The sequence below is a fragment of the Octopus bimaculoides genome, chromosome 3 (assembly GCF_046866305.1).
Source record: "Octopus bimaculoides isolate indiv1 chromosome 3, ASM4686630v1, whole genome shotgun sequence".
NCBI lineage: Eukaryota > Metazoa > Mollusca > Cephalopoda > Octopoda > Octopodidae > Octopus > Octopus bimaculoides.
This window is the reverse complement of record NC_142930.1, coordinates 132,051,842-132,123,930: the sequence shown is the minus strand read 5'-3', so window position 1 is coordinate 132,123,930 and position 72,089 is coordinate 132,051,842. Positions and strand designations below refer to the sequence as shown.

Sequence of the window (72,089 nt, the reverse complement as noted above, 5' to 3'; positions counted from 1 at the left end):
AATTTCATTTTGAAAAATCTAAAATTATTAGCTTTTTCTTTTTTTTCATGTCTTCATTACCAGATAATTAATCCTGATTACTGAAAAACTTAAAATGTTGCCATATCATAATCATCTTCATTTAACATCCGTTTTCCATGCTGGAATGGGTTAGCTTCGGTCAAACCATCAAACCCATGCCAGTATTGAAAATGGACATTAAACAATGATGATGATGAGGAGGAGGAGGTGGGGGGGGGACAAAAGTTTTAAGTTTTACAGCAATCAGGATTAATTATTTGGTGATGAAGACAAAACAAAAAAAATCTAGGTGCAGGTGTGGTAAGAAGTTGGCTTCCCAACCACATGGTTCAGGGTTTAGTCCCACTGCATGGAGCCTTGGACAAGTGTCTTCTATTATAGCCTCAGGCTGACCAAAGCCTTTCGAGTGCATTTGGTAGAAGGAAAGTGAAAGAAGCCCAGCTAGTACCGTGTGACTGGCCCTCGTGCTGGTGGCACGTAAAAGCACCCGCTACACTTTCGGAGTGGTTGGTGTTAGGAAGGGCATCCAGCTGTAGAAACTCTGCCAGATCAGATTTGGAGCCTGGTGCAGCCATCTGGTTCGCCAATCCTCAGTAATATCGTCCAACCCATGCCAGCATGGAAAGCGGACATTAAACGATAATGGTGATGATGATATATATATATATATATATATATATATATATATATATATATATATATATATGTATGTGTGTGTGTGTGTGTGTGTGTGTGTGTCTGTCCGCCACCACTGCTTGACAACTATTGTCGGTGCATCTATGTCCATGCAACCTAGCAGTTTGGCAAAAGAGACTGAGACTTAAAACAGTACAAGGGCCGATTCATTTGATTAAAATTCAAGGCAGTGCTCCAGTATGGCCACAGTCTAATGACTGAAACAAGTAAAGGAAACTAAAAGAAAAGAAACAGTCACTTTCATGAAAACTTTTTTTAAAAAGCAAGAATTCTTTTTCTGCATTGCATTTTTACCAATCTCTCAAATTCATCATGCATAATAATTTTCTTCACTTTTCAAATCTGTTTTATGTGTTCAGTATTTGAAAAACTATTTTATGTTTATTTTTATATCATAGCTCAAGGAAGAACAGCAGTGTCCATGACCTTTCGCAGAGCCTCCAGGGCTGGTGGCATCAAAATGGATTAAGAAACCACTTCTCATATGCTTCAGCGCATCAAGGTATCAAAATAGGGTGGATAAGTTAAAAATAAAAACAAACAGCTTTCGGCAGAGGGGTTAAGTCAATCACATCATATCCAGTACTCAACTGGTATTTATTTTACCGATCCCCAAAAGGAAGAAAGGCAAAGTCGACCTCATCAGAATTTGAACTCAGAATGCAAAGATAGATGAAATGCCACTCAGCATTTTGCCCAGCATGCTAACGATTCTGCCAACTCACCACTTTAGCTTAGCTTTTTATGAAAGTATTAATCAACAAGAAACCTAAAAGGAGTAAGGGTTAGTGTGCTGGATCACTATTCACAAGAGCAAAAGTTCTGATCATTCTATAGTGAAGTAAAATAAAAGTATATTAGGTGGGGTGGGGCTCCCCAAATGGGGTCTCAGGGAGTAGCGTCCCTGCCTTCCTGAGCTAGTTTCCCACCACATTTCTTTAAAATTGTGGTAGAGGCCTTGGTCTCAGGACCACTCATGTCTAGAAACTGAGGTTGGGGTAAGCAAGGACATGCTCCCCATAGAAAATCCAGCTCCAAAAAAGCCTCATGATAGCAAGGGAGAATGAGCCCTAGCCAGCCCAAAGGTTGGGGTGGACTGCACTTGCTTACCTCAGTTGCTATGGCATTGAGGTAGATCCAGCCACCCCTGTTAATGGAGACAAAACTCGGATTTAAAAAACACTGGATGATGATGAGTGAATAAGATGTTTTGAAGCCCAGGAGTTCTGAGTTCTTATCTCTTGTAGATGTTTTACTGTTTTTATTGGAAGTATATGAAATTTTTCATTACCAAAGCCCACTTAATTAATTTGTTTACTGCCCATTTTGCCATGCTAATATGGGTTATTTGGGGCAGGATATTTAGTCAGATCCCTCTTCCTGTAGCTAACCCTTACTTGTTTTCCAAGGAAATGCTTTCTTATTCTGTAGGTCTTCGGAAGTACAGAGCAACTGGATTTGATATGAACATGGAAGAGACAGCTGAAGCTGTGGAACATCAAAATTTATGCACACACACACACACATATATGACAAGCTTCTTTCAGTGTTTTGTCTACAAAATTCACTTGCAATGCATTAGGACTGGAGGCAATAACAGCAGACACTTGCCCAAGACATCAGGTAGTGAGACTGAACTTGAAACCAAGTGGTTACAAAGTGAAATTCTTAACCAAACATCCATGCCTGTACCTTAGATATAGATATTAGATCTGGTAAGGTTCTGCCTAACACTATGGATTCTTGTGATCCAGGAATGGATTAGTGAAGTTGTTCAGAAAGCTACACTAGACATGTTAAAAGATTTAGTGTTGTACTTGAAAGAGTTGCATTTAAATACAACTTACAGAGTTGTTGCAGTCTAGCCCTAGGCCAGGCCATGACTGTGCAGACCTATAATCAAAGGCATACTAACCATGACCACCCTGTTTTATTTTCAAGCATAGTTTATCTTGAACTATATATGTTTATTAATATAAGTCAAGATATTGAACTATATTGTGTCCTTCTATTTTTAAGATAGTATCATTTGAGTGAGAATTAGCTGTTATTTCCAGCCACAGAGGGGCTCCTTCACTGACCAACCTGACTTACTAAAATAAATATTGTGGAACAGTGAAATAAACAATGGGTATTTAATCTTTCTACTACCATTTTTCTGTTGAAATACACAGCATTTGCTTCAATTAATTTTGAAAACTATGAAGTTATCAAAATGTCTTTGTCATTATTTACCTGGTGTTAGAAACATAAATTAGCATGAAATTTCGATGGAAGATTTTAATTAAGATTGCTCAAGAAAAGGACTTTTGTACTGTAGAAGCAAGAGTGGTTTCAGGCAGGTTGGCATAAAAATGGTAAACATAGAACGCCTCACTTCAAATGGTTCTTACACCAAAGAAAAAGACTATTAAATTCTGATCAGGTTCCTAAATAACAAAGCAAAAATGTCTTACTTCATTTCGGAATGATTTTACATAAACTGTCCATTGGTGAGTGTGGCCATCTTCTTCTCGCTTCTTCCCAAAGTATCGGGCAATATTTCCATAGACAATTGGCTTAATAATGGTCAGTCCCTGAAATGAGAAATGAAATCATAAGAATGGTGTGACTGTGATAAGCTAATGCATGCTGACCAAAAGAACCTTATGTATTGTTGTTACTCAGCAAAGCTGTTCTAGCTGTGACCATCACAACTTTCTTTCAAACAAAGTATATTCATTCTTTTACTTGTTTCAGTCATTTGACTGTGGCCATGCCGGAGCACCGCCTTTAGTCAAACAAATCGACCCCAGGATTTATTCTTTGTAAGCCCAGTACTTATTCTATCGGTCTCTTTTGCCAAACCGCAAAGTTATGGGGACATAAACACGCCAACATCGGTTGTCAAGCGATGTTGGGGGGACAAACACTGACACATGAACATACACACACACACATATATACGATGGGTTTCTTTCAGTTTCCGTCTACCAAATCCACTCACAAGGCTTTGGTCGGCCCAAGGCTATAGTAGAAGACACTTGCCGAAGGTGCCACGCAGTAGGACTGAACCCGGAATCATGTGGTTGGTAAGCAAGCTACTTACCACTCGGCCAAGGGATTAAATTATTCAGTGTGTATGGGATTGCATGAAGGTTATGTCGTTGTCTTGAAAGCTACAATACTCAGTGATAATACAAAATAAATATTCCCAAACAGCACCAGCAAATTAAGGAGCTGCGCTGTTCAGGCATATCTGGAACTTGGAAACGAATGAGAAAACCTTTATATGGTCACTCGACCTGCTAGAAATAGTAGCCACAAACACCCTAATGTTTTCAGAAAGACATTGGATAATGTGGTCCTGAGTTATATAGAAGGAACGCCTCATTCTCTAATACAGATGAAATTCACAGAGAAGTCACACAACTTTAAACCCGTTGAATGAAATGCCTATTAGTTCTTTATTATTTGTTAAACAGACGAAACAAAATACAAATAAACTGTTACTTTATCAAAGAATCAGATGTATTAAAGAAGGTGTGACATCCGTGCTGTAACTAAAGGCATTAATAACGTGAGGTGAAGTTGGTTCGATCGTGGATCGAAACTGGTTTCTCAGAGAAGCTAGGTGTAACTCAAATTTACGGCGTAACTGTAACACGGATTAAAAAAGAAAAGACAATGGAATAATTGCCGAAAGTCAAGGAAGGGATAAAAAAAAAAAAAAACGTTTTAGAGTAGTTTATTTGACTTATTTAAGTATAAATTATCTGAAATATAACACTTAATATTTATATCAAATATACGAATGACTAAACATTAACTTTCGCCTACAGAACCAAAAACCCAACTGCATTATATCAAATAGGAATTTTTTAATGAACTCATTTTTAAAAATTGTTAATTTAGTTGTAAAAATATATCGTTTTCATTACTTGGTATGAAATCTTTTCGTTCCCTTTTTAAAGAATTTTCTCGTCAATGAATTGCTCAACACTTAATTTTGTTATTAAGAAAAAAATTCGGACACAAAATATGTATTGAATTACGTAAAAAGAAAAAGGCTTGCCTTGAGTCATTTTAGGTTTTATACTTAAAAATTAAGGATTATTGGTAAATTATTGTGAAAAATTGTTCATCAAGATTAACAGCAAGTCGAGGTCTTTGAAAAGATAGGGAAAATATTTACCTTAATCCTTCCACCGGAGTCTGGTCCGAAGTCCCCCATCACAGAAGTTATTTGTTAAAGAAGAAATCATAAGACAATACAAGTTCCACAGTAATTATTTATCAATTAGAACAAGTCAGAAAATAATAAATCAATGTTACGAAAACAAGGAAGAAAAGAGATTAAGGGGAAAATTGAAATCTCTTGTTAAATACCGCCTTTTACATCAAGCTGAGAAATTATTTGTAAAAGAGCAGTGATGAGTTTAATTCATTAAGTGGGGTTTGTTTGTGTTTTTATTTTCTCTCTTTTATCCTACGTTATAATAATCGAGTTATTAAATAAACTTATTTTCCTGAGTTTAAGAAAATAGTTATGTTTTGCATTTGAAATATCAAAATAATTGATAAATAGAGAGTGCCATTTCACAATCACATATACCACGCAACCATTGAATACGATCATTCGGGCATTCAAACGAATGATAGACGCAAAATACAGAAGAATGTAAGAATAAATCTTTTTTTAAAATGCTGTTTTTACTACGATGGAAGATAGAAAATTATAATATCATATTAAAGAAAAGGAAAGACTTCCTCCCGCCCCCCCCCTTTTTTCTCGCAAATTATTTATTTATTTATTGCCAAAATCCCACGTTTTCGGATACGGAGATTCCGGAAAATTGCCAAAAATCGGAATTTTGAAATTGCTTCCTCCTCCCCCAACACACCCATTGCCCCTCCCCCAATTTCTTAATTTTTCCCTTTTTCCGTAACCCTAGCCCTAAAACCCCGACCCTAACCCTAATCCAAACCCTAAAACCCTAACCCTGAAACCCTAAAACCCTAAAACCCTAACCCTAAGTAGAATCTCCGTATTTTTCCGCATATTGTGAAAAAAATTCTGAAAATATTAAAAAAAAGATGAAGAATTTAGGGAGGTGGGATAATTTTAAAATGCCGATTTTTGCCAATTTTTTTGCAGATTCGTATTCTCCGTAGTAGAAAAGCGGGGTTTGTGAAGAAAAAAAAAAGTTAAATTTAAAAAAGGGGGAGTTTGGGTGGGGGGTACAAAAGGAAGTCTTGCCAAAGAAAATTATTAAAGTGAATACCTGTGTATTTATAGGAGAACTGTAGGACCATCGAGAAAGGGAGTGTGTTAAAATAGAGTGTGCTCGGGTCTCTTTCGATTGTTGAAAGTTTAACCCCGAATCAGCTCTAACTGATCTAAACTATTATCATACACGTTCCAAATATGACTTTTTTTTTTTAATCAAACATTTTATCATACACTTTTCGAAGACAGTGGGTCGTAATTTACAGGAGATTTAGCTGCCATTTTTAGCAGGTTAGCGACCACTTAAAGAAATGGTTCTCGGTTGTTTTTTTACCTATGGTCCCCTGTCATTACAACTTTACTCTGGTGGGCTCGCATAGCCATTCCATGTTTAAAAATTAGCTTTATAGATACTTCTTTCAAAATTCCTATTTTGTAGAATCTGCTAATGCTACCCAAGGCCATGTGGTAGTTTTAAACCGGCCACTCTATCTTCTGTAAGAAGTTCTGCCTTAGAGTAGGCCATTCTGATGTAAAACTTGAGGATCAGAAACCTATTGGTCATCCTAGCCAGTAGTGGGCCATCGGAAGTATGTCACCTAAAATAGGAATCATTTCGACGGGTTACCAAACATCACTCACAAACCATTTGTAGACTCGAAACTATATCAGAAAGCACTTTTCCAAAGTTTATGGTGATGATGATGTAGGTGAATCAACTGCTCGAAGGTGGTTTGCAAAATTTAAAGCCAGCGAGTTTAGCTTGCAAAATGACAGTCGTAGTGGAAGACCTTCAAAATTGGATGAAGATGTTTTGAAGGCAAAAATCGAAGAAAACTCAAATATCACGACTAGAGAACTTGCAGAGAAGTTGGAAGTTTCTAAAGGTATGGCTCATGAACACCTAGTGAAGCTAGGATACATTTCTCGCTATAATATATGGATCCCTCACAAACTCTCAGAAAAGAATTGCTTGGACCGGTATTCTGTTTTTGATATGCTTTTGAAACGGAATGAAAGCATGCCTTTTTTTAAAAATCAACCTGTAACTGGAGATGGAAAATGGCTTGTGTACAAAACGTAGTGCGAATAAGATCCTGGTGTTTGCGTAATGAACCCCAAAAACAGCAACCAAAGACGAATATCCAAGCTCAAAAAGCTATGCTTTGTGTTTGGTGGGATCATAAAGGCATTATTTATTATGAGCTTCTCTCACAAAACCGGACCATTAATTAAGATGTGTACTGTCGTCAGCTGGCTAATTTAAACCAAAAAAAATCAAAGAATTGAGACCGGAGATTGCCAACAGGAAAGGGGTAGTATTGTAACAAGACAATGCCCGACTACATGTGTCTTTAGCTACCCGAACAAAGTTACATGAATTTGACTGGGATTTCTTAACCCATCTACCAAATAAATTCTCCTGATATTGCGCCATCTGACAACCACTTGGTTTTTGTCTCTACAGAACTTATTGCAAGGAAAAACATTTAACGATTTATATGAAATCAAAATGCATTTAGATAATTTTTTTCTTCAAAACCAGTCAATTTTTATGTTAAAGGAATATTCAAATTGCCTGATAGACAGGCAAGGGTCATTAATAATAATGGAAATTATTTCAATGAATAACATTTATTGAAAGGTCAGTTATTTATATCTCTTTTTGCATATTAAAAAACGCTCAGAATTTTCCGGACAACATAATATATATGTAATGTTAAATCTCTGAACGAGGTATTAACAGTAACTGCACGATAAAGTGAAGTATATTTGCCACTTAAATGTGGCTGACCCCGACGGGTGGATATGTATTATAAGGTTATATATAACCTTGCAATACAAATATACATAGTGTATTTGTATGATAAGGTTTATTGAACATATTTATATAAAGTTCTAATGACTTCTGGTAGAGACGAAGGAGATTAGAGATTACAAATAATAAGCAGGAATGAGTTGATGTTTGTGGTGAGAAGTCAGAATGTGGGTTCTCTGGTGGCGTTCTCAAAGTCTGCGATTTTTCTTGGTGGGCTTTCGCCTTAAAACTAAGAAAAACACAAGAAAAGGTCAAAGAACATTCGATTAGGTTCTATATGGCATGATATCGTTGCAAGCTGATTGGTTGATAATCAGGACAAACCGCATGGCATGAGCGGACCAGTTGCGGACCAGCTTACAATTGAAGCTGCGGACCTGGCAACTGAAAAATGTAAGGTTCAATTCTAGGTCTCGCCAAATATATAATGTTTATGCGTGTGTACAGAGAAAACCTTTTATCATAATTATAATTAATATTGGTTTCGAATTTTGGCACAAGGCCAGCAATTTCGGGGGATGGTGTAAGTCGTTTACATCAACCCCAGTCTCCAAATGGTACTTATTTTCTCGACCCCGAAAGGATGAAAAACAAAGTCAACCTCGGCGGATTTCGAACTCAGAACATAAAAATTGACGAAATGTTACAAAGCATTTTGTCTGACATGCTAACGATTCTGGCAGCTTGCTGCCATATAATCATGCATGATAATATTAGTTATAGCCAAGGCGTGAGCTGGCAGAAACGTTAGCACGCCGGGCGAAATGGTTAGCAGTATCTCGTCTGCCGTTACGTTCTGAGTTCAAATTCCGCCGAAGTCGTCTTTGCCTTTCATCCTTTCGGGGTCGATAAATTAAGTACCAGTTACGCACTGGGTCGATGTAATCCACTTAATCCCTTTGTCTGTCCTTGTTTGTCCCTTCTATGTTTAGCCCCTTGTGGGCAATAAAGAAATAAGAAACGTTAACACGCCGCGCGAAATGCTTAGCGGTATTTCGTCTTGTCTTTACGTTCTGAGTTCAAATTCCACCGAGGTCGACTTTGCCTTTCATCCTTTCGGGATCGATAGATTAAGTACCAGTTGCGTACTGAGGTCAATCTAATCGACTGGCCTCCTCCCCAAAAGTTTCGAGCCTTGTGCTTGAGTAAAAAAGAATATTAGTTATAATCTTCTATTTGAAATGAATTATCCACTTTTTACAATTAAATATCCAAATAGTTATTTCCTTTGCTTAATGTGATCAAACGTTTATTGTTACAATCCGGTTATCGGTATCAAAAATGATCACAATAAGCTTATTTTCATAGCATATTCTTTACATAATTTTTTTTTACTTTACAATTTAATCACATGCATAATTTATTCAATAATTTTAATTGATATAGTGTTAACTATTTAATCGCATGCAGATTTAATTCGGTATATTTAATTAAAAATATTTTTCGACCCCTCTTCCCACGCACATAAAATTTTCTGCGCACATTTCTGTCGTACGATTTCCTCTCTCAAGGACTTTATACATTTTCTTTGTTAACGCCTTCACAACAAATGGCATTCTTAATGCTGTTTTGTGTTCTCATGCAACACATTTTTAATAGCCAGTATGGGGTCATCTGCTATAAATGCCCACTGTTCTGGATTTTTCTGCATGCTTGCAACACCACACCATCACCAGCATCACCATCATTTTGCATCGTCGTCGTTGTCAGTGGCGTCATTATACATCATCATCATCATCGTCGTCGATGTCACTGTCGTCGTCATCATTATCGTTATCATTATCATCATCATCGTCGTCATCTTTATCCTCACCAACGTATCGTCATTATCAACGTCATCATTATCGTCGCCATTGTCAATGTCGTCATCATATATCATCGTTATAATCGTCGTACATCATAATCTTCATTTTATCATCATCGTCATTGTTGCTGACGTTGTCGTCTTTATCATGATCATCATTTCTTTTTCCCACTTTGCGTTTCCTGATCCGACTCAACAAGATACAATATCCTGTAGAGTTGAAGCCAAACTATGGGGCCTGAGGCATTATAACAGAAGTGCCTTGCTTGACGGCGTTCCTGTCTGTAATACGTAAGCTATTTCTAGTGGGGCGATCTTCTGGACTGCGTAAATGCTGTTGATGTTGCTTAGGAAAGGGATTGTGACCTTCTCCATCCACCCACTTCATGAATCCTTCAAGATCGACTAACCACTAGCAATATTTTTACATTCGCGGGAAAGGAAGTGGGGAATAGATTGATTGTCAAAATCGTTTGAGCATCGGGAAAAAAGAATTGGCTCGGCGTTATTTGTCCCAGCTCTTCACGTTGTGAGTTCAAATTCTGCCGAGGTCAACTTTGCTTTTCATCCTCTCGAGGTCGATAAAATAAAACATCAGTCATTTACAGGGGTCGATGTAATCGATTATCTCTTACCCTAAAATTGCAGGCCTTGTGCCAAAAATATATATTGAATGTATGTAGAAAAATATAAGTGGAAGTATTATGTCAAGAACTCTTGTGTAAATATATATTCAGGCAAGTATTTTATTCGGTGCAATTAAGGAATATTTTCTGTGTTGCTTATGTTTGCGTTGTTGTTGAATCATATTGTTCTCGGAGATTTGCTCTTTCATAATTTAAAAATTACTTTTGATGAGCTGCAATTAACAGTGGTGAAACGTTGGTCAAAAATGTTATTTATTACATTATATTGCTGGAGAATTAAATCATCATCATCATCATTATTATTATTATTATACATTAATTGAATAATTCCTATTATTTTACCTCATCATGGAGCCTCGATGCTAGAAATTGTGGGCAAATCTCCCAATTGCACTCTCATTTCTTAAACAACAGAAACACCCTAAACAATCTGGTACAATCCGCCCTCTCATCAAGGACATAAACGTAAATGAACAATAACATAAATATAAATAACGACAACACAAACAAAATTTTTAATTACCCCCACCCCCTAAAAAAAAAAAAAAAAAAAAAACAGCAGCTACAGAGTAGCGCACGAAAAAGTAACCCGGGTTCCGTAGCATTGTGTAAATATAGAAATAAATTTACTCCTGCTCATGTGAGACTGTTGCACCAATCTATGTGTTGACTTCTTTGGATTTCGAGTAATCCTTTGGCGAATGTCCTGAATAACTTCCAGTGTCCGAACTGTAGGGTCTCTTTGTTTTGGGGGTGTCGTGCATTAACCCCGTAGCGCACCACTTCTTAACCAACATTTGTATCATTCTTTCCCGGTAAGCCTTAACCAGGAAACTTGACTTCAAAAGTTTTGCGAGTTTGCTTAACAGAACCCGTTCTCACATATGCTTCCACTCTTTCTGCTATTTGAGTACACCATCTTGCAGAAAAGGCTAGCGATGTTCACTCAATGCAATCTTACAATTAATTAATGTGGTGAGGATACTGTAGCGTGTCATCTTTGTTCAACAGTTACGAGCACTCAGAAAATCACAACGAAACTTGCAAACGAAAGATTGGGTACTTTCTTGTGAGTGTAAATATATTTCTGTATTTACTCCATGCTGCGGAACCCAGGCTACTTTTCCGGTCGAAATAACACAATGGCATTTGCAAACGAAAGGCTGGGTGCATTTTCGTGCGTGTAAATTTATTTCTGTATTTACACTGTGCTACGGAATTCGGCCTACATTTTTGTGCGCAACCCTGTATTTTGACGGACCAATAAATGACACAAACAACAACGTAACAGAAATCAACAACAACGGTACAAAATAATTCAACAACATGAACATTTACATGTATGATGTTAACAGAAATCTCTATATATAAAAATGAGAATGTGTGTCTGTCTGTCTGTCTGTCTGTCTGTGTGTGTGAATCCCTAAAACTCGAGAACTACGCAACCAATTTCATTCAAATTTTACAGATGCCTTACTTAGGGTTCCAGTTGTGTTTTAGTCAAAAAATTTTTTTTTACTTCTTGCAGAGTTCGAGCCCACGGCAACATAATATCTCCTCCACTATTTAAGTATTACGTGTCAAAAGTGAAACAAAAACACTCATGTCAAATACTTTCACTTTAAAATTGAAACTATTCCACTAACTGAAACAATCACATTTCGATACTGTAATGACAGATACTTTCAGAGAGAGAGAAAGAGAGAAAGAAAGAGAGAAAGAAAGAGAGAGAGATGTATATGTATACATATAGATGTATATGTACACGTTATTCTACTAACTGAAACAATCACATTTCGATACTGTAATGACAGATACTTTCAGAGAGAGAGAAAGAGAGAGAGAGAGAGAGAGAGAGAGAGAGAGAGAGAGAGAGAGAGAGAGAAAGAGAGAGAGAGAAAGAGAGATGTATATGTATACATATAGATGTATATAGATATATATATATATATAGATATAGATCTATATGCATACATGTATATGTATACATATGTGTAGATGTATATATATAGAGAGATGTACATGTAATATGTACACATATATACATGCATACAGATATCTATACATATATACACCCATCACACACATACACATGCACACAAACACACACATTAGTCATTTGTTTTCTTATCCAAAACTACGTCAAAAGTACTGAACGGATCTTCATGAAATTTGGAAATTATATTCTATGCATAACGGCCATAACTCCCATGAAAATTCATATATTTTTGATGTTGATGAAATTTTAACCTGAACGTAACAGATGAGCACTGTCTGTAACTGGTCTTCTATTGGAAGAGCCCTGCTTCTCACATGGACAACTGTATGTTGGCTGCTCAAGAGTGGGCAGCAAAAAAAACCTATTTGCATATGCTCCACATGGGAAAACAAGGAACATTGTTTACAACGAGGTGTTATAATCACAACAGCAAGAAAGTATGTACATGATTACCTTCTTTTACGAAACTTCATTGACTTTCATATATTTATATTGATATACATATATATACGTGTGTTTGGGTGCGTGTGTGTGCGTGTATATATATATATATCTATATATAAAGATGAGAATGTGTGTCTGTCTGTCTATGTGTCTGTGTGAATCCCTAAAACTCGAGAACTACACAACTCTCTTTTACAAACCCAGTGAAAATACATATATTTCATATGTCAAAGAAATTCAAGCAATACATATAACACCAAAGTTAAAAACATTCCCAACAATTCCACAATCCCCAACCTCCAGAGCTATTGAAGAAACTGTTATCATCAACTGACCAAGATTCCTAACATTTGCAAAACAAAATTAGACAATACGATGCTGTACTACAGATGACATCATTTAGAACCACAAGAGACTTAACTGAGGCAGCATTCATCCAAACTCTCAAGATCCAACCTCAGATTTATCATCGCATTGTCTCTCTACTACCTCTGTCAAATGAATCACCAAAATTGGCCTTTCATTATTTATAATCTGTACCTGTTTGTTTCGTTACGAAATAAAATACACAAAACGTGTTTCTGAATTACGTGTATTTACTTTATATACATATGAGTTGAAAACTTTCTTCTAGCATTCCACTTAATATCTATGTTCCATGCTGGCATGGATTGGAGAGTTATTAATGTAGAAATATGGTATCGTAGCTACTAACAGTTGAGGGTTGCGTAGTCTAGACGGCGTTTTTAGAGTTCATTATTCTCTTTAACCCGGGCAACGCCAGGTATTTCTGCTAGTTTACAATAAAATGAAACAGATTTAAAGACCGTAGATGACAGTAAATGAGAGATTTATGAATCGACTGGGAAGACAGTAAAAGATGCCTTTAAAACAGAGTGGCATCAAAGCTGCATTTTTATTAAACTGTAAAAGAACTGGGATTTTTTAAGATTGTAATATTCATTTTAGACTGGACAGAAAGGTTGCTGATGTAAATGTTCGATATATATGTGTATCTTCGTCTTGGTCTTAATTCTTCTCACTTCCCATGGTGCACTGGGCATCAAGAGTTCTCACAAACGATGTCGGTTTCCTCCTGCCAGGGCAGGCTTTTATCTTCAAGGCCCTCACAGTGGTCAATCAGGTCTTGACAATACTACCTCGTCTCCTACGTCCCTTTTCCAGCTTCCATTCGAGGTACTCTCTCGCTGGTCTTTTCAAGAGCAGGCGTGACGCATGGCCGAACATCTGCCGTCTGACGGTGATGTTACCGCGTAGGTTACTCACTTCGGCCCCTCATGAGTTCTTCACACACTCACATACATTACTCGATTTCGAGTAATGCCATTGCTTTCTTAAGCACGAGCAGCATGGATGTGGCAGTGATAGGTATCTCTTGCATCAAATGTTCAGAGAGTAACCATCCACACTAACACATGCCTTCATTCCATCATGACTTAATCTAGAGTAAGAACACCACCACCCGGTCCTGGGGTGCCTTTAGCAGAGTCTCCTGAGTTGTAAGTATTTAGGCCACGTCTCCGAACTAAGAATAACTTCCTTTCCTCATGTCACCACTCTTGGAGGAAGTCTATCCTTGGACTTTACAAATATTCCAAAACAAAATGGTTGTCTTTTTTTTTTTTTTAAAGATGGAAAGATGTTGCTCAAAGAGGAGGGACAGGTAAGACTTGTTATTTAAATGGTGTTTAGTCGCAAGTCAACCCTGGCTGAGCAGACCTATGATCAAATATTTTTCCAGCTGTCTTGTACATTTATGACTACAATGTGTCCTTTTTTTCAAGAGTGACGTAAAATTTGAGGTAATACTGCTGCTGTTTCTAGCAGGTTGAAGGAGAATCAAAAAGACATCTTGTTGCTTCTTATTATAGACTGTTGTTTTCTAGTTCCAGGACTGTCCTACTCCAGCGAGCGTACATATGATCAAAGACATTCCATTTGTGATCATCTAGTCTTATTTTCTAGTGTATCTAGAACTATTGGGTTGTCCCGAAAGTTCGTGCCGATTTTTAAAGGGAAGAAAAAGGTCAATAAATACTTGCCATTACATTTTTAATCAACCAAATGTAAACCATTTTGTTGCACAAAATACCCTCTTCTCAGAATTGAGGTGGTTTCATGGCAAATAAGTCGAAAGGTAAGCTACTATAAATCGGGCACGAACTTTCCGGACAACCCAATACATTATCCAATGCATTCAGTCTTATTTACGACGATAGAGTGTAATTTGAAAGAGAGCTGGCTGCTATTTCTAGCAGGTCATGCGACCACTCAGAAACCTTCTTTAGTTCTTAACTCTTTACCAGTTCAAAGCATTTCCATAAATTTGTCCTGAACATTAGACATTAAATCTATTATTTATGAATATTAAATCTAATATCAAACTTGGGTGGATACATTATTTGGGCGGATGAAAGAGTAATTCTGTTTTACTGTTTTAACGTGAAGACATATTCCGGGAGTTGGAATGGAACGCTGAGATTATGTTTGAAACGCTGATATTTTACTGTTTGTCTTTGGTTTTAGTTATGTATTCTTCTTATGTGGATATTTACATGAAAGAACCAGTGAACACAAGAAGCCAGTGAAAATATGTATTTGAATGTCTTAAGAAAACGCTATGATTACTAGGAAATTCCAATAATAACATTAAGAAATTGGTATACAATTTTAACCAAAAGAAAGAGAAAATGTATTTTAGAAACTGAACATTCTGAAATCGCGATATTATTTGTAAGATGGTATTGTTCAAAAGTTCTTTCTTGCCGATAATCCTTTGTGCATTTGCTGCTGTAAGCTTCGGTTTCGCCAAAGTTTTAATCTTAATCTTTTCGATACTTTTTTTGAAAGATGCCACACAGACATTTAAGAAATATTTCAAAGCAACTGAACCAGTCAGAGGCATGATACGTCATATGTTATTTAGAATTATTTGGTATTGCCAGGCTAAGATTAACGGGGAAGTGTTCAAACACAAAGCTCTCCAATGTGCTCAGATTGAATGTTCGCCTATATTAACTATAGATAATAATCTGAGGAAGAGTGGCTTTGACGATAATATAATAGATACATACATGGACATTTTAATTAATACTTACGGTGAAGGAAATGAAAAAATGAAGTTAATACCGACCCGAACCATAACTGATATTGCTAAAGGTAATTATTGTCCCGAATTTAATGAAAACTTAGCGATTTATAATATGCTGTTTGGTATCATCCAAATGAGACAGCATTCCGCTTTGATAGTCATCTCGATCGAAGAGAAATATATTGTTTACTTTGATCCATGTATTCACGAGATGGATAAATGCAGCAAAAGATACATCAACAAATGTTTGGAATTTTTGAAGAATGACCGTAAGTTGAAAAAAATTCATTGGAAGATTTACAAATTGGAAAATGGCCCTGAAAAGTTTTCTCGTGAAATTGAATGCGATGTTGCTGTGATGGCTTTTGCAGAATGCTTACTACGGAACACAGGTCCTTTCATTATTAGTCCACCTTTTCTAAGAAATGAAAAAAATAAAATTCTAAACGCTGTCTCGGCACATGTCCTCTGTGCCAATAATCAATCAGCGGAAACATATCCAAAGAGATTATCTTTTAAACTAGTGTGAAACTAGATTAAGACTTCAGCAACTGCATGTTTTATTAATTGCTAATGAGAGAAGGAAAGCATAATATTATTAACAGGTTGTGTTGTGGGGTCTTGACTCTCGCAATAATGAGTGAAATGAATAATTGTGGAACTTTAAGAAACTTCTTTTTTCTTTAATACTTACCGAATCTGGACGAAAGGACAGTGGTCATGATTTTTGAGATCAGTGAGTTTGATGCGTTAATGTAATGTTTGAACTTTTTTCAAGTTAATACCTGTAGGAAAGGCATAAGCAGTACTGTGGGGACGGGGAGATTCTCGAAGGCCGATGTTCTAGGGCAGTCAAACTGGTCTTAGGGGGTTTGTGTGGAATTGCACACAATAAAAATGACTGGAGATGGGGTGATGGAAGGTGGAGACGAGTAGGTCGGGGGCACAAGAAAAGTCAGTTTGAAAGAATAGAGACCATTATAGTAATGCTAAAAAGACGGGAATGATAGTATACGAGTGGACCAGAGGCTGGAGCGAATCTGTGAGTGGTTTGACGTCACAGCAGTTAAGTGGCTCTTTTGTGGAAGCGGTTCAGAATGTCTATGTGCGTAGCAGAAACACTGTTCCTGATGTGGAAATATAATCTTAGATATGGCCCTCACTTGTATTTGGCAAGGGCCAGTAATTGTCGGGAGTTGAAGAGTTGCAGTTTAGTAAATTATAAGAATGTGAGGTGAGGAGTGAAGGTCATTTTTACTACTTTGTCCCAGGTCAGACCAATGAGCAAAGATGTTCCAACCACGACCATCGTGTCTTTTTGTTATATCTGGGACTACGGTTCTCAACCATTTTTTTTTGCCTATGGACCCTTTGATTTCAATTGAACGTGGATGGACCCTCGTAACCATTTGATATTTAAAAATCTTCTTATATATTCATAATTAGATATTATTAGGAATTGTATAAAAAATTTGTTAAAATATTTTGTGTATTGTAGAAGTATAACCAATTTATTGCACATAATTTTTAACAACAAAATATTATACGAACCCCACGGGCCATATGGACCTCGGTTGAGAACCATTGCTCAATATGTAAGACAACTGTGTGATTTAAGGAAGACGTGGCTGCTATTTCTTCTGGTCGCACGGCTTTGTAAAGGCTCCTTTGTTGGTTCGTGGGAGTGTGAATGAAGTTAGTACCCATGGTAGAAGTTTCAAGTGTGAAGAAATATTCAGTTGTAAGGTTTTGAGGAAAGCAGTAATGGACAGAAGTTGAGAGGCAGGCGGCACATGTTGGTTAGAGCAATGGTTTATGTTTTTGTGCTGTTTCATAAGCGTGGTGGATGACAGCATTTATAAAGTGACGAACAAAATGTATTGAGATATTCAGTTACATGTCTTCAATTCAGTTCTGTGCGTTTTGAGTTCACATCCTGCCGTGGACAACTTTGATTTCATCCTTCTGGAGTTGATGCAAAAGTGTCAATCCAGAATGGTGGATTAGCGGAACAGTAAGAACGTCTGACCAGGTGCCGTGTGGTATTTATGCGGAAGTTGGCGTCCTGAGTTCAAACCCGTCATGGCTCACCTGGAAAGTAAACCCAATCCATCTCCCTGTTTAACAACAACAGCTGGCACTTTGGATGCATTCAGAGGAATTTACTCTGTTGCAGACATTCGGTTCAGGCTTCTGGTTTAAGGATACCATCTTCCACCAAACCCCTCTCCTAAAAGTCTCAGAGGCTGTTTAAAGGGTCATGGGTATTGTCCTTCCCGTAAATTTATAGAACACCCTTCTTGATTTCAATGGCTAGTAATTATTTTTCCTGGTTTTTTTTTTCCCCTTCAGTATCAACTAACCTAATCTCTCAACATGTCGCAAAGGACTTTTCTCCTGGAAAATGGAGGGAAGCAGCAATTACCCCTTCACGGAATTTTCTATACCATTTTTTTCCATGTGTTATCAACGAATATGACCTCCGAATATCAGTCCTTTGTTCAGAAGTCAGATTAGTTGATAGCACACGACAAAACCGTGGAAAAATAATTATTTCCCACTGAAATCGAGAATGGTGTTTTTTCTATAAATTAACCCCCTTTCTCTCCAAACTAAAAGATTAAAAAAGAATTAAAAAACGAAAAAGAAAATGGGATGAACATATCTATCGAGATATTTCGACATGTAGATGGGAAATATATATACTCTGACCTTGTATTTCCCAAACAGAAAAATGACCGTATTTTCTAGCAAACAAGTCTACTTAATATCTAGTGTAAACATCTTTGGTATCTTTACAAATTCTGCTGCATTTCACTTGGAAATTTTTGGTTCTCCAAATTCGTGTTAGTGTATAAGTCGACCTACCTTTTCTTTTTGGCAGTAAATTTTAGTCTGAAAAATTCGACTTGTATCCCGGAAAATACGCTATCCGATTTATGCATTTTTCTTTTTCAATGTTTTATTACTGTGTTGTGGCGCTACTATTTTTGTGTCCATTTATTTTTATACCTATCTGCTTATTTTTGTTGACACCATTGTAAGAACGTGTATGTGCGCACGCGCGAGCGTTTTGTTGATGTGTATTTGTGGTTTGTGCGAGCGGGATTAACTTTAGTTGCAGTTAGTCTTCATTCTTATATCGCTGTATTATTGCGATGGCGGTGGTGATGTAGTTTTTGTAAGTCCGTTGTTGCTCCAACCATTCTTGCTACTGTGTGAGGATCAGTATATGTTTCCAGCACGTACGCCATCCTTGCAACTTGCTGTTATGTCAGATCTTGTAGACGAGTAGAATTTTTTTAAATTTCAACATTGTTCATTGATCCAATGTGTTCCTGTATGGCATGCTGAAAGAGTGGGGATACATGTTTCTTTTCACCGTATTCATACCAATGATCTCGATCTTTTCACCTACACTGCAAATCGTTTCTCCTATATACATTACGGTATTGTTCTTATACTGTCCTTCCATGCATTTCATGTGGTACAGAGCATAATTCTGCAGCTTATCTGTGGATTAGTTGTCCACACTCTGAAGTTGTTGTCATTAGGTTGGGTTTTTTTTTCTAAATGGGTTTGATTAACATCATAATGACTTGAAAGATTTACTTGATAGATCTTCCTGTTTCTCTATATCGGATAATGCTCTTTTAAATTTGTGAATCAGCCCATTTCTAGATTTCAAACATTACACTTTGGGATTTGCTGTTGTTGTTGTTGTTGCCTTATCACGAATCTTCCTTGCTTAGTTTCCCCACCCACATTTTTTAGATAAATACGAAAACTGCAAAAACAACACAGTAACATGACACACTCACATGCTTGACACTATAACATACAGAGAAAATAAAATGGAGAATTTGAAATTGTTGAAAAGGTCACAGAAGCGTGATGAAAATTTTATGACAATTTAATTAATATAACTAAAAGTGAAGTGAAATACAATCAGTGTCTCTGTTTATTGGTAGTATGACCCTCCCAAAATACAACAATATGTTACATCACACGATTTCAAGCCAAACTTCTTACAAAACAAATTCAAGTATAAGAGGTGAAGCTGCATGGCGACTGAACTTGTTTTATCTTCTGAACAATCCCCCACTTATGTTTTCCAGTCAGCTACAGCAACTCTCTCGCTTACATTGGTTTCTCTTCATAACTACTACAACTTGTATAACATTTTACCAACAGAATGAAACAACAACAATGGTGTACAACCAATGCATTAGAACCATGATAGACAATGTCAATCCCACCTGTCATTCTTAGAATGACATGATAGGGTAGGTGTGAAAGGTTAGATCCGGTCGGTTTTAACATAAAACAGGTAGCATATTTAGGCCAGATTAAGTGCTAAACTAATATTAGTTTGCAGTTCCATGTCATATACTGAAGTTTAAGTTGACCAAGGGACACAACTCCACTGTAATCTCTTACAGGTAATGATCATACATAAACTAAATGTTAGAAAATAAGCATTTTTTAAAAATATTTACTTTTTTCTTTAATACAAGTCAAAAATTGTTGCAAATTCTGTATTTTTAATGTCAACACCTTACCTCTCTTTTACTTGTTTCAGTCATTTGACTGTGGCCATGCTGGAGCACCGGCTTTAGTCGAGCAAATCGACTCCAGGACTTATTTTTTGTAAGCCTAGTACTTATTCTATCAGTCTCTTTTGCCAAACTGCAAAGTTATGGGGACGTAAACACACCAATATCGGTTGTTGAGTGATGTTGGGGGGACAAACACAGACACACAAACAAATACATATATATAGTTAAAAAAAACACAAAAAACAATAACAAAAAAACAACAATAAGATCAATGGGGATACTCAAGCAAACTTTTTAACCCCACATCCTGCACCATTTTATTTTATTTCTTTTAATCATAAAAATTTGATTCCTATATCTAAAAAATTTAATCTTGCTGTGTACTGAATCATAAAACCATGAACAAATATTCCATATTTCTCCACAGCAGGAGAAAGGCCTGAAATCTGGGACGAGAGGAGTTAGTCATTAAAATAACCCCCTCATTACTTAACTGCTATTTTATTTAATGGCCCCAAAAGAATGAAAGGCACAGATGAACTTTGATGGTTTTGAACCCAGAATGTGAAAATCTGCAACAAAATACTGCAAGGCATTTTGTCCAAAGCTATGTTTCTACTTACTGCCTTAATGGCCTCAAATTTTGGCGCACGGCCAGCAATTTTGAGGGGAAAAGGGCTAGCAACTTACATTGAACCCAGTACTTCACTAGTACTTATTTTACTGATAAAAAGCAAAGTTGACCTCAGCAGGATCTGGATTCAGAATATGAAGAACTGGAAGAAATACCACTAAATAATTTGTAAGATGCCACCCAGTCCCGTCTGTAAAGTGGTTGGTGTTAGGAGCAGCATCCAGTTGTATAAACCATGCCAAAACAGACCTCACTAGTGCTGGTGTCACATGCTAAGCACCTAGTCCAATCTGTAAAGTGGCTGGCATTAGGAAGGGCATCCAGTTGTAAAAACCATGCCAAAATACAGAGAAGCCTAATGCAGTCCTCTGGCTTGCCAGCTCCCGTTAAGCTATCCAACCCAGGCCAACAGGGAAAACGGATGTTAAATGATGATCATGGTGATGATGATTCATGATTCTGCTAGGGTGCCACCTCAATATTCATCATCATTGTTTAACGTCTGTTTTCCATGCTGGCATGGGTTGGATGGTTTGACTGAGGTCTAGAGAGCCAGCGGCTGCACCAGGCTCCTATCTGATCAGGCAATGTTTCTACAGCTGGATGCCCTTCCTAACACCAACCACTCCAAGAGTATAGTGAGTGCTTTTTATGTGCCACCAGCATAGGAGCCAGTCAGGCGGGCCCGACATTGATCATGTTCAGATAGTGCTTTTTACATGCCACCAGCACAGGAGCCAAGTCAGAGGGCACGGGCATCGGCCACAATCAAGTAAAATTCCTGAAGTAAGTGCCCAACCATAACCAGAGTTAAAACAAATGAAACTAATAAAAGAATATAAAAGAAAAAAAAAGTACGAAGTCAAAAATTTTGAAAGCAACTACATCAACCCCAGTATTACAATGATATTTATTATGTTGAAGGCAGCAAGCTGGCAGAGACAGCACACCGGGTGAAATGCTTAGCAGTATTTTGTTTGTCTTTACATTCTGTGTCCAAATTCCACCGAGGTTAACTTTGCCTTTCATCCTTTGGGGATCAATAAATTAAGTACCAGTTGCATACTGGGGTTGATCTAATCGACTGGATCCCTCCCCAAAAATTTTGGGCCTTGTGCCTAGAGTAGGAAAAATATTTATTATGTTGAGCATAGCAGATTTTTAACTCAGAACGTAAAGAGTTGGAAGAGTTGTCACTAAGCATTTTAGCCAGCATGCTAACATTACTGCCACCTCACCAGCTTTGCAAGGCATACAGTAATAAGATTACATTAAGAACAGAATACTGATTGATGAAATATGATTTATTAAAATTTTTATTTAAATAAACTAGATTCCATGTACAAAGATCTTTTTTTTTTGTGTGTCTGTGTGTGTAACATGTAATCAGCTAATTTATATATTTTGAAATTTTGAAAAGTTTCTTACAAACTTTTCACTCAACTAATTAAACACAGAAGATGCATATGAAAAATCCCAAAGTTTAAAATCACCATTCTGATATATATATATATATATATATATGCTGAACCCACTCACCAGAAGATATGCAGGTATACAGTAACTGTTGGATCATATTAATGCAATAATGTGAAAAATATGTGAAACACTCAGCAATTATCAACTGATACTAATACACAGAAACAATTGTAGCGATTTGGGTTAAAGCCTGTTCGTTTCATCTTCTTGTGTTATAATTGTTTTTGTATGAATTTTACAGATATTAACGGATTTTCACATGTGTGTTCAGTACAAGAATTCCTGCTCTATATGATAGCATATGGTAGCCAATACCTATAGAGGAGCTTTGTAAAGTACACTATAAGGTTATTACCCAAATGATATTTTTTATATATATATATATATATATACACACACACACACACCAGTGTTCCCCTGAAGAACTGCCATAGATCTGTATCCAAATGCATTGTGAAACCCACTGTAGAAGATGCAAATAGCCACAAAGGTGAAACATGCTACGGGAACAAAAGGGGTGTGTGTGTATTTTACAATCGTAATGAGATTTAGAAACACAGTCAATTTTTAGCTTTTGTATATTTTTATGTTAACACTTACAAAAAGAAGGGATAGTTCTCAAAACCCTTTTCTAAGGTCTCACAGATTGGTGAGTAACTTAACCTTAGACTGGGCCTAAATGCTTGCAACAAAGTCAGTCAAGAACCAAGCAGTGATATTAAACTGGGTGAGGGACTGAGTCTACCCCCAGAAACAGCATGGGTTGAACGGTTTGACTGGGGGACTGACAAGCCAGTAGGCTGCGCCAGGCTCCGATCTGATCTGGCAATGTTTCTACAGCTGGATGCTCTTCCTAACACCAACCATTCCGAGAGTGTAGTGGGTGCTTTTTACATGCCACCGGCACAGGAGCCAGTCAGGTGGCACTGGCATCGACCACATTCAGATGGTGCTTTTTGGCATAGGCAGCCAGTCAGGAGGCACTGACAACAACCCACGCTTGAATGATGCTCGTTACGTACCACTGGCATGGGTGCTAGTCATGCGGTACTGGCATTGGCCACAACTACAATTTCCGTTTTGATTTCAATCTTGATTTGCTTTTATATATATCATCATCATTTAACATCCGTTGTCCATGCTGGCATGGGTTGGACGGTTTGACTGGGCTGGCATGCTGGAAGGCTGCACCAGACTCCAGGGTAAAAATATGATAAACATAAGATTATCTACATATAATTCACCATTGTGGCAATTTGCATCTTCTGCATGTTCCAAGTGTAATTGGATTCTGAACTACAACAGCAGAATGGCGCATATATGTGCATATACATGTACAGCGACACACATTTGATAGGCTTCTCTAGTTTCTGCCTGCCAAATTTCACTTTCAAGGCTTGGAGTAATGAAACAATATATTTCTTCCACTATACAAAAAGAGTTGTAAAACTTTGAGGATTAAGGTAGTGATATGGATGCTCAACACTAACATGTGTGTATGTGAATGTTAAACTACAGCACTTGAAGATGACCGGAGAAGATACTGATTACAAGTGTATGGTCATGAAATTAATGCATAATATTCTAGTAATAATTCCTCTAAGAAATATAGATATGTAAATAGATTTTATATGTTGTCAACTATTTTTAGGAAGGCTCGATAGCCTTAGCTGCCATTGTGAAAAAAAGCATTTAAAAAAATTGACAACACGTAAATCACAATAAATGGTAAGGCAATAAAAATCAGGACTTTATATAGTTTGGGGGTATAAATAACATATAAGGCAAAGTATATATATATATACTGAATTATGAAGCTAAGGGCTATTGAAAAGCTGAAAAGAGCTATCATCAATTATCAATTGTCACTGGATGTTGGTCAGTTTTACACAAGAGGGCAATGATATTGACTCTGCAAAAGAAAATCCTAACCTAATGAATTGCAAACAACCCAAATCAAAATGACTTTACATATAGAGAATTACATTCATCAAACCAATCATGCACTGACACAGTTGTTTCAAGAGGCAGCGCTGAGCTACCAAATCCCATCAGACACTGACTAATTGCACCATGTCCATCACAGCCTTGGGTCATATATATATATAAACCAGGTAGAGTTGTAATAATCAGTCACGCACACACAAACACCCAAAGCTGCTTGGACATCAGCAACAGAAACAACACAAGTTAATCCCAGATTACAGAGTTGAAGCTGGTACTGCTTGTGTTAAGATTTAGATAGTGAATGAAAGACTCAATCACAGATCAAGTTACCTGTTCATTTATAAAAGCAGGAAGCCACACTTTGATTTTCACAATAAGTCTTGTTTTGGTTGTCCATTCTATGCAGTTTTTTACAGTGTACATTGCTTCAACTCAAACTGAGATTGATAAACTCAGTAGACCTAATGAGATTACTAATTGAGTTCTGTCAATGTTTACACAACATTAGAGAAGCAAATAAAGCAAATATGACAAACACCTCATCTTGTATATGAAGGCAAAATCAGAGTTGAAATCAGTAAATATTTAACTGTAGAGAAATAGTGATTGCCCTCACACTGTATCAACTATTGTCTATATTTAAAAAGATGAATTGGTCATCTTAGCTTTATCTTCATACCACAATCATTTATACAATGATTATGTTATATAATTTGATATTTTTAAAAACAAATCCTACATGCTAATGAATAAAGTTACAGAATTAAAGATATCCAAATTATTTCAAGTAAGCTACAGTAAAATATTTTAATGTTTCAAGATAATGAAAGGCTTTCCTAAGAAAGTGAACTGCAAAATGAAATATATATTTATTTATACAAAGAGAAAATAGATATTTTATGTAATACAACTAGAAATGATTTCAGTTGGTTGGTTAATTCACAAAAAAGGGGAAAAAAATTTCTAAGATATCTGTTGTTGGATATGAGATTTTTGAAAATAATTTGTTTTACTCTATCAATCTTGTTAAAAGTGGTACATTTTTGTTGAAGACTACAAACAACTGTTGCTTCATGTATCAGTAACTGGGGTGGTTTTTAAGAAATTTTTTTTTAAAGTTAATATAAAAATTAGGTCTTTTTGTAACAGTGATGTCATTAGATAGCAATATTCTCCTAATAAAAATTAAATTATTAACCAGTAACATATTCAAAACCTCGACTAGATAATACATAGCTACAAAATTAAAATACCATACCAACATAAAATTTTACTTTATACTTCAGTTCTATAGTACCAAGTCTAGAACTTAGAGGTTATGTTTACCAAAAATGGAATCAGTCTCAAGTATATGACAAACAGAACTCTAGATATGAAAAAATTAATTTAGAGATAAATATCTTTGAAATAAGAATCTACACAAATATGCTGTGTAATATTTGTATAAACAGAAACAATTATATAAAAGAAACAATATTATATAAACAGATAATAAAAATGAAATATTTTTTGAAGAAAGTCATTTTCAAATGGTAAGATGAGATTTTAAGATAACAACTAAAGTTTTGGTTCTTGTTACTTACAAATGCAGCACCGTGTTAAACAATGTGCAAGGAGTAATTTACTATTGTTTAATGAAGAAAAAGGAAAAAACCTTCTATTACATGTGATCTCAATTTCTTGAATTACCTTGATAGAGAATTTCAAATCAAATGATTCAAGGTTAGTTGAAACAAACATTTGTATAAAAATATTTTTGTTACATCTAAGCCTTTTTTCTCTAACTGATTTTTTTTTTCATCTAATATTATCAAAACAAGTCTTTAAAAGGGGGAAAAAAAAAAACTAAAATATCCAACTCAAATATATTCACAAAAAGTAGTATAAAAAATAAAATATAAAATTTATAATAACTGTACACCAGTTATAACAGGTAGTAACCTACCCACTTGTGCAGTTATTATTAACACAAATAAATTTTAAAAAGAAAGAAAAAGCCATAGCTGTCAAAGCAAACAGATATATTAAACATAATAATAATAATAATAATAATAATAATAATAATAATAACAACTAAAACAATTCCTGAAAACAGTAATGTTTGTTTCAGTATACCTGCAATGTCACTTGTCAACATTAAAACTAATATGAGGTAGAAAGCAAACCTTAAGAAAGCCATTTTCTATCTCTCTTTTTCTTTGAGAAGAGATTATAAGAAGATGGTGGAGAAGGTAATGAAATAAAATACTTAGAACAGGGAAGTTAGTCAAATTAACTGAAATATTCAAAAACCTAATTTTTCTTCTGCAATATACAAATTACATACAAAAACTGTACACATACACACTATTTATTGGTGTTCTCACAAGCAAAGCAGCATTCCACATTGTATTAATGGTTTAAAATGCTGCTTTATTAATGGGACATGTGTGTTATATAGTTAATTAAATTTGACTACTTTCCAATTGCTTTAAGTTTCTTGTTCAAATGGTTAGAGAAAGCAAAATACTCAACAGATGTAAGATATATCAGAAGCTCTCAAGATACATTTGGATATGGTCTCTTGTGACATCAAGTCTTTAACTGGCAGAGCATAGAGTATAAAAATTAAAGGGTAAAAAAAAAATTTTTTTAAATAAATTTTTCTTCTGCAAAAACAGAAAGAAAAAGAATCATTGAATTAAGAAACTGAGAAAAGTAGATATCTAGTTACTGATCCACAACCACAAAGAAATATGCCAGAGTATCACAACTATATAAATACAAGTTGAAAGGTGTTTTGAGACAGGTATTTGTTGTGAGAGCTTATTGTGTAACTTAAGTGAATGTTGTATATATATTAGTATGGAAATAATGGTTTTCAGAGTCGGGTGTTCATCTTTTAGACAAGAACCCAAATATGAAGTGAGACTACCAACATACAGGCAGAAAAGAAATAAAAGAAAAACAAAACATATTTGTAAGTTTGGTCAATAATAAATTGAGGATTATTCACAGGTAGACATACAGGTATAACACACATTCTTGTTAAATGAACACATTTCTACACAAGAGTATAAAAACTACACATAAATGAATGTTTTATATAGTTTCAAATTTTAACAAACTTGGTATAAAAAAACAAATATGAAAATTAATTTATTTTGGAAGTATATAATCAGGACATTTGGGTGGATGTAATTGTTTCAAGTAATAAATAGAAGTATCTTAATATGAAAATCAAAATGTATGTATGTGTGCAGAGTTCTCTAAATAAATGTACACACACATCAGGAAAGGAAAAAATATATTTATATTTATATATTTATACAGAACTTACAGTTATACCATCCTGTTACTCACTGTATATTTTCATGAGTAGTCACAGTAACAGATTTCCAGGTTCTGAATAAATTCTTTCTACAATAGGCATAACTGATACTTATTTCATCAACCCCAAAAGGATGAAAAGTAAAGTCGACCTCAACAGAATTTGAACTCAGAACATAGAACATTTTGTCCAGTGCAGTAACAATCCTGCCTGCTCACTGCCTTCAAGTTCTGAATGAATAGCAACAAATTCTACTACTTGCAACAACAACAAAAAAGTAACAATATATATTATGCTCCTATGACCACTTCATACTGAATCCAGAATAAGAAAATGTATGTAGTGTATATATGTAGTATATAAATTATATGAAGTGATGTATGAAGGTAAGCAAATGAAACGATAATCTATGAGCAGCTGATTAATGAAAGAGTCTCTTTTATTAGATCTTTAATAGATATTCTTTCAAAGCTTATCTGTAAATAAATATCAGGTGTATCCGATTAAGCTGTTTATTTTCGTAATTAAATTTAACTACATCTGCTTAATGCCAGCTGCACAAGTATATACAAACATATATGTAAAAGGCATCAAAATGGATAAATAATATTCTTGTTTCTATTTGGTTTTAAATTTGGCAAAAGTTGGTTGTAACAACGTATGGATAAGTATAACTTATACACTCAAAATGAGATTCTAGTTTCAATGGAAAAAAAAACAACAAAAAACAAAAACTACAGTAACATCAATGCTTGTCATAATTAGCTTTCAAAGGATCTTCATGAACTGGCAAATCACAGTAATAGAAACATTTTAGGCTTGCTCTTATATATATATATATAATATATGTTACATGTGCAGGATACACATACATAGGCCATTCCAGAGGTTTTTAGACTTTTTTCAAGAGATACAGTGATAACTGTTCTAAATTACTGTAATTTTAGTGTATCATTACTATACATCTAATAAGCTGACATCAAAACTGCCCCTCAGCCTCCTTACAGTCCAAACCTTGTTCCCTGTAACTTTTGGTTGTTCCCCAAGTTGAAAGAGAACCTCGGGGATAGTCATGTTGAAGACACTGAGAAGATGGATTCTGTGACGTGGGTCCTGGACACCTTCACTTTCAGGACTTCCATGAGACCTTCAACAAAGTAGCTGGAGTGCTACAACATGTGCATTAAAATTAGAGGATCCTACTTTCAAGGAGTTTTGTATTTCTTTGAAATTAATGAATGTCTTTCCTGAAAAAGTCTCAAAGCTTCTGGATTGCACCTCATATATACAAACAGCAGAGCAGAAAACATTTCCCTTTGGTTCTCTACGTTTAAGAAACTAAAATATATGTTACAGAATGAAAAGCATGGCTTAATTAGTTACGTACAAAATGTACAGAAATCCATCTCTCCGTGAAGGAACAATATCTTAGCTTATATAAAAAGGAGAAATGCTTTACCAAAAAGATATTGGTTTCTCTTCAATTTTAATGCATGAGAATGGGAATGATGTAACTTAGAATCTATGACAAGAAAGGAAGATATTTTGGAGAGACAGATTTGTCAGTCTTCTTCAGGTTCTTTTAGCAAAAGCAGTATTATTAAACACAAGACAAAAAAAGAATACATAAATGTTAGTTACATGGTACACTAAGCATGGAAACTGCTAATAGAAAATCTTGGTCAAAGCTTTGAGCAAATTTCCCTTGTGTATTCTGAACATTTAGCATTTCCTCCAAGATCTTTGGTGAGATACTGCAACAAATAAAATATTTAAATAAATAAAATGTTTTTAATATAAATTTAAATTAAATGCAAAGTTACTGATAGTATTGATGAAGGCTAATGCATATAAATACTTTAATTACTGATAATAATTTTAAACAAAGAGAACACACATGGTTTATAAAGAATTAAAGGTTTAGATTATAAAATTGTTGTTTTACTGTAGAAGTAATGTTGGCTCCTACAAGCTGCTATGAACTTTCACAAATAGCTTATATTGATAGGAAGCCTGTTAAATTTGCATGGTTAATTAGGAACTTCAAAAATGAACAGACTAATAGTCTTTCTCAAACCTATAATTCTTCCCAACTCATATAGACTCATGGGACTGGTTTCCTTGTTTCTGAGGTGCACATTTCCACTCCACTGGACAGGACATTGGTCCATCACAGGATTATTCATTTTCGCCAGCTAAATGGACTGGAGCAGCATGAAATGAAGTGTTTTGCTCAAGAACACAACATATCACCCAGTACAGGAATTGAAACCACAACCTTATGATCATGAGTACAACACCCTAATCACTAAACCATGTGCTTATATTGCTTACATATTTCATGTTTTCTAACACTATTTCTATGTCTACAATTTGTTTAATACAGTATGTGTTACTCCTTCGCAAAGAACTAAAATGTCATGAATTTGATTATCTAAAACTCTGGGAACTTCTATCCAACTTGTGTTGATCAAATATATACTGATTTTTTACTAGCCACATCATAATCAACATTGAATGTCCATTTTCCATGCTGGCATGGGTTGGGTGGCTTGCCAGGAAATTGGCAAGGCCAGGGGTCACACCAGGTTCCATAGTTTGTTTTGGTTTGGTTTCTATGGCTGGATGCCCTTCCTAACACCAACCACTTTATAGAGTGTACACAGGACCATGTCATTGCAGAAGAGCAGAAATATTTAATCACATCAGAGAAATTAAAAACACAGGCAACTTTGATAAAATTAGAGCTCAGAGCATACAGAGAAGGACCTAAATATTATAAGCCATTCAATCAGCCAAACCTTTTCATAAAGCGCTTCCATACTACTCCAGATTTTGGTTTTATTGAAAGAAACATTAAGACAACAAAATTCAAACAGAATCAGTTGATGTCTGTTCAGATATTTAAGCAATTCTGGAGTGAAATGATAATGAACACCACAAAATCAAAGACAACAATATTGGGAGTGAAGGAGTGAGTGATATACATAGAACATTAGTAAACCTAGGTTGTTCTTGCTTAGCTCCAGGTCTGACTGATTAAGAGAAACTACATCTGACAGTGTTCCAGCTATGACTACCCAATTTTTTTGAGACATAACATATCTAGGTTTGCACTGTCAAATGTGTTCTCTCTTTTTTTTAAGACAACAGAAAGATTTGGTTGCAATTCTTAGCAAGTCAAGCATCTATACAGAGCTCTCTCACTGACTCAAGATGGAAAATAAGATGCAATATTTTAGAGACTAAAGGTGAAAGCATGCACTGTTTGACTAAATCACTGGAGTGGTGGGTAGAGAATAAAAAAGTAAAATTATATCTCCAAAAGTGAATTTTTTTTTTTTTACCAAGATTTCTTAATTTAACACAAACATTCTCTAGTTACCACGTTGGGGCAATTTAAAAGTTAAAAGATATACTATATATTCTGGCATATGTGTTGAAATGTTCAGGCCAAAATTTACAGCCAAGATGACTTTGGAGGACCAAAAATTCAAGTGAAATGCAGCACAACTTGGAAAGATTGTGATGATGTTAGAATGTTTACACTACGTCATCATCATCATCATCATCGTTTAACGTCTGCTTTCCATGCTAGCATGGGTTGGACGATTTGACTGAGGACTGGTGAAACCAGATGGCTACACCAGGCTCCAATCTGATTTGGCAGAGTTTCTACAGCTGGGTGCCCTTCTTAATGCCAACCACTCAGAGAGTGTAGTGGGTGCTTTTATGTGCCACCAGCACGAAGGCCAGTCAGGCGGTACTGGCAACGGCCACGCTCTACATGTTCACAAATTATCAACACTACTGTCAACAAAGTATCTAAGTACTTACTTTGCCTTCTCTTATTACAGATAACACACTATTTTCAATGTTGGCAGCAAAATCCATGAGACCCATGTGACGTAGCATCATAACAGCACTAAGCAAGAGTGCAGTTGGATTAGCCATATCTAAACCTGCAATGTCGGGAGCTGTGCCATGTACCTGAAAAAAATATCAAGTTTATTACATTAAAGGCAATAATTAAACTCTTTCCACTTGTAAAAAACAATTCAGGTAAAAAAAAAACCGCATTCATTGAAGCTAATGAATCAATGATGTTACAGGCAATAAAAATGATAAAATAATTCTTTTATTTGTTTCAGTCATTTGACTGTGGCCATGCTGGAGCACTGCTTTTAGTTGAACAAATCGACCCCAGGACTTTTTCTTTGTAAGCCTAGTACTTATTCTATCGGTCTCTTTTGCCAAACCGCCAAGTTACAGGGACGTAAAAACACCAGCATTGGTTGTCAAGCGATGGTGGTGGGAAAAACACAGACACACACACACACATACATATATATATATATATATATATATATATATATATATATATATGTATATATATATATATATATATATATGTATACATGTCTCTTAAAGGATAGAGCTCAAAATCAATGCATTGAAGATACTTTATTGCAGCAACAATTATAATAATAACAGAAACAACCACAATAAGCCAAACCTATGCACATTTCAATAGGGTATCCCGGAAAAATAAACCACATCATAAGATGTCTCGTAAAATATTGTAACAAATTACAACATATTACAAATTTCTGGATACTCCATCTCATCAGGGTCGCATTATTGCCATCACCAATACCATTATTAGCAAAACACACACATCATCCAAGAGGGTGAAAGAATAATCGACGGCACGCAACCTACCATCGTTATTTTCTTACAGAGTGTAAACAAACCAGTCAACCGAAATCCAGCGACGTACACCGCCCGGTTTACAGCGTAAAAATCCCTATAAGGTTATTAACGAGCATAAGGTAAGGTTCGGATTTTCAAACACCAAGAATTTGACCCAAATTATCGCCGCTCATAACTTTAAACTTTTATCCTCAAACTCTAGTCATAGTTCTGTTGACATAAACACAGAGGGTAATAATAATAATAATACAGGCAATGGTCGAGATGTTAGTCAAGACCAAAAGGATATGGATAATACCACTAACTTTGGTAATAAACTAATAGAAACATCTGAAGATAACCCTAATAGAATAAGATTCCTTAGTGCAAATGCTAAAACTAAAAACATTGTCTATAGGTGTAATGTTATAACGGATAAGAAGATTTGGAGTTATTTCGGGGCTTCGTCACTTGAGGTCTCGAAACGAATTTCTAATCATTACTCTTCCTTTAGGAATAGGAGTAAGCAATATAGTACGGCGCTTAGTAATTTAGTTTGGAAATTGAAAGATGAGAAAAAGGATTACTCCCTTGAATGGTTGTTAGTAGGCAAATCGATGCCGTACGACAAGGGTAAAAGTACTTGTTCGTTATGTAACTTGGAATTATTTTCCATACTTTTTTCCAAGGGTCACCTAGTTAATAAAATAACGTTTAAAGCTTACAGATGTCTACATATGTATAGACATACGTATGCATTTTATAAATAGGAATTACCGGAATGTGTATAGGCACAAGTTCGAAATTAAGGAAGAGGTATATTCATCTCTATATATCTTACTGGAATTAGGTCTGTGGCGCAAATATATGAGTGTATATGTATATGGGTGTAGGTATACATGTGGAGACACGTGAGAGTGTATGTGTGTATGGAGACGTATGTGTATGTGTGTACATGTAAACATATATAAGCTTGTGTGTGTGTATGTGCATATGTATCGATGTATATATGGAGGTATAGCTATATGTGTGTATGTACATATGTACGCATGTGTGTATGTGAGTATGTATGCATATATATGTAAATGGGTGTGTGTGTGTATCTGTGCGCGTTTATGTGGGTGCATGTGTATCTGTATGTGTGTATAGGTATATGCATGCATATGTGAGTGTATATATGTGTTTGTGTGTATATGTGTTTGGGTGTATGGTTATACATAAAAAATACATATAAATATATATGGGTGTGTGTATCTAAGTATAGGTATATGTGTGTGTGGGGGTAGGTGTGGGCATGTGGGTGGTGGTGTGCGGTGTGTGGGCGTGGGCGAGTATAATTAATGAATTAATTAATACACTATCGTTATAGGAAGATCCGATAGGAAATCTTGATGTACAGGGGGGATGAATTTTTGGCAAGGGATTTTTACGCTGTAAACCGGGCGGTGTACGTCGCTGGATTTCGGTTGACTGGTTTGTCTACATTCTGTAAGAAAATAACGATGGTAGGTTGCGTGCCGTCGATTATTCTTTCACCCTCTTGGATGATGTGTGTGTTTTGCTAATAATGGTATTGGTGATGGCAATAATGCGACCCTGATGAGATGGAGTATCCAGAAATTTGTAATATGTTGTAATTTGTTACAATATTTCACGAGACATCTTATGATGTGGTTTATTTTTCTGGGATACCCTATTGAAATGTGCATAGGTTTGGCTTATTGTGGTTGTTTCTGTTATTATTATAATTGTTGCTGCAATAAAGTATCTTCAATGCATTGATTTTGAGCTCTATCCTTTAAGAGACATGTATACATATATATATACAAAAACTCAACTGTGAGTTTTTGGCTAAGACTGTTAACAGATACTATATATTTTGTAAAATTTGTTTTATAAAAGTATATATTTAATATATATATGTATATATATATATATATATATATATATATATATATATATATATATATATATATATACAATGGGCTTTTTTCAGTTTCCGTCTACCAAATCCACTCACAAGGCTTTTGTTGGCCCAAGGCTATAGTAGAAGACACCTGCCCAAACTGCCACGCAGTGGGACTAAGCCCGGAACCATGTGGTTGGTAAGTTCATTTTTCTAACAAAAATCCAAGACGATCAACCCAGTAATTACACATTTTCAGTTACCTTAATTATGCTCAATTCTGAAAATGACTTATCTATTACTTCAGAACAATAAATAATAAAAACAAACATTGCGTGGTAAGAAGCTTGCTTCCCAACCACATGGTCCTGAGTTCAGTCCAAGTGCATGACACCTTGGGCAAGTGTCTTCTACTATAGCCTCAGGCTGACCAAAGCCTTGTGAGTGGATTTGGTAGATAGAAACTGAAAGAAGCCCATTGTATATATCTGTGTGCGTTTGTCCTCCACCACTGTTTGACAACCAGTGTTGGTGTATTTACATCCCTGTAACTTAGCAATCCAGCAAGAGACTCAGAGAATAAGTACCAGGCTTTAAAAAATAAGTCTTGGGGTCAATTTGTTTGACTAAAACCCTTCAAGGTAGAGCCCTAGCATGACTACAGTCAAATGACTGAAACAAGTAAAAGATAAAAGATATTTAAAATGACTTATTTTGAAAGAAGAATAGATAGAAAATACATTTAAAGAACTTACCGATTCAAAGATGGCACCATCTTCTCCTATATTTCCACTTGGAGTAACTCCCAAACCACCAATGAGGCCAGCACACAAATCACTACAATAAATAATATTCAGTAAATCAAGGAATGAATGTTTACGTATTAAAAACTATATAAATATAGTTGTTTTCTTTCTATTTCCTACTGCTAATGCCAGAGCAGCTCTCTGGCTTCTGTGCTAGTGGCCCGTAAATAGCACCATTTGAACGTAATCATTACCAGCGTTGCCTTCTAACACTTGTGCTGGTGGCACGTTAGAAAATCATTCGTGCGAGGTCATTGCCAGTGCCACTGGACTGGCTCCCATGCAGGTGGCATGTAAAAAACACCTTTTTGAGCATGGCCGTTGCCAGTACCGTGTGACTGGCCCTTGTGGTGGTGGCACGTAAAAGCACCCACTACACTCTCGGAGTGGTTGGCGTTAGGAAGGGCATCCAGCTGTAGAAACTCTGCCAGATCAGATTGGAGTCTGGTGCAGCCTTCTGGCTTGCCAGTCCTCAGTCAAATCATCCAACCCATGCTAGCATGGAAAGCAAACATTAAACGATGATGATGATGATGATGAACCATTTCATGCTTTGCTAGTATTAGTATGGGCTAGACAGATCTGCAAATTCAGATATATTCAGAAACATTTTGAGAAAAAACTATATGGCAGCTCCTTTTACACTTCTGGTTGTTGACACAACACTGATATTCTGTGTAAATCACTTAGTACTTGTTTCTTTCGAGTAGATGTAAGACCATGTTGGATTATATTGAACACTCTTTAGATATATAACAATAATTACATCCAACTTCTTTCAGATATAATAGATAGCTATGATAGTTCTTTAAATTGTTCCACTGTTTTACATCAAACTTCTCTGCTAGTTCCTCAACAGATACGATGGAGTTCTGTTCCACCAGGGTTTGCAAGGCATCCTCAACAAGCTCTACAAATCTTCCAGAACTAGGCTTGTCTTCCAGGCTGTAGCTTCTAGCTCAGAATTTCTGGAACCACCATTGACAATGGCTTATGCTTATTGTCTGATCCTCGTATACTGCATTAATATCCCTTGCACTTTCCTTTGCATTGTTGCCTTTATTGAACTCATAAAACAAAATGTGCCGAATATGCTCCTTTGTCACTTCCATTGTAGCTTTGGAAAAATAGCTGTTAAAATTGAACTGCACTCTTCAAAACTTGCACTAAGAATAAGTATAAGTTAAAATTACAACCTGCTTTTATAGCAAGTTGATGCAGGTAGTTTATCCCATCCAACTCTGACTTCTAGTTCATGCAATTGTAAAAGAACCACATTATGGGATAACCCAATACAACCATATACATTTTTCCATACCTTAGGTTTGGAAACAAAATATATCTAACAAGCGAAGTGAGAACTCACTAGAAATATTTTTAATAAAATTCCAGGTTTTTATAAACAACAAGAAAGTCTTAAAATCTGAAACTTACCTTAAGATGTCACCATAAAGGTTTGGCATGACCAAGACATCAAATTGAGAAGGATCTTGTACCATCTGAAAGAGAAAATATTAATGTGGTTTCTACACTTAAAAAGGAATTAAACATATTTAAGAAAAGAAGAGTTTACAGTTAATAAAAGGAACAAAACGACCATTTCTATCAATTATTGGTTTCATACCGAGACAAAAGACCTGAAATTTTATAAGTGAAAGGAGTGGGAATTTATGCCTGTTCATGTTTTTCTGACAAACTCTAGTAGCAAAAATGAACTATAAAATTAAAACATGGCAACAGTTTAGAATAATAATGCAACAATGAAGTCAATAGGAACAATTCCAATATGTTTGCAACACTCCAGAAAAGTTATGTAACTTACATTAAGACAAACAGTATCTAAATATGACTCTTTAAATTTGATGTCTTTGTTTCGTTCGGCAACTTCTCGACAACATCTGAGAAATAAACCATCAGACATCTTCCTGCAAATAAAAACATTTCAAAATTATCAGAGAGAAAAATATTTTTAACAGGTATTTCTTCATCTGTAATTGAATGTGAATACAACTGAACAAGCTAATTTTAAACAAGCATTTAATGGCAGCTCAATGTACATAAGCTTGGATGATAAAATGAGGCTGAATGAATTCTATATGAAGACTAAATTTATCAAAATGTTAGTGTTTAATACAAAATGTGGAGGCGCAATGGCCCAGTGGTTAGGGCAGCAGACTCGCAGTCATAGGATCGCGGTTTCAATTCCCAGACCGGGCGTTGTGAGTGTTTATTGAGCGAAAACACCTAAAGCTCCACGAGGCTCCGGCAGGGGGTGGTGGCGAACCCTGCTGTACTCTTCCACCACAACTTTCTCTCACTCTTACTTCCTGTTTCTGTTGTGCCTGTAATTCAAAGGGTCAGCCTTGTCACACTGTGTCACGCTGAATATCCCTGAGAACTATGTTAAGGGTACACGTGTCTGTGGAGTGCTCAGCCACTTGCACGTTAATTTCACGAGCAGGCTGTTCCGTTGATCGGATCAACTGGAACCCTCGACGTCGTAAGCGACGGAGTGCCAACAACAAAAAAAAAATACAAAATGTGTTTAGCTTACATGATATTAGCCTTGTGAACAGCAGTAACAGTAGATCTGTTGTTGTTGCGAGCATATTCAAAGGCATACTCTGCGACACGAAGGGATGCTGCTTCTGTGATGAGTTTAATACTTTGGACAACTCCATCCACAATCTAAATAACAAAAATATAGCTAACGTATATAAGAAAGTAAAAACATTTACAAATGTATTATCATTAATGGTAGAGAGGCAGAACAAACAGTGCCAGACTAAATATCCCAAGTGTTTAATTTCATTCTTCTAAGAATTCTGCCAGGTCATCATCATCATCATTGTTTAACGTCTGCTTTCCATGCTAGCATGGGTTGGACGATTTGACTGAGGACTGGTGAACCAGATGGCTACACCAGACTCCAATCTGATTTGGCAGAATTTCTATAGCTGGATGCCCTTCCTAACGCCAACCACTCCGAGAGTGTAGTGGGTGCTTTTACATGCCACTGGCACTAAGGCCAGTCCTTCAGAAAGGTGATAAATAAGATCTGTTAATGTAGTTGAATTAACTCAGTCTATTATATCCTCTTCTCTACAGAAGATGGTCAAGCGGCTGGTCAAAAGAAATGATTAACATATCTTTTGACTAAACACAACAAAGGTTTACAGAAGACAGTGTTTAGTTGAGCAAATTCACTCTCTTATTTGTTTACAAAACACTTGGCAGATGAAACTGAAAACTGGATATGATGCATACAGAGGATGACAGACGGGCAAAAAAGTGTCCAAGCAATTCAAATGGAAGGGACCTGCAAAGACATAGGAAGAAGTAGTGGAAGCTACTTCAGATTAAGTCACCTGCTATGCAAGTACATCTCCATAATTTATTATTATTATTGTTATTTATAATAACATCAATCAACTCAAAGTTAAGAGTTATTAAGTTCAAAGACTGACAGCAGGTAGAAATATACTGGTAGGGAAGAATTTCCTGAGATACATTTTTAAGCAAAATGTAATGTATATAAATGTATATACTTATAATTAGTTTCCAAATCCTGATATATATTATTTAATATGTATTCTCAATACCCGTCAGAGTGTAAGTATCTTGAGAGAAAAGCTGAACATTAGAAGCATCAGTTGTGGCGTGCAAGAGAGACGATTGCGCTGGTATGGACATGTGGTGAGAATGGAGGAGGATAGCTGCGTGAAAAAGTGCCACACCCTAACAGTTGAGGGAACCCGTGGAAGAGGTAGGCCCAGGAAGACCTGGGCTGAGGTGGTGAGGCAAGACCTTCGTACATTGGGCCTCACCGAGGCGATGACTACGGACCGAGACCTTTGGAAATGGGCTGTGCGTGAGAAGACCCGGCAAGCCAAGTAAGATCGTTGCCAGTGCCCCTGGACTGGTTCTTGTGCGGGTGGCACATGAGATGCACCATTTTGAGCGTGGCCGTTGCCAGTACCGCCTGACTGGCTCCTGTAGGATTTTCGAGCGAGATCGTTGCCAGTGCCCCTGGACTGGCTTGTGCGGGTGGCACATAAAAGACACCATTTCGAGCGTGGCCGTTTTCGTGCGGGTGACACGTAAAAGCACCCACTACACTCTCTGAGTGGTTGGCGTTAGGAAGGGCATCCAGCTGTAGAAACTCTGCCAAATCAGACTGGAGCCTGGTGTTGCCATCCGGTTTCACCAGTCCTCGGTCAAATCGTCCAACCCATGCTAGCATGGAAAGCGGACGTTAAACGATGATGATGATGATGATGATTTAGAAATAATTTAACAAAAGAGCAAACAAAAAAACTAGAAAAATAAAACAAACAAACAAGAGAACTTACAATATGTTCAATTCCACTGTATTCTCCTTCAGTGTTCTCCCGAATTGTGACCAAGTTAACATCTTCATAGGGTGTTTCATAACCAACTATAGATTTACATGGGCGAACATTAGCATACAAACTGAAAGCTCTACAAAACAAATGTTGAGAATGGTAAAAATTAAAATTTCAAAAATTAAAATTAAGTAATCAGAATACGTATATATATATATATATATATATACCTCCCTTAATACACAGACTGCTTTCTAAAATTTTTGTCCAATCTTTCTTTACCCAACATTGCATTTTTATGGAACTCCACCAATATCGCATAATTTCCTTTCAAACCCCTTACCTGAAACAATTCACTGATCATTAATCTCACCCAATTACCCTTATCCCTAAGGATAATGGTAACCTCCTCAATCTAAAATTAAATGAGAGGATAAAAGTTGTAGTATGAGAGGAGTAAACAATAATAACTGTAGAGTAGAATCCAGTCTTCTTTACTTCTGTTTCATGTTAAACTACATATAGGACCACCCATCAGCAGTTCCAGTAACATATTAAGTTTTCTAAAAGAAATAGTAACAAACTCCTTGCTCAAACTGTCACCATTCCTGGAAAATTGTCAGTAGTCTCCCTCCAATGTTTCCTCAATACTAGTTGTAATATGAGTGGAGGCGCAATGGCCCAGTGGTTAGGGCAGCGGACTCGTGGTCATAAGATCGCGGTTTCAATTCCCAGACCAGGCGTTGTGAGTGTTTATTGAGCGAAAACGCCTAAAGCTCCACGAGGCTCCGGCAGGGGATGGTGGCAAACCCTGCTGTACCCTTTCACCACAACTTTCTCTCACTCTTACTTCCCGTTTCTGTTGTGCCTGTAATTCAAAGGGTCAGCCTTGTCACACTGTGTCACGCTGAATATCCCCGAGAACTACATTAAGGGTACACGTTTCTGTGGAGTGCTCAGCCACTTGCACGTTAATTTCACGAGCAGGCTGGAACCCTCGACGTCGTAAGCGACAGAGTGCTAACAACAAGTTGTAATATGAGTGTAAACAGATACACATTTTACAATTAGAAAAAGAAAGTGAGTGTACAAAGTTTTCAAGATGAAAAGGGAGTCAGATAGGGGCATAGAGGAAGCGAGAGAGAGAGAGGAAGAGGGCAGAGGAAGAGAGAGAGAGAGAAGAATCAAGCTCAGTATTTGACTGGTACTTTATTTAATGACCCCAAAATCTGAATGGGATTCGAACTCAGAGCATAATAACCCCTCAAAATACCACAAGGCATTCTACCCGACACTCTCACAACTTGTTCAATTTGCCATCTTAAGAAATCAATGCAAACATATAATTAAATAAACAAACTTTACTACAATTAATCCAAATTACAAACTGTAACTAATTTAATTCTCATTAACTCTTCCTAACTTAATTGCTTTTATGCTTGTAGCAGACCTCCAGATTATAAGTGTGTGTATATATATATATATATATATAACTATCAATACAATTTTTTATAAGGTGTTTTCCTAGGAGAAAGAGGTAAGTGTATGGGAATGATAACTGTTTTCAATCCAGATTGATTGGAACAACATAGTTTAGTAATGTACCACAGAAGTACAGCTGCACAGGTTATTGTCCATGGCATTTGAATCAATAGCTTTGCTAATTGCAAACTTAGCCATTACACACTTCTGAGAAAGTAAGCATTGTATCATTTCTTGTAGGAAGCATTGTAACAATGTTTTTTTTTAACAGAATGAGATACAAAGATAGCTAATTAATAGGAAAAAAGATATGTGGTGAGTGTTAAATGGGCAGAGATCATTGCAATAGCATCCTATAATTGAGTGATTGATCAATCAAGCAACAGATAAACAGACAGAAAAACAGACAGACAGATAGACAGATAGACAGGCAGGCAGGCAGATAAAGACAAGTAGTTAGATAGACAGACAGACAGATAGATAGCAAAATAGGTGGACAGATTGTTAGATAGATAGAAAGACAGATATATAAATAGCTAGACAGACAGACAGGCAAACAGATGGATAGATAGGCAGATATATATATATACAGCTGTGTGGTTAAGAAGTTTGCTTTTAAATCATGTGATTTTAGGTTCAATCCCAATGCAAAGCAGCTTCAGCAAGTGTCTTCAACTAGAGCCTGAAGCCAATCAAAGCCTTGTGATTTGAATTGGTAGCCAGAAACTGAAAGAAGCTCTTCATATGTGTGTGTGTGCATCTGTCTGTGTGCACTTATCTACATTAGTGGTTCTTTAAAAAAATCACTGAGCTACAAGCTGTGATGATGTCATTTCCCTTCAACAAATTGTTTGCTGACTTTGTGCCTTCAAAAACATGCAGAATAAGAGATCCCTTACTTGAAAAACAGGTGAGAAATAGCCACAAGAAGGGCATCTGGCTGTAAAACAATGCCTCAATAATATATTTATCTAATCCATTGCCAGCAAAGAAAAAAACAGACGTAAATCAAATATATATCTATATATGTGTGTGTGTGCACATGTGATATATCTTTTAATGCTAAATGAAATAATCCATTTTCTTTTAATTAATTACAAACATGTGCTCATAAATGAGTACAAACAATTTTATGATTATCATTAAACTAAAAGGTAGTAAATGATAGAATCAGTAGAGCATCCAACAAAACGCCTTGTAAGTATTAAAGATTTGATTTTTTTACATTCTGAATCCAAATTCTACCAGAGTTGACTTAGCCTTCATCCTTCAGTCAAGTTCTCAAATTAATTTAATTAACTGCCCCCTCTCCTACAAAATGTGTGCCCAACCCCCTACCTATGTTAGAAATCCTCATTATTAATAACATAACAAGTTAATCAGTATAAAATAAGGTTATCAATTTTAGATAAATTACACAACAATTAATTAAATAAACCTACTTTCTCAATGCTAAGTTGAGGGATTGATGTCCTTTACCGACTGGAGTAGCAAGAGGTCCTTTCAGGCCACATTTAGTTTCAGCCATTGATTCAAATACTTTCTGTGGAAGACGGAATTTTCCATCTGGACCCTTCACTGGAGTGACATCAACAGTATCCCATTCTACGGGCACCTGCAAGAATAAAGGATTACTGATTATTTTAGAGAAAGCAAAATTTGAATGATTAAAATTATTAAAAAAATTAGAAGTGGCTGTGTGGTAAGTAGCTTGCTTACGAACCACATGGTTCTGGGTTCAGTCCCACTGCATAGCACCTTGGCAAGTGTCTTCTACTATAGGCTCGGCCCGACCAAAGCCTTGTGAGTGGATTTGGTAGACGGAAACTGAAAGAAGCCCGTCGTATATATTTATATATATATGTGTGTGTGTGTGTGTGAGTGTGTGTGTGTGTGTGTGTGTGTGTATGTTTGTGTGTCTGTGTTTGTCCCCCCAACATCGCTTGACAACCGATGCTGGTGTGTTTACGTCCCCGTAACTTAATGGTTTGGCAAAAGAGACCGATAGAATAAGTACTAGGCTTACAAAGAAGTCCTGGGGTCGATTTGCTCGACTAAACGCGGTGCTCCAGCATGGCCACAGTCAAATGATTGAAACAAGTAAAAGAGTAACTTTTCTACAACACTTCATATGTGATTTGGATAATAATTTCCATAAAAATATTTAATTAATTAGCCTAAAGTAACATCAGGATTATCAGGAATTTCAAACATAATCAATACATTGTTCAGTTTGCATTATTTTTCTTTTCAATATGATCAATATCAATACTTTATGCAGGTTATATTAACAATGTAGAACTCATAAATACCTTAGCAGCAGCAAATATCTCTTGGACAGCTGCAGAGATTTCAGGACCAATACCATCTCCAGGAATTAAAGTAATTTTTCTTACCTAAAAGTATACACATTGCATATAGACATGTGTAAACGCTAAGAACAAGACTGATACATATATTTTGATATAACAACATGAAAATAATAACATTTTCGATAAATATGTATTTGAAATGATATTTTAAACTAAAAGTAGTCAAAAATAATGAAAATAAGCTTAGTCTAAAGGATGCCTTGAAAGTATAATAATTAACTTTTTGAAAATAATTAGAAAAAAAATCTGAATCAAATGAAGAGACTGGACAGTCAGGATTAATTCATAAGTTGCTTCATTTAACATCACCACCCAACCCTTGTGTATATTTAGCAGAGATCACTCTATTGCATGCATTAAGGCTAGGTCTGCAATCCTACAATCCGAGTAAGAAGGGCAGTACCCACACCCCTGAAACAGGTCATGAGGACTGTCACAGAGCCAATAATAATAATAATCCTTTCTACTATGGGCACAAGGCCTGAAATTTGTGGGAGAGGGCTAGCAATTACATTGACCCTAGTATTTCATTGGTACTTAATCTATCAATCTCCCAAAAGGATGAAAGGCAAAGTTGACCCCGGTGGAATTTGAACTCAGAACATAAGGGCAGACGAAATACCGCTAAGCATTTCAACCAGCATGCTAACAATTCTGCCAGTTCGCCACCTTAAAAATAATAGATGCAGTCCCAGGCAGTGGCTCTCATGGCTTCTGATCTTAACTGATTGGAAGTGTTATCATGTACATGTTTTGTTTTGGTATAAAAGATTGGCTACAGCAAATATTCTACTCAATACCACAGATTTGCTTGTCAGTTGTTTGACCGTAACCAGTTGAGCATGTCCCTTGGTGGCTGATGATATGTGCATCTCTGATCACGAGCAGAAGTAGTGGGGGAAACATTAAAGCCATGTGTTGAGAGGAATTCTTTGGGGTTTGGATAATTCACCTCTGGAAACATGGGTGAATATTCTTAAACAACCTTTATTCAAGGACCTTTTGAGCAAGATGGGCAACGCAACCTGAAGAAAATTCTAACTGGGCCCCACCTGCAAGGTCATGTGCACAACATGGTGACCTTATATCAAAATAAACAGAGCATTATTATTATTATTATTGAATGAGAGAGCAGTGCATGCCATCAAAGTGACACTGGGGTAAAATATATGAAGCCTAGTATATCCATCATGACTACTCGTCTGATAAGGGTACTTTGATGGCATGCACTGCTCTCTCATTCAATAATAATAATAATAATAAATAAATTAGAAATTAGGTAATAGCTTTTCATTATCAACACCACCATCATTTTATTTATATTCTCTATGGGTTGGATAAGTTGACACAGTCAAAGTCAGTTCTTATTTGAGATCACTGCATGCTTTGACAGGTCAAAGTGGATCAGATCTTGTTTGTGTGTTCCATGTTAGCAAGGTGTCTTTGGCTGGATGCCCTTCCTGTCACCAACCACTTAACAGAAGGTGTGGCACAAGCAATATGGCAAATTTTATGAAAAGGGAAAAATGGGAATCATTAGTCTATATTAAAACCCTAGACTAATGATTAATCAACAAGAGATTCGAGTATTTAAGTACTTCCAATTGATTGGTAATAAATTAGCAATTATTGAAGACTATACTGGAACAGGCTAATGAGAAGAACAACTGAATGGTAATGAATGGGGAAAATATTACTTTAACAGATAATAAGAGCATATGAAAGTTCTTTGTAATACTATAATCCAGCATTTTATTGTACAGTCTCAGCCATAAATATCTCCTATTCTGTTATTTTCTTCAAAATCCTTTGATTAATTTCTAGGAAATCTTTGTTTATTCTCATTAGTTACGTTTTCTCTTCTAGTTTGCTTTCTCATTCTGGCTTGTGCAAAATATTCTTGCCTGTCATCATCGTTCATATTTTAACTTCTTTCTTAATTAACAATACTCATTTTTTTCTCTTATCTACTTCAACTTTGTTGTTTGTCATACAACACCTCACACAGCTGTCATCTGTATATGTATGGGTGCCAAAAAAAAAATTAGTATATTTGTACGTGTATGTGTGCATGAGCTGATAGTGTTCATTTTAATCTCTGTCCATCTGTCTCTCTCTCTACTGCATACACTCTTTTATTATCCCCTTTCTGCTGCGTGACAGGGTTTTTACACCATAGGAATTTATCATTAACTCTTTAATATAATAGATTTTTTTTATTATAATCAGCTTTGGGGGACCTCCAAATCTGATGAGACTGACATCAACTTTGCTTTTCATCTCTCCTCTATCTTTGAAATAAATAAGGACCAACAATAGACTGCAGTCTATTCAATTAATTAGATTTGTTGTTACCAATGAAAATCAATACTTTCTACAGAAAAATATATTCTAATCTAGCCATTTTGACTAAAAAAAGGCAAAGGAATAAAAAAAAGCCTCCAAAATATAAAATTTGTATTTGCTGGAGCAATCACTACCATGGAACCTATTTGTCAGCTAGGCACACTGAGACAAACAGAATTATGTACTTGGACTAAAGGCATAACACAACAGCTGAAGATATAGTAAACTTTTATAGCCATAACAATGTGATATAGTCAGTCTTGCAGCACCTTAATGTTTCAACAACTGTACCTTCCCTGAAATCAGAGAGAGGTTTGAACCTTGAACCTTGTTTTTTCTGGTAATTTATATAAATGTTACATGGCTGGCCCAGTCCTGTGATACAAGTAACCATCCAGCCTCGCTTTATTTTTTTCAAAGACTATAAGACTACCCATCTTAGAGTATATTCTCCTTACAGATGGTAACATGTGATTTGAGAGAGATGTGGCTGCTAATTTTAACATAGTTGAGTGACTACAAGAAGGTTTTTTTGTTGTCAATTTTATCACTGTTGTTTAGCACCAGGATGAGCCTGATCAAATATACCTAGGATAAAAGGTGCTCAGTCACAACTAACCTGATTTTTTTTTTCTTTAAGTATAATGTATATCTAGGACTAGATATAGTGTATATCCAATGTATACACCTTCATTAGCTCAAATTTTCATGAATTGTATTAATAGGTAGACCCTTTTCTAATATATGAGAGACAGCACTATCTTCCAATTCAGCAGACTGAGAAAAGTATTGTATCTTTCTTAAGGATACAATCTCAGTAGTAGACTTTGAATACATAACATTGGGTTGCAATCCTTTAAAGATAACGCCTCAAATCCCTTCATCTCAAAATGATATAAATACTTTACATTATTATACGAACCTCACTGGACAGGTGCTGAACTGGAGTCTTGAAAATATTCTAGAAAGGAAAAATGAAAAGCACTTAAATTAGAAAAAGGATAGATGTGATAGTTACGTTACCAGAAATGCAATACAATAATAAAAGATCGTTTTTATATCATGTCAGCAAGAACTACATTAAAATTGATTTCAAAAAGTTTTCAGTTGAGAAACAATGTATTTTGAAAACATGACTTCAGGATTTATCACTGTCAACATTTTACAAGATTTTTTCTATGCTTGCATGGGTTGGATGTGTCTCAACTAGCACAGTATCTCAACATTTGTGATTCTTAATCATTTTCTTTCTGAGGATCAGCTTTCACCACATTTCCCTGTTTTCCTTTTCTCCAGGCTCATTTTACTTGGATCTTTTAGCACTTCTTTATCCAACTGTCATCTTCCATATGCATCACACATCCACATCAGTATAGTCTCCCCCCTTGCACACTACATTTGATCCCCCTTAAATCCATTTTTTCTCTCAGCTTATTTAAACTCCATTGTTCACACACACAAACATTAAGCAGCCAGCATAATAGGCCCATCTCATTTCTTACTCACCATTTCAAGGCCCTACTCAAAGCCCATGTCTGGTTACCATGCGATATTATGCTTTGTACACAAACATACAGTCTGCCATTCACTTGGAAAGACAATCCCTTTGTTACCAGCTGTAGTAATAGATCCTCAACCTTTTTCTGGTTACTATATTTCCAGAACATCCACCTGCACTATTAATTAGGTCACCTAAGTAACAGAAGCTATCAACAACATTTTGGGAGCCTTTCGAGCATTTGAAAAAATTTAATGGATGCTCCCAATGCTAAGAAATCCTGTGTTAATTGTGAAGTCCCTGTTCTCAGTCAGCCCTTATGTGATCCCATAGTGCACACTGAACATACATTATTGATAACCTAAAGTATCAATACAATTCTTGTACTCTATTTCTGACAAGTAATGACAGCACACACTAAACTGCCTAGATATGTTTGCAAAAGATTTGAATTGACAACTGATGTTGTAACAAACTTCTACTTCTAAATGTAAACAATACTGACAGATCTTTTAGATCTTTCCTGTAATTGGACCTGGACACAATGCAGCAATGGATCATGGACTGGAAACTCAAGCTGGTTGTGGACAAGTGTACCACCATGCATTTTGTGAGTTAAAACCTAGCATCCACATACTCCCTCCACAACACTAGTATCAAAAAATCTTGTGAGGGTGACCTGGCCATTACTATCAGCAGTGATTTGTACTGGACAAAGCACATCTCTAAAATTGTCAAGAAGGTCAAGGGTGTCTTGGCATCACTCAGCAAGATCTTTGTCAGCTGCTCTCCAGCTGTCTATTTAAGGTTGTATATGGCTATGGTGCAGCCACACTGCATTACCAGTCTGGAACCCCTATCTTACTCAGAACATTGACCTCCTGGAAACTATTCAAAGATGTACAACCAAGCAAATACCCTCCATCAGGCATCTACCATACTCTGAATGCCGTGCTTCCCTGGGAATGGATACATTGAAGCTCCAATGTCTGACAACTGACTTGGTAAACACTCACAAAATTATTAACCATCGTACTAACAACCACCTTGAGCACCTTTTTGAGCTCTGTAGCATATGTGGGTATGCCTACAAAGTCAGAAAACAGCACAGTACCCATGACTTTCAGAAACATTTTTTGCACACTCAGAGTTGCTGAAGCTTGGAACAAACTACCTGCATCAGTTGTTAGTTGCAGAGACATTGCATCCTTTAAAACCTCCATGCTTCCTGAAATTCACCAACACTACACCTGATATCTCACCCCACTCCATATGCATGCACACACATATATTATGACTCTTTCCTTCTTTTGAACATAATTCTATTTACTGTACATACACCTTTGATAAGTTGTAGTGCACCTGAGCACTATACACAATAATTTCATTATTATTATTATTAATATTATTATGTCTTATCTCTTACCTGACTAATCTACTGCTTTACAGAATTACAGAACAGGGAAGATACATATCACTTAACACAAACATAACATGTCATCAATTACAAATATATAATACCTATCAAAATTTGCCATATAAAATGTGCACAACAAGGCTGAAGGAAAATGCTTAGGGGAACATTCATCATCATCATCATCATTATCATTTAATGTCCTCTTTTCTATACTAGCATGAGTAGGACAGTTTGAGAGAGGAACCAATGAGCCAGAGGGCTGCACCAAGTCCCAATGTCTTCTTAGGCATGGTTTCTAGTAAATACAACATGAATGTGTCTCACACATGTAATGCAGTGAGTTGAAAACTATGACTAACTGAAATAATCTGTCATTTGTAGAGAGAAATAGGACTGAGCTGGAGTAAACAATACAAATTATATTAGGTGTGAATAAGAGACTAACTTTACTGAAACTAGATTTCAACTTTTGACTGTTTGATAATATTTTGACTTTCACACACACAAATATAACATTATAATTAAATAATAGATAAATATGTTTCAATAGCAACATTATTTTCAGCTCATACTATGACATTTTTATTGTATCAAGTTTTTATTATGCTAAAAGCAGTTGGGAATTTAAGGGATGTGATAACTCAACCAGCCCATAACTCTGAACTTATGGCTGATTTACAACAACAAACTAGCCATCTTAATCACTTACAACTGGTTTTTGAAATGAGATGAACAATTTATCTCTAGTTTTATATCAGCAGCAAGTCCTCTCAAATTATTAGAGAAAACATTGCCAATTTTTCAATGTTGTCAAAATTAGTCATATTTACAGAATGGTCATGGCTGGAATGTCATTGATCATATGCTTGCTCACTTAAGTTTCAGTAAGAGATAAAAAAAAAAACATCATTTTTACATTTGTTTTGTCCATGATGGTATGGGTTGGACAAGACTTATTGATGTAGTATTCTGCAGCCAAATGTCTTCCTGTCACTAACCCTTGCCTATTTTGAAAGCAAAATAGTTTTATTCCAATAGTCTTCATACATTGAAACTGCCAGGCTATAGGACATATTGTTTAACCCTTTCGGTACTGTATTTATTTTGAGATGCTCAGTGTTTCTTTCGATTAATTTAAAATATAACAAAGAATTTAGTAAAATAACTAAGTCGTCATTAAGCTAGTGTTAGGAACATAAATTGTAGCTAATGTTTGGTGGAAGATTTTAATTCAAAACTTATGAAAACAAGAGGCAGTTTCAGCTGGGTTGGTATCAAAAGGGTTAAAGATGATGTAAACCTATTACCACTGAAATAAACATTCATGCACACTCATACACAGTTTCCTTCTACTAAATTCACTCACAAAGCAGGAGACCAATGCTCTAGAAGACACTTGCTAGAAGGTACTGACAGCACAGTAGGATAGAACCTGAAACCACATGGTTACAAAGTGAACTTTGTTACTACAAAACCATGTCTGTTTCTATTAATTCATACATCTATACCAAAGCTGACTTCTTTCTTGTATGCCATTGCCACCAGTTCTATAATTATTTCAACCATTTTCACATAGGCTTGCTTTCTCACATATAAGTAAGCATGTTTATGTTCATTATTTTAGGGTAGCATGTGTCATAAACATTGAGAAACCACTTAGAATGTTAATTATAGGATGATGTTAGGCATCAAAACCATGTGCTAAACATTTTATGTCTTCATACTCAAGATGATGTAACTGTGAGCTGCTTCTCTTTCTTTTATTAGCTTGATAGCATAAGTGTGTTAAGGTAAGCTAACTAGGACAACTTAATAACATATGTTAAACTGATAATAAAAATGTCTAATGCTAAGATAAAATATATTTTTTCAACTATTAATCTTAATCTTTAAAGTGTAAATTTATAATATTTACATTTACACTACTTTTCAATTAGTTTAATCACTATTCATCATCAAGTTAGTTACTCCTGAATATGTACATTGAACAGATAGGGATATGAATTTGGAATCTTTATTTCTAACACAAGGGTAGTAACATCTTTATTTGCAAACTACATGCACCAGTATAAGCTACAGATATGTACTGTACAGATAAGGCTAATAGTTAAAAAAAAATTATCTTGCTAACAATTATGAGTGCCAGGTCTTAAAAACAAAAGCCATAAGAAACATTATACAAAATAATACTAAGTCATCTGTAAGATGTTTGACATTGATGCAAATAATAAATGCAATGTTCAGGGGATATTTCTGTTATTTCACTTAAAAAAAAAAATTATACTGCATTTAAAATAAAAGATAAATTTGTCCATGAAATAGTAAAGTGAAGCAGAAAATATATGAATTCATCATGAACCTGATCATTTAATGTATTCTTTTCCATGCTTGCATGAGTCATATGGAATTCATTGAGGTGATTTTCTATAGCTTGACACCCATCATGTTGCCAACCTTCACCTGTTTCCAAGCAAAGTAATATTTCCCCATGGCTAGACATGTTTTTCACAGAAGACTGAAAACAAACCACATTGTTCATTTACAACCATCATGTGATAGCAAAACAAGGGTACACACACACACACACATGTATGTAGCAGGCTTCTTCTAGTTTCTATCTACCAAATCCACTCAGAAGGCTTTAGTCGGTCCAATACTAAAATAGAAGACACTTTGCCTGAGGTACCATACAGTGGGACTGAACTGAAAACCAGATGACTGGCAAGTAAGCTTCTCAACCACACATTATTTACTTTGAAGCAAATTTCACATTGCGGCATCTATTGACACTGAGAGAAACAAAGAAGTTGTTTCATACAAAGTGTGTTGATCTAAATAAAACAGGAATGTGAATTTATGAGAACAGAGATGTATTATAATCACTAAATATCACCAATGTCATTGCTTTCATTACCACTACTGCTACCTCCATAATAATCATCATTATCATTTACTATATGTACATATCTTTCTTACAAGCAGGTATTAGAATAATCTCTGATATTTCTACAGTCAGAATTAGATTTCAAAGATATATTCTAACTGCTTCCCATCTAGATGTTGTTGCCCTGATTACCATCAACAATAGCAGATGATATTCAATGCTGAGATACACACAGCAAAGAAACCATCTGGTACTTCATCTACTCCAGTCATGAACAGCACACAAAACCTTCAAAGTTACTATAAATGTTAGTCCTAACAATCTGATGATTGAACCACAAATATATCTTGTCTTGGGAGGGGTTTATTACACCAATAATAAACACACACACACTAATTGAACATTTGTTTAATGAGTTGATTGAACAATCAACCACAAGCAAGTCATTGAAGAGGTTCGAACAGCAGCAAAAGGACTTTGACTAACAAACAACTGATTGTTTAACCAGCACATTAAACAAAGGATTGATTAGTTAGGTTAGATATTTAACCATTTGACAAACAATAAAGAAGTGATATTGAACCAGTGTGTGTGTGTTGCTATTATTGGTGTAATGACCTTCCCAGGACACAACAAAATTTATTTCAACACATGAATTCACATTAAGAATCTTGCAAACCAAATACAAAAACGAAACCAAACATACATATATCATCATCATCGCTGTTTAACGTCATATATATATATATATATATATATATATATAATATAAACATTGGTAAAGTTGCATCCCCAAAACTAGGATTCTGTTTTAGGGCTAGAAAATATGTCCTTGAACAGTCACTAAACCTCTTCAAATTTCAACTAAACCTATCCTATACTACTAACACATTTCATATTGTACTGTTGCTACACACAAAATACTAGACCACATCCAAAGTGAGAGGCATTTTGACAAATGATAGACAAAGATTTACTCCAACAACAAGCTCACAGCTACACCATTTATTCATGCCCTTTCTATTAAGTACTACAATGGCCTCTAATCTCCTGAATTGGTTAGTTGCATATCTTTTCCATCCAAGTCCACCTATCTTTCTTTCTTGTCCTCAAACATTTAATATGTAGCCTCAAGAAAACCTTCTTAGCCCACATTTTTCCTGCAGGTCTTCAAACCCCAACCAACCAAGAAGGCCTTACAAAGAGTGAACAATGTTAGTTGTTATCTGAAAAATATTTATCAAGCTTTCTAAATAGAGGAAATGGAAAGTATTAATTTTATCCACTTTTCAAACTGACTTGGGATGAGTCCCCATCATCAGTGTCAACACATTCAAAGGAACCCCTTACATAGATGGTTTGGAGGACATCTTGCTTTTTTGGAATGATTTCTATGACTGGATGCCCTTCCTGACATCAATCAATTGGTGTAAGGAATATTGTTTTTTTTTTTTAATGGTACCAACATTTGAGAGGTAGCCATGTCCTTGACGAGACTTGATGTGTCCTTGACAAGAGGTCAAATCTCACTCGCCTAACACTTTATAGAGTGAAAGTCATGAATGATAGCAGTATGAACAATACAGACGAGTGATAAGTGATGAGAAGAGTGTGATAGATGGATGAGTGATAGGGGTACTCTGTATTCCAAGACATACATACATTGTGTGTAGTGTGACTCAGAGAATAGAGCAATGACAGAGGAAGAGCCAAGATACATGCATATAAAAGAGCAAGAGGAAGACGGTAAGTAAATGAGTGGGGTGATGACAAGCAGTGAGGAGGGTGAAGATAGAGTGTACTCGACACAATATGTCTAATGTGGTCTCTTATACAAGAAGGATAGGAGAGGTTGAGTGATGAGGGTGATGGTAGGGAAATAGAAAGTAAAATGGTCCCATATCAACAGATAGCATGACTGACGGTTAAGATATATATAATATATAGAGAGTCATTGATTGCATTCACTTGTTTTATGTCCATTTTTCTATATTAGCATGGGTTAGATGAATGTACTATTGAAGTATCGTTTTACAGCACACACCCCTCCTGATGCTAATCTTTTGTTTTTCACTTCTTTCAGTCATTAGACTGTGGCCATGCTGGGGCAGCACCTTAAAGAATTTTAGTCAAACAAATCAACGCCAGTACTTACTTCTTTTTGTTTATTTTTAAGCCTTGTACTTGTTCCATCAGACTCATTTGCTGAACTGCTAAGTTATGTGTATGTAAACACACCCACATCAGTTGTCAAGCAATAGTAGGGGACAAACACAGATGCAAATACACACACACATATATATACGATAGGTTTCTTTCAGTTTCCGTTTAGCAAATCCATTCACAAAGTTATGGTCAGCTCAAGATTATAATACAAGACACTTGCCCAAGGTACCACACAGTGGAATTGAACCTGAAACCACATATTTAAAAAGTCCGGAAATTGCTCCTTACAGCTAAACCCACCCACCCCCAAGAAAAAACAGCCAATTCAATATTTATTGTTCAGAATAATGTAGAGGAGTAACAGAAACAGCTAAAAATTAGACCTTTAGCATTTAGTTCAATTCCTCTAACCTTTTGTCTTCCAATCTTCCTTACATTCTTGCAGAATGGATAGAATATTTTTTTACATATATGCACAGACATAAGTGTGGCAACAGGTGCAGGTTTGGCTTTGTGGTTGAGAAGTTTACTTCCCAGCCATGTGGTCTTGAGTTTAGTTCTGCTATTGCCTTGTACTGACCACAGCTTTGTGGATAGATTTAGTGACTGGAGGTTGAAGGAGTTCTGTCATGTACATATGTGTGTGTTTTTGTCTTCACATCATGTGATGTTGTTCATTGCCTGTCTTCCAGGGTGAAAAATTACAAGCAACAAAATGATGATGAGAGTTGGTAATGAATTTTGTTTGATGAATCATCATCATCATCATTTGACGTCCGTTTTTCCATGCTGGCATGGGTTGAACAGTTTGACTGAAAACTGGGGAGCTGCACCAGGTATCAATCTGATTTGCTATATACAGTAGTAGAAACCATACCAAATCAAATTGAAACATGATGCAGCTCCCCAGCTTACCAGTCAAACCATCCAACCCATGGAAAACAGATGTTAAATGATGATGATGATGATGAATTTTGATGAATTTCACAAGCATGGAAAAGTGGATGTTAAATGATGACAATATCATATAATACTGGGACCAATTTTGAGTGATAGATCTAACACGCAACCTAGTTTAACACAACCACATAGTCATTGAGTGCCTTTAGTTTTTCTTGTGAGTCTTCAGGGCTAAATCTTGGATGATTAGTAAAGATCATAGGCACTCCCTATCTACACTATTTATCATCATTATCATTTAACATCCTGGCATGGACTGTATTGTGCCCTACAATCTATTTTGACAGGGTTTCTACAGCTGGATTATTTTCCTAATGTCAACCACTTTACAACATGTATTGAGTACTTTATTTATGCTACCAGTAGTGGTGAGATCACCATGCATCTTGCAAAATTACAAACACCAAGAGAGACAGCTTTATGCAAGTATATGAAGGATTAAAGTGTGAGAAGGGGCCAGAGTAGAAGAGCTCTTGTTGTAGAAGGGCCACATGACTACTCACATTTTAGAAGAGGTGTGAAGGTGATTAGGATGGAGTGGGGAAAAGATAAAAAATAATAGATGAGGCATCACCCTCAAGGTAGGAGATGGGTAAAACAAAAAGCGACAAAAGAATCAGGATTATTGGTGGGTGGAGGTTGCAGGGGTGTACAGGAGAGTGAAATGGGGAATGGGTGAGCATAATGAATGAGGAACAGGTGTTTAGTGGATGGAAGGTAGGGAAGAGTTGGAGTAGGTAACAACTGTAAAGATTGGGTAGGGTTGAGGAGTGACTGCAATAAATGATGAATGAAGGATGGGGTTGAGGTGACCAATAATGATGGAGGGGGGGGGGGGGGTCATCATTTTAGAAACATACAAAAAGTTTTTCAAAAATCAACAAAACTACTTCACCAAATCTGTGGTCTTATGTTAATGTAGAAAATGAAGTTATAATTTAAAATACATATAAATCAATGATGAAACTAACACCAATCATGAAAACTTTTAAACAAAGCAGCCAGTCTTGCTCTGTTTTTAGATCAGTTATTTTTGCTTTTGAAATTCGACAACTGGCACCCATGCCAACATCGTCTCCTTCATTGGACATGAAACTCGGCTTGTGAAGACCTGTTGGGGCAAGCGAAAACAAAATCGTGATGGATGGCACCTGTGCCCAGCGTCACCTTCCTGACACTTGTGCTGGTGGCATGTGTAAAGACATTCGAGCGAGATTGCGCCAGTGCCACTGGACTGGCTCCTGTGCAGGTGGCACGTAAAATACACCATTTTGAGCGTGGCCGTTGCCAGTACCACCTGACTGGCCTTTGTGCCGGTGGCACGTAAAAGCACCCACTACACTCTCGAAGTGGTTGGCATTAGGAAGGGCATCCGGCTGTAGAAACTCTGCCAAATCAGATTGGAGCCTGGTGCAGCCATCTGGTTCACCAGTCCTCAGTCAAATTGTCCAACCCATGCTAGCATGGAAGGTGAACGTTAAATGATGATGATGAAGTGGGGAATGAAAATTGAATTAAATCACAAAAAGAGATCTATACAATTTATTTATATACAAATTCTATCGTGTTGTTGGTCCCCTCAAATAGCAACTAATGCCATTGTGCTTAAGGACATTGTCAGAATATAAATGACCTTGCATGTTCTAAAAGCAACAATCTTTCATGGAATTTCAGATAGCTTATTTGTGCAATCAGTCAAGTTAGACTGAGAAAGAATGAAGAAGAGGAAAAATCAGATGATTGCTGTTACTGTACCATGAGTGAGTTGTATGAATGAGTAAGGGGTGCAAATAATCAGTCAGTCAGTTCAAACAAGTACAGAGATTGTTGCTACATCAGCAAAAGAAACAAAATAAGGATGCAGCTCGGCAGTGTGCCAATAATTGGTATGTGTTGATATCTGAAGTGTGTTGTTGTTATTGCTTAGCTCCAGATCAGCTGTGTATGAGCAAATCATCATCATCATCGTTTAACGTCCGCTTTCCATGCTAGCATGGGTTGGACAATTTGACTGAGGACTGGTGAACCAGATGGCTGCACCAGGCTCCAATCTGATTTGGCAGAGTTTCTACAACTGGATGCCCTTCCTAATGCCAACCACTCCGAGAGTGTAGTGGGTGCTTTTACGTGCCACCGGCACGAAGGCCAGTCAGGCGGTACTGGCAATGGCCACATCAGGTTTTACTTTTTCAGACATTGGACTGCAGCCATGTTGGAGCAGCTCCTTGAAGAGTTTAGTTGAACAAACTTGAACTTATTTTCCAGTCTAGTACTTGTTCTGTTGGACTCTTCAACCAAAACCACAAAATTACAAGGGCTTAAACAAACCAACACCAGTTGTCAAGTGGAGGCAGTGGACAAACACACACACACACACATATGACAGGCATCTTTCACTTCCTATGTAGCAAATTCACTCACAAGGCTTTGGTCGGCTTGTAGCTATAGTAGAAAACACTTGTCCAACATGCTACAGAGTGGGACTGAACCTGGAACCATGTGGTTGGGAAGCAAGCTTCTTACCACACTGTCACATGTTTATTAATTTACATTCATTTAAAATTCAATGCTTCTTAGGATGAGAGAAAGAAGGAGAAAGAGAAAATGTTTTGTATGTTGCTTTCTGAAGATGAGACGAGCAAAAAGTATTATATCAAATGTTAGAAAATTATATTTTTACTTAGTTAAACTGAAATATATATCCCCCCACCCCTACATATATAAGGCATACCTACACAAGTGTGACCCCCACTGACTTTCAGAAAAATGGTTATTTTTTCATCAAATTTCCTACTAATACACATCAGATGGTGTAGATTCTGATTATAACGGAATTTAAAATGGTAAAAAAAAATGAAAGTAAATGGTGAAAAAAGTTTTTAAGAGTGGAGAAAGAAGCTTCGGAAAATTCCTACAGGTCGGTTTTGTTTCCTTATAACTTTCAGAAAAATTAATATATCTTTATATAAAATTTTCTACAAGTAACTGTCAGATTATATCGGAATCTAATATGGTTAAAAAAATTTTTTAAATAGTGGCTGCGCACACATACATACCAATATACATCACAAGTTTTTCAAAATTTCAGATTTCATTTTGTAGGTGTATGTGGTGTGATGTTAGTATGTACGTATGTGCGCCCACCAATTTTTTTTTTTTTTTTCCATATTAAATTCCGATATAATTGTAATCTACATATTCTGAAAAGTATTTGTACAGAATTTCATTGGAAAATACCCAGTTTTTTAAAGTTATGAGGAAACAAAGCCGACTCGTGTGAATTATTTGAAACTCCTCTCCCCATCCTCGAAAAACTTTTTCACAGCAAATTCCAATATAATCGGTATCTTCATAATCTGAAGTGCATTTGTAGAAAATTTCGTCAAAAAAATATCATATTTCGGAAAGTTATGAGGCTACAAAGTCGGGTGGGGGCACAAATGTGAAGGTATGCCATATCTATCTCGCTATCTAAATATATTCACTCTTGGCCCCTTTTCTGGGAGTGTATTTATGTTAGGTTATCATTGAGTCGACGACCTTCAAGACATGATATAAGGTGACTATAGATTGGCGTCTGTCAAAACATTTCGGATAAACACCTGCTTTTAGTTGTGGTTTAGCTCCCGGTGAATCAAACGCATTCCAGTCGAGACCATTCCATATTTTCCCCATGAGTAGGATCCCAGGACCAAATAATCTAACGTCTTTTTTCTTTTTGTTCTCCAAGAAATGTTTGGAGACCGGGTAGGAGATTTTTTAGAATTTACAGCGGCAAGGAAGTAAATAAATATCAAAAGATATATATTAAATTTGTAATGTTATATGTTAATATTTTATACATTAATTTTATACATTAATAAAAGGAAATATGAAATCCCAACTATCTCTATCTCTCTCTCTCTATATATATATATATATATATAATTCTGTTTACATCGTGAATATGCGGGTTCGTATCCTGCTAGTAGCCTTCGCTCTTTTATCTGTCCAAGTGATGTTTTTTTTAAATCCAGTATATTAGTATATTACACGCAGTTATTCATAGGATAATACCCATTTCTCACTTCGAGATTCACCCTTCAAACATATTTCATGTAATTTCTTTTCCTTCACCACATGGAACATTTTTTTTTTTTTAATTTCCGAAAGATAGTAAAAGGAAGCTAATTTATTTGAATAAATTATATATATGTGTGTGTGTTTGTATGTATTCAATGTTGTTTTATTACTTGATGTATCTCATCGTTTTATAAAGTTTGGCAAGTCGCTGTTTTAATTAAAATAAAAACAACTACAATTTACGAAAGTGATTGAACGGAGCGAAAACTCAAAAGGGAAAAAGAATCTGAAGAGATCCGTTCCTATCAACACTTTCACTAACGATAGTAATAGATTTCTCATATAGTATTTATAATACAAATCAAATTAATTAATAGATGCGCTCGAGATATCTTAGGCAAAGTGAATGTATTGAGAGTGACTTGAAGCAGAAAAAACATTTAAACTATTCCGGCCGCTTCACCACCATCAACAGCAACTGACCGGAATGAAAGAGATATCACACGCACCTGATATATTCCAGTAAAAAAAAAGTTGGTTTTCATCAAAATATATATTATATTTATCTAAAATTTTCAATTTACATACTAGGTTATATTTCTTCTCTATTTTCCCTTGATTTTTGTTTAATAAGACTTTAAATAGAATAATGATTAGGAACGGCGTTGTGAAATAACAAGATATGATACATGCATAAGGTCAGAAGCTGTTGCAAGATACGAATGAAAAAGGGAAATTATTTTCAATGACAAAGCTAAAACTTGATCTTAGATTAATTTACGACTATTCTAAATGCAATCATCTCACTAATCGAAACAGAAAATGTGAACTTATTACCTGCGATAAAGCAAAAGCGAGTCGGTTGACTTTGAGAAACAGGCGAGAAGCCATCTTTCTGGTATAATGACCTTGCACTGAAGTCGACGAGATTGACTCCACGCTGCGCATGCGCTTATGTCTTTTCTCATTTCCCCGCAAACCCGGCTCCTCAGAACCCTGTTTAACCACAGGTGTCATGACAGAAGCCTCTACATGGTCGCTTGATCTGTAAGAAATAGCAGCCAAATCTTCCACTAATCAAACTCTATTGTCTTTCATGATAATAATTTTAAAAAAAACAGAATGGATGCAAGGCTAATATAGTTCTAGGTTTCCTACATCCTTGCACACAGAAAAAGGATGGTCACGGCTGGAATGTCTTTGATCATACGTTTGCTTGATTAGGACTGACCTGGAGTTAAAGGATTAAATAACACCTGAATAGTCACAGTCAACGAGGATGCGTCTGCCTCTACGTGGTCACTCAATTTGCAAAAAACATAGCAGCCAGATTTTCCACAAATCACAATTATCGTCTTAAAAGAGATATCCTGGATAATGTAGTTGTAGGTTTATTGCTCATAAGAAAAATTCGGGATGATCACGGTTGGGGTGTCTTTGATGATAAGGTTGATCAACGAGGGCTCACCTGTAGTTAAACAGTAGCATCAACTCAACAATCAATATGCTTTTATGTGGCCACTCTATCTGCTAGAAATAGCGACGAAATCTCCCACATTGCAATCTATTGTATTGAAAATAGTGGTATGGATAACATGATTTGGGGTTCCCTGCATACAGAAAATATGGGATGGCCACGGTTGGAATACCCTTGATTATAAGTTTGCTGATCTAGGGGTAAAAACAATAGCAACAACTGCTCAATGGTCATAGAAATAATAATGGGCTTATTACATAGTGTGCCCAAGTGTACAACAATTATCATTTCTCCTATATGCTCAGGAGTTGTAGCACTCAGGTGCACTACAACTCATTGGAAAAGTGTAAAAGAGGGCACGGAACTCAGCAACAATTCAAGTAAAGAAAGGCAGCAATGATAACTGAAAGATCTAGTCACTATAAGTATCGAAGAAACACACCTATACCAATACAGAATATTATAACTAAAAGTTTTCACAAACCTAATAAATGCCAGGCCTCAGTGTCTGATCACCTTTCCAAGAGAACATGGCAATCAACAATAGTCACAACTGCATCTCATAAACTAGACTTCCTATTCAGGGCTAGAAATACTTCAACCATAAGCAGTTGCTCACTTTGCAATATACAAATATGATCCTTACTGGAGTACTGCTCACATATCTAAGACGGAGTAGCTACAATACACTCCAATATTCTAGATCAAACTCTAAAATGTCATAAAAGTCCTTGAACTCATTAACATATTACAGCCTCTAACACATAGTGTTTTAGCAGGGATACCACCAAAACATGAGGTAAACACTGCATCTCCTGGAAAAATTCAAAAGCAAAAAATTCTTCAGACGAAAGGAGAAAGTTCTAGAGACGGGGTCACCAATAAACTCAGTGTTTATGGAACAAGAGAAGTGCAAAATTTAAGAAGCAACTTGTTAGAATATACATGTCTGTGAGGAGACATAAACAAGAATAGCTAAAATCTACTATACCAAAAGAACTGGTAAGACATACATTAAAAGTGTTCTATGAAGAGAACATAAGATTGCTGCATAATTCAACATGAATGTGAAATGACATTAAACATTGTATAAGGTAAATGAAGGTTTCTGCAGGAATACTAAAAGTCATATTCACTTTGTGAGTTTACGTATGTGAAGGTGAATTATGATGTTGTTGTCAGCATTAGATGCAGTAAGAGCTAGTAGCAGCAATATTGGCAGTGATGAATTTCATTGTGTCGTAACATGGAGAAAGCAAGCAATAACTTCCTGGTGGCAAGCTAGACTCCCTAAGCGGAGAAAAACTGATCTATTTAAGGAAATTGCAAGGCTCCACAAAGATGTAGAAGGTTTTTCTGCCAAGAGAACACGTGATCCATTTGAGGGCATCTGATTGATTGACCAGGTAGTTTGGCATAATTGTTTCAAGGACAAATTGTGCCTAAAAACTAACTAATCAGAGCAAATGGTTAAAACACGATCTTTATAGCTAAGTGTTCTCTGCTATGTCCAAACAACAACTATAAATAAAAGGGAGAGAGAATAGTTTGTCATTTATGCTTTTGTCAATCCATTCTGCTACAGTGTCTTTCAATCTCTTCTGCTACTACAAAAACTCCATCTCCTTTAAATAACAGTGTATCACTTCTGCTCCCAGCACTCCTCTCATCCATTAACCCTATAGCATTTAAACCAGCCATATCCAGCCAAAATATTCTAATTGTTTTATGTTCAGGCCAGCCAGATTTGGCTTCTCATACATTACCTTACCATGTCATTCTAAAAATACTCTATCACACCATCAAAATCTTAAAGCTATGAGATAATGAATGATAAGTTTAAAACAGTGTGAATAAGCGTTATATTTGACTGAATAATCTGAAAGCTAAAAGGTTAAATTCCATGTGAACAGAGACCTTAAAAATATCTTCCAGTGCCAACATAACAATCCATTCACATCTAACAAAATCAAAAGAAACACATCTACAACAATGCAATATAGGACTAAAATCTTCATAAACTTTATAAATGCTAGGCTTCACTCTTTGATCATCTTTTCTAGGGACCTTGTAACAATGTAACCATCATCATCATTTTACATCCGCTTTCCATGCTGGCATAGGTTGTATAGTTTGACTGAAACCTGGTAAGCTGGTGGGGGCTGCCACAGGTTCCAATCTGATTTGGCAAGGTTTCTATAGCTGGATGCCCTTCTTAATGCCAACCACTCCGAGAGTGTAGTGGAGGTTTTTTTACATGCCACCGGCACCATTTAAGGTAAACTCTTCCATACTAAGGATGCTGCTGTACTTCATTTCTGGATGCAGGAATCAGTGTTTCATCAGGCAGTGCAGCAGCTCTGTAAGTGTTTTGGCCCCTTCCACTGTAACACCAGGGCTGCCCGAGGCCACCCATTGTTGTAGGTGACAAAACTCCCACACAACAGCCCAACCGTTGTAGAGTCAGATATTTCAACTCTGGGTCAGATGTCTCCATCATTTCCAATGCTCAAACTTACTGCACCACTCATCCTCTCTCTTGAGCCAAAGCTTCCCATTTATGTGACACAAAAACACAGCAAAATATTATTATTGTTATTAATAAGAGGAAAAAAGCATAACTTTATTTAGTTCTTCATTTATTGACATGTTTAGTTCAATTTTACTTCATCAGAAGAGTAACTCTTTCAATGTCCATATTTGTTATTGCTGTTTAGTGTCAGTTCAGTCTTGATTTGGCAGGTGTTCCTGTTGTAATCATCCAGACAACTACAGGGTCTGATTTATCCTTCTTTATTTATGGTTTTATTTATGGAGTTGTTAAAACATTGGATAGAATGCTTCATGATATTTTCTCCAATTCTAAGGTGGTGAGCTGGCAGAATTGCTAGCATGCCAAGCAAAATGCTTGACAGCATTTTGTCTATCTTTATGTTCTGAGTTCAAATTCCACAGAGGTCAACTTTGCCTTTCATCTTTTTGGGGTCGATTAAATAAGTACTAGTTGAGCAATAGGGTCAATGAAATCAACTGACCCCCTTCCCACCAATCGCTTGCTTTATATCAAGATTTGAAACTGATATTTGCTCTAACTCTCTATTCTGAATTCAAACCTTACTGAGGTCAACTTTGCCTCTCATCCTTTTGAGGAGTTATAAACTGTACCAAACCAAAGAGGTCACTGATTTTTAAAAAATACACCTGTCCTTGTTTATCACAGGGTTTGTTATGTTTATTTTTAATAAAAATGATGATAAAGAAATCAACTCCATGCACTTCATAATTGAAACAAATGATAGATTCATTGGCATCAAACTTGCAGCCCATAGCAGTGAAGCTTCTATTGTTACATATTTCCTTGATCGTTTTTACCTTTTCCTGTAGAGAATACCTTCATGTACTTTGTTTGTTAAGATCAGTCAATTTCATATTTTTCTGTTCACTGCTCTCATGTTGATGGGAGGAAGTACATGAATCCATATAAAAAATACGCAGCCTTGCAGCACAGTCATGTGAATGCAAGCTTACCACATTGGCAGTTGATTGAGCCTATTTTCTGTACATTTTCGGTGTTTATTGCATTCTGGGTAGCTGAGCATTCTGATTGGTTCCTGAGGTGTATTTTTGAAGTACAAACAAAAATGGGTTGTACCTGTAATTCAAAGGGCCAGTCTTGTCACATTCTGTGTCACATTGAATCTCTCTGAGAACTACGTTAAAGGTACATGTGTCTGTGGAGTGCTCAGACACTTGCACATTAATTTCATAAGCTGGCTGTTCCATTGATCGAATCAACTGGAACCTTTGTCATTGTCAGAACCAATTGAGTACCAGTCTGCCAATGTATCACACTGTACTGGTACAGTTTTTTCTTCGTCCCCGAAAAAATAAAAGGCAAAGTTGGCCTCAGCAAGATCTGAACTTAGAGAGTTGGAATAAATGCCATGAGACATTCCATTTAATTGATTAAAAATTCTGATAATTCACCACTTTGTGTGTATAATTAGTTAAACATAGTCTGATGATGCAAACAGGAAAAATAGAACTCAAAACATATCTTTTAGCTTTTACTTGTTTCAGTCATTAGACTGTAGCCATGCTGGGGCATGACCTTGAAGAATTTTTAGTCAAATGAATCACCCTCAGAACTTCTTAAAGCCTGGTACTTATTCTATTGGTTTCTTTTACTGAACTGCTAAGTTACAGAGATATCTAACACACAAACATACATGTATGTGTGTATATATATATATATCATCATCATCAGCGTTTAACGTTCATTTTCCATGCTAGCATGGGTTGGACGATTTGACTGAGGACTGGCGAACCAGATGGCTACACCAGGCTCCAATCTGATTTGGCAGAGTTTCTACAGCTGGATGCCCTTCCTAATGCCAACCACTCCGAGAGTGTAATGGATGCTTTTATGTGCCACCGGCATGAAGGCCAGTCAGGAGGTACTGGCAACGGCCACGCTCGAAATGGTGTATTTTACGTGCCACTTGCACAGGAGCCAATCCAGCGGTACTGGCAATGAACTTGCTCAAATGTCTTTTCACGTGCCACTGGCACAAGTGCCAAGAGGGTGACGTTGGTAATGATCATGCTCAAATGGTGCTATTTATGTGCTCCCGGCACGGAAGCCAGACAGCTGGCGCTCTGGCAACGATCACGCTTGGACAGTGCTTTTAGTGATCTACTGGTACAGGTGCCATCACGATTTCGCTTTCGCTTGCCCCAACAGGTCTTCGCAAGCTGAGTTTAGTGTTGAATGAAGAGACGTTGGCATGTGTGCCAGTCTACAGATTTAGTTCGATTTCGATTTCACTTGCCTCAACAGGTCTTTGTAAGCGGAGTTTAGTGTCTAAAGAAGGAATGTTACGCGTAAGTGGGCTGGCTACATCCCAGACAGAGGCCTTGGATTTTGGTCTCACATGGCTTGCTGAGTCTTCACACACACAACATATTTCCAAAGGTCTCGGTCAGAAGTCATTGCCTCGGTGAGGCCTAATATATATATATTATATATAATCATCATCAATTCATTTAACATCCATTGGCATGAGTTGGATGGTTTGACAGGAGCTGGCAAACTGGAGAGCTGCTCTGGCTCCAATTGTCTGTTTTGGCATGGTTTCTATGACATGATGCCCTTCCTAATGCCAACCACTTTACAAAGTGTACGGGTGCTTTCTACGTGGAACCAGCAAAAGCAAGAGAGTGACGCGAGTATTGACTGTTTTGAGCATCACCACTTTCTCAGCCTATGAGTTACTCTGTTGCTTCTGCCAAATATTAATATAAAAATAAATGTAAGCATATAGTAATCTGCTTTTATGGATCTGATTGTCTCAATGAAGACTGCTTCATTAAGGAGATCTAATACTATAGAAACATACTCACTAAATGTCTAGTTACTCTACAGGAAAAGATAAAAACAATCAAGGAAATATGTAACAATAGAAGCTTTACTGCTGTGGGCCGCAAGTTTGATGCCAGTGAATCTACCATGTGTTTCAATTATGAAGTGCATGGAGTTGATTTCTTTATCATCATTTTTATTAAAAATAAACAAAACAAACCCTGTGATAAACAAGGACAGATGTATTTAAAAAATCAGTGACCTCCATTAGTAAATGAAATAAAATAAATTAAAATCTATTCATTATCGTTATTTAATGTTTGTCCATGCTGGCATGGGTCGGATGGTTTGACTAGGGCTGGCAAGCTAGAAGGCTGCACCAGTCTGATTTGGCATGGTTTCTATGGCTGGATGTTTTTCCTAACACCAACCACTACAAGAGTGTAAAGGGTGCTTTTACATGCCACTGGCATGGGTGCCATTTGCATGACACCAGTATCTGCCATGGCTGCAATTTTACTTGGCTTGATGGGTCTTCTTCTCAAGCACAGCATAATGCCAAAGGTCTCAGTCAGTCGTCATTGTCTCCTTGTGGCCCAACACTTGTTTTTCATGTGCAACCAGCATCAGCTACCTTGCTTCTGTGAAGCTCAATGCACAAAAGGTACTTTTTACATGCCACCAGCACAGGTACCAGTTACATGACAAAAGCATGATTTCACTGGTCTTGATGGGTCTTTTCAAACACAGCATATTACCAAAGATCTCAGTCACTATTCATTGCCTCCTTGAGGCCTAAAGTTTGATGATCATGTTTCACTACCTAGTCCTGTGTCTTCCTAGGTCTACCTCTACCACAGTTAAAGATCGGCACCTCTTTACACAGCTGTCCTCATCCATATGCATCACATGACCATACCAGCACAGTCGTCTCTCTTGCACACCACATTTGATGCCTCTTATACCCAACATTTCTCTCAAGATGTACATGTACACTGACATTGCACATCCAGCAAAGCATGCTAGCTTCATTTCTTTCAAGCCTACGCATCTCCTAAGCTGTCAGCCCATGTTTCACTGTTGTGCAGCATAACTGTTTGCATACAGGCATCATACAATCTGCCTTTCATTCTGAAGGAGAGGCTCTTTGTTGCCAGCAGAGGTAGGAACTTTCTGAACTTTGCCCAGCCTAATCTTATTCTCACAGCTATGTTTGCGGTGCATGTAAAAGCACCCTTTACACTCTTGTAGTAGTTGGCGTTAGGAAGAGCACCCAGCTGTAGAAACCATGCCAAATCAGACTGGTGCAGCCTTCCAGCTTGCCAGCCCTGGTCAAACCATCCAATCCATACCAGCATGGACAAACATTAAATAATGATAATGAATAGATTTTAACTCTGCTACTAACTTGGTCACCTAGATAATGGAAGCTATCTACTACCTCTTGCTTACCCCACTGGCAGTTGATGGAGTCTATTTGCTGTATATTTTCGGTGTTTATTGTACCTGTGCAGCTTCCATACACAAAATCTATTTTCCCTGTTAACCTTCTTCTGATATTGCTGCACCTCTTATATGTCCATAGCTTACACCAGGCACATCTTACGGAGTTTCTACTTACGCCATTTCTACAGATCGAGCAGAGATATCTACCTGAAGTGATTTGTGATTTGTCTGCTTTCCTACTTACTAAGACTTACCAGAAATATAGCATCAGTGTTGCTTCTCTCTGGCACAAAACGAAACTATATCTCATCTAGACTAACTCTCTCCCTAATTAGTTGCACTATGACCCTCTCAATAACTTTCATCACCCGATCCAACAATTTGATACTTCTGTAATTATTTCTATCAAAGGCATCACCTTTACCTTTGTAGCAGTTGACTATGGTGCTGCTACATCAGTCATTGAGTATGACTCCTTTGTGAACAACCAGATTTACAATACGTGTGACTAGTCCATAACCCACACCGCCAGATATTTTAAGCATCTCAGCAGTGGTTCCTGATGTGTCGGAGGCTTTCCCTGTCTTCATATCCTTAATTGCTTTATTTCCCAAGATACTGTCGATTTGGATAGCTGGTCCCTCAGTTGGATCAACATTCGGCAGACTCTCCTCCTCCCATTCATTCTCTATATTCAGCAGTCTTTCATAATGGCATTTCCAAGCCTCTTTCTTTGCAGAATCATTAAATGCAATTTCTCTCTTGTGGCATCACAGTTTTCTCTTACACCCTGTCTTGCAATCTGAAACACTTCAAGTCTTTGGTCCTCATGTCGCTGAACATAGACAAACTTCTTTTCTGCTTCTCCTTTGGCTAGATATACCTGTCTTTTAGTTTCTCTCCTGATTATCTGATACACTTCCTTGCTACCCCCACTTTCCAAGGCCTGTTTCTTCACTCTAATGGCCTTGTCTACAGCATCGTTCCACCACCATGCCACCCTAGGTCTGAATGGGACTTTGCACCAGCCACTGATTTGGTCTGTGGCACTCAGCAGGCAGTCCCACAGGAATTCCCAGTTGCCCTCTATGTTACAAATCTGTAGTTCTTCCTCCCTCTCATCAAATTTCTTAATTAAGATGTCCCTAAATCTCTGACCACATGAAAGGTCCTTAAGCATTCAAATTCTTTTCAAGATTGGTCTGCTTCTTGGCATCCTTCTGGCCTGGAGTCTAAAGTCACTAATGACTAGTCTATGCTGGGGAGGGGGGTACATTCTTCGCCAGGGAAGATCTTATTTAAGAGCCACCAAGCATCCCACTGTCTGGTGAAAATATAATAGATCTGGTTGAGTGGTAGGTTATCAGGTGGCTGGCTGGCTTCCTGAAGTTGGTGTTGCAGATCAATAGGTTATTCGCATCACAGAACTCCAGGAGCCTTGTTCCCTCTTCATGTTGGGACCCTATTTCATGGGATACATGTACACCATGGAAGATACCGGGCTGCTACCTGACATGCTCATTGAAATCCCAGCCATGAAGAGGAGATTAATGTCACTTGTCTTTGAGGTAGCCTACAGAAGAATATCATAAAAGTGGTCCTTTTGTTCATTTGGTAGGCCCACTTGTGAGACATAGTGTAACAACAATTATCTCTGCCTATTTTGCAAGACTAGCCTGAACTTAAGTACTCTATCACACACTGATTACCTCTATGACTTTATCCACCAATTTCTCTGCAAGAAGTATGCCCACACCACCTATGCTGTCACTGTTACCTTCCCAGAAGATTTTATACCTATGTGTCTTGCCTGTAAGGAACCTGGCTGAAGTTCCTCTCCAACTTACCTCTTGAATGCAACATACATCAACATGCCTCCTTTCAAGCATCTCAACCATCTCGGTAGACCTACCTTTCAATGTGCTTACATTGACAGTGCCAACTCTGAAAACTGGAAAAGGGACAATGGAAGGAACATGGAAAGGAGAGATGATATTCAACATCTGAAAAGGTTTTAACGATTGTTTGACAACAGACATATCACATCAGCTGTTCTCACTTTAACCTACCATCATTCAAACCTGTTAAAATTGTTGCCCCTATTGGGAGTGAAAGCATTGTCAATGTTGAAATTAAGTAAATAAGCTGCTATTGGTTAGTCCATTATATAGAGAAAAAGGGTAGGTGGTTTGTTAATTTACTAAGTAACACATCTCCTTTTGGTGCATGCAGTAGTGTGGATGATTGCTGGTGATGGTAGTGGGGAGGAGGGAGTTATGCACATCTTCTGGAACAGAAGCAAGGCAGAGCCTGGTAGGGGTTTCCAGTATAAGAGATTTCTGGTACAGGTGGTGGGAGCAGGAATGAGCAGGCACAACATGGATAAGTAAAGGCCAGCTTCATCTCAGGAAATAGTAGCCAAGATAGAAAGACACTAGAGAGAGAGAGAGCGAGAGAGGGAGAGCAAGAGAGAGAGAGAGGCAGACAGACAGAAACTCAAAAGACTTTATCACTGAAGAAATCATGGCAAGTATGAGAAGACATGAGTTATAGAACAAGGAGAGAATGTTTTCAAATTTTAGAGAGAGAGAGAGGGAGAGATTGCAGGGGAAATCATGGCAAAGTATGGAAACACATGGGTTATGAAAGAGGGAGAGAATATTGAAAAAAATTTAAAGAATTAAAGAATTATGAGTTTTGCAAGTTATTTTAAATGAAATTACAGCATGTTAGTATTATGAGTTACATGAATGAATGAATGAAGAGTGATTAAAACTAGAGAAATACTCTTGGCTTAGTTGGTCATTTCATGTGGAATAATAGTGTTAGCAGCAGAGCAAGCAATGTGAAATTTTTTTTTTTTATTGTTTGTAAAAATTAAATAAAGGATACAAATCCTTCCTGTGTCATATCGACTCATAGGGATGGTTTCCCAGATTCTTTGGCATATACACTCACTCAGCCCTGGATGGGATGGCAGTCCATCACAGGAAACTTACTTTTGCCAACTGAGTGGACTGGAGCAACATGAAATGAAGTGTTTTGCTCAAGAACACAACACATTTCCCAGTCCAGGCACTGAAACCACAATCTCATGATCGGGAGTCCAATACCTTAACCACTAAGCCGTGTGCCACAACTTGTAAAACTTGGAAACAAAAATAAAGACAAAGAGGCAACAGAAGGTTTCAACTTAATTTTATGTTTATTTTGTAATTTACATAATGATATTTAACAAAACAACTGTGAAACAAAGGAGGAAAGTGGCTTGCAGAGATGCACATTACCATACTTTATATACAACTTTTCAACCACATGCATTCGTCAAACTTTTATACCCCTTCAACATCATACTAAAAAAAAATATGACATGCCTTGTACCTTCTCCATTATTTTTATGTCATTTTTTTTTCTTTTTAACAGATTTAATTACAAAATTGTCCTAATGGAGTGAATTAAGTAAACTTGCAGTGAATAATGACTTCACAAAAACAAAAAAAAAATGTTTAAATTTTTGTTTGGTTTCCAAAGGAATAGATGAAAATTGTATGAAGGTTTATGTTTAAACTGATGGCATTAGAGTCAGCAATAGCTTACTTCTAAAGATATAAAATAAGTATTCCTTTCAATGAATTTTTTTTATAACAAAAATAAATTAAGTTTAGTGTTCATTTTTGAAAAAAAAACCTCTCCTATGCATAAAAGACAAGAAGTGAACAAAACAAGAACTTAAATTAAAAATAAAAAGAAAAAAATCTTTATGAAAGGAGATAGAAGTTGGAAAATCTACCAATTTTGTGAAAGACGAAAGAGTGCAACATTTCTGGGTAAGGAATAGAAATACAATTCTTACTCTTTATGTTTCTGTTTTAGAGTTAAATAAATAGAACAAAGAAATGCTATTTACATAAATACTTCAATAAACTCTTATATTCAGAGACGTTGAAATTTAAAGGAATTTATTTTACAAAAGTAAGTCTTTCATTTTATAAAAAGATTTCATACCTCATCCAAGTTTATAAATTCATAACACATATTACAGATATGTGTATGTGTATCTGCATGTGTGGGTGTGTGTGTTTATGGAGATAAATATATATATAAGTAATTTTATTTTGGTAAAGTCAGTCTCCTTGCTACTCTGAGTTTCACCTATGGTGCACAATGTTTTCAGGCAAATTATGACTTGCAACTTACCTGAAGACGGTGTACTCGAAGGCAAAACTTAGAATAGCAAGGAGACTGACTTGACCAAAATAAAAAAAAATACTTGACTATGGTATCGAGTACTCTTTTTTCCCTGACATTTTGTGAGTGTGTGTGTGTATATATATATACACACACACATATACACCCCAAATGATCTATAAGATTTGAACTTTTCAAAATATATATGTTTATATACTTTACAGCTCTTACATCATTACATATATATATATATATATATATATATATATATATATATCCATTTAGTGTAGACTATTGGAATACAATAGTAGAGAAATTTATTTTGGTTGTGTCAGTCTCTTACTACTCTCCTGCAGGTGCACAGGGTCTACAGGTAAGTTACAAGTCATAATTTGCCTGAAAACATTGTACACTCACAAGTGAAACTCAGAGTAGCAAGAAACTAGCTTGAGCAAAATAAAAATACACATGTACTCATCTACATATAAACACACACACACACATATACATATTTAGTATCACAAGTAAATCAATACCATTGTAAAATTATTTTCATGATGAATACATAACGTGTAACAAATAATGAGAAATGGTAACTGTATGAAAATGATAATCCTTTCATTCTTGATAAATATGTTATTCTATGAAGAAATGAAGAATACAAACAAGCAGCAAGAAAGGAGAGCTTTCATATATATATGTATGTAGTGATAGAAGCAAGCAATTCCATGCTTCTTAGATGGAGAAGTGAACAATGATGTCAAACTGAAGAGAGCTGAATTATTAAATACACAACACAAATTGAGGTTTCCTGTCTCTATGACATTTCATAAGTCGATTCAAAAGTAGTCAACAAACATGAAATTATCAAAGATTTAATACTAACACCTAACACATCTATTAATGTGATTGCCAAGATGTATAACCTAGCTTAGAAACCTAGTAACATAAAACTGGTAATCACAAGCAGGAAAGAAAGTAATAAGGATACATTATTTA

The 72,089-nt window shown here is 36.4% G+C and overlaps 2 protein-coding genes across 2 annotated transcripts in view; both read right to left on the bottom strand.

Moving 5' to 3' along the window:
• Positions 1-5,586, bottom strand: part of LOC106875661 (YEATS domain-containing protein 4) — a 15,628-nt gene extending 10,042 nt beyond the window's left edge. The window contains exons 1-2 of the mRNA XM_089349653.1: positions 4,892-5,586; positions 3,174-3,293 (exon numbers count right to left, since the gene is read on the bottom strand). Of these exons, the coding sequence (XP_089205779.1) occupies positions 3,174-3,293; positions 4,892-4,930 (159 nt within the window). The 5' untranslated portion in view covers positions 4,931-5,586. The remainder of the gene's footprint in view (positions 1-3,173; positions 3,294-4,891) is intronic.
• A 21,740-nt stretch (positions 5,587-27,326) lies between these two features.
• On the bottom strand, positions 27,327-59,539 carry LOC106875666 (isocitrate dehydrogenase [NAD] subunit alpha, mitochondrial). The gene is made up of 11 exons (XM_014923905.3): positions 59,455-59,539; positions 46,553-46,591; positions 43,225-43,308; positions 42,355-42,527; positions 39,437-39,566; positions 37,639-37,772; positions 36,907-37,009; positions 36,519-36,583; positions 35,034-35,115; positions 31,518-31,670; positions 27,327-29,434 (listed from the first exon to the last, which is right to left on the bottom strand). Exons 1-11 carry the CDS (start codon positions 59,506-59,508, stop codon positions 29,363-29,365), a joined length of 1,089 nt encoding a protein of 362 aa, XP_014779391.1. The 5' UTR covers positions 59,509-59,539; the 3' UTR covers positions 27,327-29,362.
• Between the last annotated feature and the right edge of the window lie 12,550 nt (positions 59,540-72,089).

Excerpts from the sequence above, each read along its gene's own strand:
- LOC106875666 (XM_014923905.3), bottom strand. The coding sequence starts at position 59,508 with ATGGCTTCTCGCCTGTTTCTCAAAGTCAACCGACTCGCTTTTGCTTTA. Across the intron at positions 36,584-36,906 it reads TAGATACTGTTTGTCTTAAT|ATGGTACAAGATCCTTCTCA; the intron begins GTAAGTTACATA and ends TTTCTCTTTCAG. Across the intron at positions 31,671-35,033 it reads ATGGTGCCATCTTTGAATCG|GTACATGGCACAGCTCCCGA; the intron begins GTAAGTTCTTTA and ends TATTTTTTTCAG.